Source organism: Beta vulgaris, chromosome 2 (assembly GCF_026745355.1).
Source record: "Beta vulgaris subsp. vulgaris cultivar EL10 chromosome 2, EL10.2, whole genome shotgun sequence".
NCBI classification, from domain to species: domain Eukaryota; kingdom Viridiplantae; phylum Streptophyta; class Magnoliopsida; order Caryophyllales; family Amaranthaceae; genus Beta; species Beta vulgaris.
In genome coordinates, this window is record NC_079203.1 from 23,173,266 (window position 1) to 23,245,354 (window position 72,089).

At 37.5% G+C, this 72,089-nt stretch overlaps 3 protein-coding genes across 5 annotated transcripts; all 3 read right to left on the reverse strand.

Moving 5' to 3' along the window:
• Positions 1–18,272: 18,272 nt before the first annotated feature.
• Positions 18,273–32,768, reverse strand: LOC104887101 (thiosulfate/3-mercaptopyruvate sulfurtransferase 1, mitochondrial). 3 transcript variants are annotated; one of them, XM_010671689.4, is made up of 12 exons: positions 32,466–32,767; positions 31,929–32,120; positions 30,189–30,248; positions 29,864–29,926; positions 25,882–26,006; positions 25,624–25,786; positions 25,373–25,432; positions 24,757–24,815; positions 21,970–22,051; positions 21,739–21,802; positions 18,904–18,971; positions 18,273–18,662 (listed from the first exon to the last, which is right to left on the reverse strand). In XM_010671689.4, exons 1-12 carry the CDS (start codon positions 32,556–32,558, stop codon positions 18,555–18,557), a joined length of 1,137 nt encoding a protein of 378 aa, XP_010669991.2. In that variant the 5' UTR covers positions 32,559–32,767; the 3' UTR covers positions 18,273–18,554. The 3 variants fall into 3 exon arrangements, with proteins under 3 accessions (XP_010669991.2, XP_010669992.2, XP_057248534.1); XM_010671690.4 differs by lacking the exon at positions 32,466–32,767 and adding an exon at positions 32,206–32,317; XM_057392551.1 differs by lacking the exon at positions 18,904–18,971 and having other exon boundaries at positions 32,466–32,768.
• An 801-nt stretch (positions 32,769–33,569) lies between these two features.
• LOC125494760 (uncharacterized) lies at positions 33,570–34,610 on the reverse strand. Its single transcript, XM_048638551.1, has one exon. The coding sequence runs from the start codon at positions 34,608–34,610 to the stop codon at positions 33,570–33,572; it is 1,041 nt and encodes a 346-aa protein (XP_048494508.1).
• A 1,493-nt stretch (positions 34,611–36,103) lies between these two features.
• Positions 36,104–37,105, reverse strand: LOC125494761 (uncharacterized). Its single transcript, XM_048638552.1, has one exon. It carries the CDS (start codon positions 37,103–37,105, stop codon positions 36,104–36,106), a length of 1,002 nt encoding a protein of 333 aa, XP_048494509.1.
• Between the last annotated feature and the right edge of the window lie 34,984 nt (positions 37,106–72,089).

Genomic DNA, 72,089 nt, shown 5'->3' on the forward strand with positions numbered 1-72,089 from the left:
GGAGTAACCACTCTCGACAGAAATCCTACTCGGATGGACAAAATCATAGCATTCATTCGAGATGGTGTCCTCCCTGAAGATGAGCTCGAGGCAGAGCAAGTTCGAAGGCGAGCACGTTGGTTCGCCTATCACGAAGGGCACTTATATAAGAAATCATTCACTCACCCCCTCCTCCGTTGTCTCACCCCCCAAGAGGGGGATTACGTTCTTTGAGAGACTCACCAAGGGTCATGTGGAAGCCACCAAGGGGCACGAACCATTGCTGCCAAGGCACTTCGAGCAGGGTATTACTTGCCCACCATGAGGGAAGAAGCCTCAGCTATGGTTCGGGAATGCAAAGAATGCCAAATGCACGCCAACATACCCCATCAAGCTGCAAGCACCTTGACCACTATCCAGGCCCCCTTACCTTTCGACATGTGGGGTATGGACCTCCTAGTTACCTTCCCTCCAGCATCAGGGCAGCGAAGATTCTTACTGGTCGCTGTCGATTACTTCACCAAGTGGGTCGAGGCGGCACCCCTGGCTTCCATCACTGACAAGAAACTTCAACAATTCATCTGGCGCACTTGATCACCCGGTTTGGGGTCCCTCTATTACTTATATCAGACTACGGCCGGCAGTTCAACAGTGGCCCTACTCACGACTATTGTTCGAGGTTTGGGATTGAAACCAGGTTTTCTGCCGTTAGTCGACCTCAGACCAACGAGCAGGCTGAAGCAGCCAACAAAGTGGTCTTGAAAGGGCTCAAAACGATGCTCGAAGGAGCGAAAGGCTCGTGGATCGATGACCTGCCTGGAATTCTTTGGTCCACCAGGATAACTGTTCGAGAAGCAACAGGCCACTCGCCTTTCAACTTAGTATATGGAAGCGAGGCTGTCCTACCGGTGGAGTTGGGCATTCCATCACCCCGGATCACGTTTTATGATCAAGACATCAACGACGAAGAAAAGAAGATTGACCTCGACCTCCTTCCTGAGACTTGAGGAACAACCCTCCTTAAGGCCATCTCCTATAAGGTCAAGCTCACCCGGTTGTTCAACCGTCGAGTCAAGCAGCGACCTTTTCAAATCAATGACTAGGTGCTCCGGAAGTTCGAGTCCACGGGGCGACAACCTAGCTTGGGAAAACTGCAGCCCAACTGGGAAGGGCCATATCGCGTGACCTCGATAGTCCGTCCAGGCACCTACCGCCTCGAAGACCAAGATAGGCGTCCCCTTCCTCGGCCATGGAACGCGCAACCTTCGTAAATTTTATGTCTAAATGGTTTATCCCTCGAGCTTGGGGGCATACCATATGGACACTCCTGTAATCATTTTGTAAGGCATTGAAAAGCATGTCGATCGTTGTAAACATCGCAAGTCACTTGCCTTTTGTCTTTTTGGACACTATTTATAACATATTGCCTTTTGTAAATTACTTGTTATAAAGTGCTTTGAGCTCACTTAGCTATTATGCAGTAAGTATAAACTAAAAAGGCCTCGAGATTACTCAGGCACAACGATAATTCCGAAGCAAAATATAAGGCATAAAAACTCGAAGGGACAAACAAATAAAATGAGCAACAAATAACCAGAAGTTTTATTCCATTAATCATAGTACAAGCTATCGAAGTCGCTACAATATAAGTTCAAAGAAAAACTTAGATCAAACAAGAAAGCCTAAGGGTACAATGTTTACCCTAGTAGGGGACATAAGGAAATCCTAAAAAGGAGAAGGGCCACGGTCCGCCCCTCGAGCTGATGAAGCCGTGAAGAAAAGGAGAAGGGCCACGGTCCGCCCCTCGAGCTGCTGAAGTCGTGAAGAATAGGAGAAGGGCCACGGTCCACCCCTCAAGCTGCTGAAGCCGTGAAAAAGGGGAGAGGAGCCACGGTTCCCCCCTCGAGATTGGTGGGGGGAAGAACTTGGTCCTCAGCCTGGCCTGCCTTAGCAGACCCTTCCTCCAAGGAAAGTGCCTTAACACCTTCCTCGATTTCGGCCTAGGAAAGACCGGGGGCAAGCCTCTCGAGGACCACCCGCACCTTGCGGAGAGCCTCGGCCTGACCTATCTCAGAGGCTTGCAAAGAGGCGTCCTCGAGGAAGGCTCTCCCCTCATCAGAGTCCTTCCAGTCCTGGACCACGGCCTCCCGGCACTCCCGAGCCTTGGCAATGGCCTCCTCAGCATTCTTTTGAGCCTTCTCGACTCGCTGATCAGCCTTCTTGCAGTCCTTGGTAGCCAACCTATGCCTCCTACTGGCGGAGTCCCTCTGCGCGATGGCATCCGCGAGGGACTGCTCGAGCTCCCCTTTCTTCTCCTCGAATGCCTTTAGGGAGCTAAAATATTCTAAGTAGTATAAACAAAGAAAGTCACCATACCTCGGTCATGGTCGCCTTAACGGCCTCGACCTCCTAGCCATCGGGCGTCAGGCACGCCCTTTCGTCCAGCTCTGCCACCAGATGTTCCGAGGGTTTGTCAAACCTCGCAGCCATTTCAGCCCTCGAGAGGGCAGAAAAGGGTAACCTCATAGCCTCTTCAGGCCAAGGCTTCCTCTTCGAGATGATAACACTCGAAGTAACAGGTGATGAAGGGGCAGGAGGATCTTCGATTTTGACCGAAGCTGGGGCCTCGTCCTTAACCTCCTTTTGCTCAGGCTTAGGAGCCAAGAAAGAAGCAAGCTGCTTCCCCTCCTCGACCGGGGGATCAGCCTCGAGTTTCACCGAAGGGCCCCCCGTGGCCGCCCTCGAGGTCGAGGACGAGCTCAAGCCGGCCTTGGCCAGCCTTCGACGTTTGGTCGCTCGAAGGGCCTCGGCAGTTATCAATGTCTGAGACATCGTTGGTCGAAGTTAGCAAAGAGATGGAGATCAAGTTTAGAGTGAGAAGAAAAGAAGACAAAGTTATGAAATCTGCAGGGCTAATTGTCCATACTTATAGGCAGAACCGATTATAATTTACCAAAAAGGCATTAATTGCTCACCCATAATGGGCACCCACGTAGCAAGGCCCAGAAGAAGGCCTCACGCGCCCCACGCACGCACTGTTTGTTGGTCTCCTAGTTCGACCATAAAGGCTCTCAAATCTCGACAGGCGTACCACATCGAATGGCATAAAAACGAGACACAAGGAGATGAGCAAAAAATGAATCTTCATTTCCATTAAGAGAAAAGTACATCCTAAAAGCGACTCAGGGCTCGGCTAAAAATGAATCTTCATTTCTACTAAAAAGCAACTACCTAAATGCCGTGAAGTACAAATAAAATAAAAAGTAAAAGAGCTGTTAAATACAAGAGGTTAGGTAAAACTGCTCGAGGTGTCACTCACCAAGGTCTCAGACACCGCCTCGACGTCCCCACTCTCAGAAGAGCTCTCACTCGAGTCCACTCGATCATTCGAGCTCTCCACATGTGCTTCCTCTCCTTGAACTATGGGCGCCCTAGAGGCTATGAGATCTTCGACCTGCTGGAGTTCCTCCCCAAGAATATCGCCAATATCGATGGTGTCATCTACCTCGAGTGCAGGGTCGGAATCACCACCTTCGTGAAAGGTTGCGTTAACAGAGGCATTGTATTCCGCCTCGACCGAAGACTAGTCAGCCTGGGGGTATACCCTCCTAAAGGCATCTTGGAGCCTCTCCACGGCCTCTCGAGCAGCCACCTTGGATGCCTCCAGGCCCATGTCCGTTACAAACTCCAGACCGGCCTTCGAGGTCTTCCACTCCTCGATGATCTCATCTCGATTGCGCATGACATTATCCCGTTGGCTCATTAGATCTTGGATCCTCTACTCAAAACGGCCTTATCCTTGGCCCAAAGCGCCCTCTCCTCCTCGAAGCCTTTGTTGAGCCCCTCGATCTCTTTGCCTCGTTCCTCGGCCAGCTCAATTTGTTGCTTCAACCCCGCTCAAAGCTTGTGAAAGCCAGTGGTATGTCGATGGCTCATTACCACCATACGAATCGAGTGCTGAAAGAAAAATAATGTTAGCGATATCACGGCATATATAACCAATAGACCAAGTAGAAGAAGCCAACTTACATCGATCCAAGATGAGTGGAGCTGTTCGACTTCTTCCTCCTCGGTAAGATCCCGGATCACCTTCAGGTTCGGCTTCGAGATGAATCTCTTGACCACCGAGTTGAAAAGGTCGGCCTTCTCGAGGGTAGTCTTTTGCGTAAAGTCCCGAGTGTACGTTTCGGACTCCGACGCCTTCCTCTTCTTTGAGATAGGGAACTCTTCCACTCAAGTTAAGGAGACGTCCCTACCTCCGTTACTACGACCGACTTCCCCTTAGATTTCGGGGTATCCTTTGTCGATCGAGGAGTGTCCTCCGTGCCCACATCCCTCCTATCGACCTCCCCTTGAGGGGTGACGATAGAAGACTTGGTGGGGGGCGGACCTTTAGTCTCTTCGAGGGATCCTGAAAATGGGGAGGAGTTAGAAAGGAATAAGCATGCAAAACACGGTCGCTCATAGGCAAAAGTTACTTTTGGTGCTCGAGGGTCTTTGGTGTCACCTTTCGACAGCTTCATCTTGAGCTGCTCCTAAACCCTCTGGTTGGCGGTCAGTCGTTTCTGCATCTCCTCGTTTAGTTCTTGGCGAGCTATAACTGCAAAATAACACAAAATAGTAAGAACAGCCTTAAAAAAGAGAGGATGGTGGTCGAGTGCCTTAAGCATACAAAAGTCCCTACCCTGGGGATAGGCTGGGCTCAACCCCATCGTCGACAGGAAATGCTCGTTGCTCATATCGTTCGCGACGGGATTCCAGAACTTAGGAACTTGCTTCTTGTCACCCCTCTCGATGACGGTAATACATTGATAGTAAATGGCTACCCTGGCCTCGTCCTCTGTCATCCAAGGCACGTATCTGTTCAACCACAAGTTAGGACCCTCGAGTAGGGGGACCACAGGAAAGTCCCACTGTTCGGCTCGATACACGTACATGAATTCGGTACGGAAGAATTGCTGGTTCGTGGGCATAGCCCGATGACCTTGTAGGGGTAGCGTACCTGGAAGCTCCACCACCCTTATCCATTCAAGGTTGCGGACATGATGACAAGCTTCATCATGTTCCTCCAAAGAACTAGGAACGTCGAACGTCCATCATCTTGCAGATAGCCAGAAACCCCACCATCGAGCCCACGCTGTTGGGCATAAGCTGACATAGGGCCAGACAGTAAGAGGACAACACCTCGACTATAAAAGGGTCCAAGGGAAATCTCAACCCTAGCTCGAGGTGCGCCTTATATAACGCAATGCAACCCGTCGGTGGGGTGCAGACAGTCTCGGTGGGCTCTGATATATAGAGAGCATAAGGGTGCCTGATGAAGACAGAGCTCTCGAGGAACCGGAGATTTTTCGATATAAGGTCCAAAAACGGCCCTCGTAGGTGGAAGTGGGCTATCCCCCGAGGCAGATCTACTGCATCCTCACTTCTACCGCTCGTACTCGCGGTGAGAGAGTTAGCCTCACTACTCCCCCCATCACTCAAACAACCTGGTTATCGAGAAGATCATCTAAGTAACTCCTAACGGCCCGGGGTCGGGCAATGGTAACAGAGTGGGGGGTTGTTTAACTCTCCCTCCCAATCAGAAAGCACGGATGCACCGTCGCTCGAGTACGGTACGGCGTCGAGAACCTGAGTAGGATCCAGGCACTCGAAAGCCGCGGACACCATAGGAACCCCTCCAATTAGGATCACGTCGAACAACGATTCTAGTAAGGGAGGTGCGGTCCCCGAGCTAGAGGAGGTACCCCCCTAGGTCCACCGATAGGGGGCTCCATCCAGAGCGGTCCATAAGGAAGGAAAAGAAAGAAGTAAGGGAAGAGAGATTGTACCTTGTTTAGAAAAGAACTCTCGAGGTTCGTCCGCAACTTGAAGAGAAGCAACCGACCTTCAGGGCTCTCGAGATCGTATGAAAAGAAAGGCGAGATCTCAAAAGGTTCAGAGCATACAATGAGACAAAATAAAGTACTCACCCTCGTTTATATAGATTGCCTGAAAAGGACGGTTGGTATCCCGACAGGCTCAGAGACACCTCAGGACGCCACATCATTGGGCCTATTAAAAAGCCCAATAAACGCCAGCCTCCTGGTCCAGTCTCCCCTCCCTCCCATAAGGCTTGACTGGAACCTAGCTGAATCCAGTGTTGGAGTGCAGCTGTACCACCATGAAAACCTCTCCTCACCGGAGCTCTAACTCCCTTGGCAATCCACGCCCAGATGGAGGCCGAAGACCTACTTCTAGGCAGCTCACCTAGATCCAGTGGGGTATATCTCGGCCACCGTCGCCGCTGAGATCGACGCCCGTCAAGCGCTACGGTGTCATACCCCTCGAGTGAACCAGGGACCCCTGGATAACCTCGAGCGAGGTCGCTTCCCCGAGTTACCTGGGACTTATCAGCTCCTAAGTAACCACGGGCGAGGTCTCAGAACTTCCTCGAGATATCCAAGGCCCATCAGCCCCTGGGTAACCTCGAGCGAGGCCTCTGAACTTCCTCGAGTTACCCGGGGCTCATTAGCTCCTGGGTAACCTCAAGCGAGGTAACTTCCTCGAGTTACCTGCGGCTCATTAGCCCCTGGACAATCTCGAGCGAGGTCTCTTAACTTCCTGGAGTTACTCAGGGCTCATTGGCCCCTGGGTAATCTCGAGCGATGACTCTTAACTTCCTCGAGTTACCTGGGGCTCATTAGCTCCTGGATAACCCCGACGACCAAGAGAAGACAACTTTCACATGTCCATTCGGCACTTTCGCTGATCGAAAGATCCCATTTCGATTGTGCAATGCTCCTTCTACTTTCTAGAGGTGTATGACCGCCATTTTGTGGACATGCTTGAATCAACCATAGAACTTTTCAAGGATGACTTCTCCGTGGTAGGTTCCTCTTTTGACATTTGTCTCTCCAACCTTCAAAAGGTTTTTGGAGAGAAGTCAAAAGATGAACCTTGTTCTTAATTGGGAAAATTGTCATTTTATGGTTGAAGATGGCATAATCCTTGGTCATGAATCTCCCAAAAAGGGATTGAGGTGGATAGGACTAAAATTGAGGTTATTGAGAAATTGCCTCCCCAACTTTGGTGAAGGGAGTGAGATATTTTCTTGGGCATGCGGGATTTTATCGTCACTTTATCAAAAATTTCTCGAAAATCTTAAAGCCCCTATCCAATTTGCTTCAAAAAGACATTGAATTTAAATTTGACAAAGATAGCATGCATGATTTTGAAACTCTAAAAAATGCCCTAATTTTCGCTCCTATAGTGCAACCTGGAGCGTGCCATTTGAACTAACGTGTGATGCTAGTGAAGAGCAATAGGAGTCGTTTTAGGACAGAAAAGAAGGGAAGCTACGGGTGATCTACTATGCCAACAAGACGCTTCATTCGGCTCAAAGGAACTATGCCACCATGGAGAATGAACTACTAGTAATTTGCTTTTGACAAGTTCCGGTCATACCTTGTGTGCTCCAAGGTGGTAGTGTATACGAACCATGCGACTATCAGGTATCTCATGGCCAAGAAGGTTGTCAAGCCTTGGTCAATTAGGTGGATCCTTGTCCATCAAGAGTTGGATATTTAGATCAAAGACAAGAAGGGCACCGAAAATTCGATTGTCGACCACCTTTCTCATGGATGATTCACAAGTTTTGGAACCTTCCATCAATGATTCTCTTTAAGATGAATTCTTATATGCTGTGAAGGCCATTTATGCTTCTTCATTCGTGGATTTTCCTAACTGTCTTGCTAGTGGAGCTATACCGCATGACCTTAGCTACCAACAAAAGCGAAGGTTAATACATGAGGCCAAGCACTATATATGGGAGGACCCATACTTGTTCAAGAGGGGGGTGGATGGTATGTATCAGAGGTGTCTCCCGGATGATGAGATTGAAAATGTAATAGGGATGTGCCATTCATCCCCATGTGGTGGTCATATGTGCGCCGATAAGACCGTGGCAAAGATTTTGCATTGTGGATTATTTTGGCCAAGCATGTTCAAGGATGTTTGGGGATTTGTCAGGGCATGTAATCGGTGCCAAAGAGTTAGCGGTATCTCAGAGAGGTATGAATTATCCCTCACAAGCATCTTGGAGTTGGAAATTTTTTATTTTTCGGGGATTGATTTCATTGGTCCTTTTCCCTCCTCCGATGGTAACCGTTACATCTTGGTAGTGGTTGATTAATTATGTTTCTAAATGGGTTGAAGTGATTGCCTTCCCTACAAATGATTCTAAGGTAGTTGTCAAGCTGTTCAAGAAAGTGATATTTCCTCGTTTCGTAGTTCCAAGAACTATTGTTTGTGATTAGAGATCACACTTCGTCAAGAAATCGTTCAAACCCCTTCTTGCTAAGTATGGGTTGTATCACAAAATGGGTCTCTCTTACAACCTATCTTATGGTCAATCGGAGATATCAAATAGAAGGATCAAGCTTATTTTGGAAAATATGGTGAACCGATCTCGAAAAGACTGGTCTTCCAAGTCGGATTGGCCTACCGCACTACCTATAAAATTCCTATTGGCATGACACCATACAAGCTTATATATGGGAAATCGTATCATTTACCCGTGGAATTAGAGCACAAACGATTATTGGGCCATCAAAGCTTTGAATTTTGACCTTCAAACTTCAGATGAAAGAATAATGCTTGAAATTCATGAGCTTGAGGAGCTTGGGAGGGATGCTTATAATTCAAGAATAATTCAAACACTTTAATAATTCAAGAATAACTCTTTAAGAATAAACTATTTTCAAACACTTTAATAATAATTCAAGAATAACCTTTTAAGAACAAACTCTTTCCAAACACTTGAATAATAATTTCAGAATAACCTTTTAAGAACAAACTCTTTCCAAACACTTGAATAATAAGTCAAGAATAACATGTTAAGAACAAACTCTTTCCAAACACTTGAATAATAATTCAAGAATAATCTTTTAAGAACAAACTCTTTCCAAACAACTTGGATTAAAAAATAATCTTGAAAACAATTCATCTTCTTATCTCCCCTTCTATTTTTGCTAAGTGTGCACACCCCTCCCCCCTAGTCATCCCATCACGGAGCTATATCAAGGGGTAACTATAATAGCCAACAAGTTCACTTTGAAGCTCTTGATGTTAATCAAACGAAAATAATTCATAATAATAATATGACTTGTAAGTCATGAATAAACCTCCTTTCCTCATAAACAAATGTTTGAACATTCAAAGTTCGTAAAAACTAATCAACCTTTCCTTGTAAAGATAATTTAATTTTTCAAAAAGGATAACAAAACTTCTATATGTAAAAATGCTTGATAAAATCATTCCATCTTTTCACTTCCAAGAGTGAATAATAAAATATTGTAACCATTTAAAACCAGATTTCTAAACAAATCCAACCGGTAAATCAATAAACAACTTTATCACATAAAATTACATTTAAAAAAATCTAGCTACATAATGTACCTTGATCTTGCACAAATAGTATACTAGTATCTTCACTTATTCTTATGCTTAAGCTTTCTCATAGCCAAACCAATAAGTAACTTATCACATGAACTTAATCATGAGTTTAAACATAAATGACCTATCATGGGCATAATATTTTTGAGTAAGAAAATATGAAAATATTTTTCTTAAACCAAAGAAAAATGGAACTTGAATAAGAAATATAAAACTAGAATATATAAGAAGAGAAAGAAGAACCTTGAAGTAAGAGAGTATGGATTCTTCAATATTTTTGTGTGGAAAAGATGGCTTAAGGTATGGGGTATTTATAGGAGTAGAATACTTAGTACTTAACTTCTAAAATTAAATAGTTTGTAACCTTCACCATTAATTAGGAGATTAAACCAAGATTTGTAACCTCCATCACATATTTGGAAATTATAGGAAAACAAAACTCCCTCCAATCACTATAAAATCCAAAAGAAAACTATGGCTCAAAAAAAATATATTTGGTTTTCTGAAAATTTTTAACTAGGATTTTAATACCAAAGTTTAACAAATTTTATTTTGGCGTCATATTCTCGCCAAAATAATTTAAAACCGGTGAAAATACTAAAATTCCCTTTGCTTAAAATATTTATTTTCGAAAATAAATATAAAATAAATATTTAATTAATTAAATAAATTCTAAAACAATATGGGGTATTGCAATCTACTCCCCTTAAAAGAAGTTTCGACCTCGAAACTTAAGACAAAAAGTCATAACAATTTCCAAAAACGAATTAAAATCTCAAAATTGCAGTTTCTGACTCAAATGCTCATGTCTAAACTGCATATATTGACTCAAATATACGCTAAAATGCAATAACTATGGTAAAAGAGTGAAACTCTATCTCATTCTACCCCCCTAAAAGGAGTTATGACCTGTTAACTCGACAACTAACCTCGAAAAACAACGTCGGATATTTCTTGCACATTTTATGCTTTAACTTCCCATGTTGCTTCCTCATTCTGATCGTTTGACCATAATACTTTGACTAATCTTACATCCTTAGTCCGAGTACTTCTAACTTTACTATCAAAGATTCTTATTATGTCTTTCCTCGTAAGTTAAACTATCATCTAATTCAATGGTCTCAGGTTGCAACACATGAGACACATCCGAAATATAATTCCTTAACCGAGATATGTGGAAAACATCATGGACTCGAGTTAAATCATTTGGCAAATCCAACTTATATGCCACTTTCCCGGTTGTTTAACACCTCATATGTCCCGATATACTTTGTGATTAACTTTCTCTTCTTCCCAAATCACATCACCCATTTCATTGGAGATATTTTCAACAATACTTTCTCTCCAACTTGAAACTTTTTATCTCTTCGCTTTAAATCAGCATAACTCTTCTACCGATCTTGAACTGCCTTGATCTTTTCTTGAATCACTTTCACTTACTTCACCGTCTCTTTGAGGAACTCGGGTCCAAGCAGCACTGTTTCACTAATATCATTCCAGCATACTGGACTCCTACACTTCCGACCATATAAAGCTTCAAACGGAGATATACGAATACTTGCATGATGACTGTTGAAAGGGCTATCCAGTACTTCCGTAAGTTTTTGGGGAATACTATTTTTTCAATGAAGGACAACTTAAAAGTAAGCCAGTCAGAACTAATCATCATAGGTTCGTACCTATGGACACTTAGAAAGTTGAACATACCTTTGATGTTTTTCCATCATCTCCAAAGGGTAGGCACCCCAAACACAGATGTGGATTGATTATTGTGGGCGGTTTAATTACCATCATTACTGAGCACTTAGAGGTTCGCCCTTGGACCCCCGACGTGCAAGTGTCGAACCTCATAAACCAACCACACCTACAAGATGCGTGTTGGTTTAGTGTGGATGGAATTCCTTTTACTTGGAATATTGGTAAAACGCCTTCCATCAAAATTCCAAATAACAACCTTACCGGAATCAAAACATAGCAAGAAAACTATCTCATCTTGGAAGCAGATGAGGGAGGCTCAGAGATCCGTACCTACCAAAGGCAGGACCCCCCCTCCCCCCACCACCACCCCCACCCACCCCCTCCTCCTCCGCAACCCCATCCCACATATGTTCTCGACTATGCCCCTATTTATGCCCATATATATAGGCGGTTTGATAGTTTTGAACAAAGATTAACCATCTTTCAACAAGAGATGCGGGATAGCTTTTCCCCCATCTTGCAATTTTTCATGATAACAACATGGTTCTTCCCGGCATCCTCAACCTCTTTTATATGCAACCCGAGCCTCCCTCCAGGGGGGGCGGGAAGACCTAGACCCTTGAGTTGGTCCTTCTCCCCACCCCACCCTCCCCGATTGTTCTTATGTAATCGGCTAATGCTTGTTAATACGTGTTATGCCATGATTTCATTTTTCTTGTTCATGCTTGGACAATTTGAGCTTCAAATTTGCGGCCCCTTGTGTCCCTACATATGCTCGTCATGTTCCCAAACAAAGCTCTACAAGAAACTTAGTTTTTACTTCTTTTTGTTTGTAATAAGTGGCACAAAAAGCCACAAAACAATCAAATAAATGCGTGAAAAATGAAGAAAAATGCAAAGCAAAGAATAGAAGAATTTCAATAAAAGAGGTTAGTTCGTGGATGTCTCCCACAATTAGTTCTATTTTTCTTAAGTATTAAGTAAAGTGTAGTCTACGACCTATTTGTGTGTCTGGGGATGGTGGACTAGTAGTTTAAGCTTCTATAACACTTGACGAGCCCTAAGTCATTTGGATAGCTAGGTGTTCTCAAATGAGCTAGTAAAAAGTCTAATTAGGTATCCTATTGTAATCTTGATTAGTTTCTTTCTATACCCATAACCTACGAGTCCACATGGAAATTAGTTGTCTTGAAAGTTGCTCTCTAGCCTTACTTGTAAATCATTTCATTCATAGTTAACTTGCGCATAAATCTTGAGTTTGTAGAATAAAGGGTTGATGAATAACTAGAGTTGTGGGTTTGAAAACTATTTGGAAACCTTCGTGAGATCCAACTCGCCCTCTAGAGCGATCTAGGAGTTTAAAGAGCTTGTTGCATGTGCTAAATGCAATCGTTGTAATTCCTACGATAATGAGTTAGTGTAAATTCTTTATCCTTCCTCCCTTTTCTTTTTCTTTTTCTTCCTTCTTTCTTCTTCATTTTGTTTTCAGATAAATTTTCATTCCCCTACTTGTTTTTAAATTTATTTTGCTTGAAGACAAGCAAAGATCTATCTTGGGGGAGTTTGATGATTGATTTATATACTTGGCTTTTGATTAGTTTTTAATATCTTTTATGATAGTTGTTAGACTAATTTAGTCTAGATTGCTTTGTTTTCCTTCTTTTTGTGCAATGTTCCTCCTTTGTGCTTTTTTTGGGTGCTTGGTTTTATTTCAGATTTTGGAGCATCTTTGGAGAACGTTTGCACAAACTTAAGGCAAGGAATTGAAGAAACGAGGCATCAATGAGCTCAAAAGAAGAGAAAAAGAAGATAAGAGAGCTGACCCGAGGGCCCGGGTCAGCCCAGACAACAACATCACTCCTTCTTGGTCACACGACATGTCCGTGTTGATAAGTGACCCGCCCGGGTCTGCTGACCCGAAGGGTCGAGTTCACTTGACCCGACTGGGTCAGGTTTTGAGAGGCCAAACTTCATTCCTGATCACACGACCTGCCAGGGTCAGGTCCACCCGAGCACTTTAGTCGGGTCACCCGCCCGGATCGCGGTGCTTTCCAGAAGTTATTTCCTTGCTTTGATACTTTGTACGGGGGACTTTGTTGTAGTTTGCCATGTTTTATTTTAGGATTATATAACAGGAAATCCCCTTATTTTAGGTTAAAAAATTTTTTAAAGATAAGAGAGATTAAATCTTGTTTAACATTCAAACTTTAAAACTCTAGGAGAAAGAACGCTGAGGTTTGAAGCTTTTTAACTCCATTTTCACATTTATGCAAGCTTAAAAGTTGGTAATTTCTTACTTATTTCATTTTCTTTGCCTCTATTCTTGTTTATTTTATGCTTTGTTTACTTAGATCTTATTTTATTTGTTGATTATTTTTCCTTTTTCTCTTTCCTCCATGGTTATGGTGATGAAGTTATATCAAGTTTTTTTTTACTTTATTTTCATGATGTGTGAGTAGTTTTCTTACTAAGGGAAAGGATATAACCTTCATTTACGCTTTGGATCCTAAATCTAAGTTAGGGAATTAACTTTTACGGTTGAACTTGTTGATCAAACTTGCTTGATTTGGTTTGTTGGGTGCTTGATCACCACTTGACTTGCATATTCGGAAAACCTGATGAAGGATTAAGAGATGAAGCTAGGAATAAACTATGTTTGGTTGCTATACTAGGATCTCCATGAAAATAGGTATATCCTAGTTTAGGGAAGCTTGATTAATCATTTTATGCTTGATTTGGCTATATTGGTTGCTCATGTCATGAGGAATAGGTCATGAGTGGCTAATCAATCTCCTCTAATTAGCTCGAGAGAGTAATTAAAGTTCCCATATGCGTGATTTTCCCCTTCGTGATCTCCCATTTGTTTCCCCTTGGTTTTGATGATTGGATTCTTGGATTGAATGTTGGTGAATCCCCTAATCCCATGGTTCTTTTAACTTCATTTTATCTCCTTTACTTGCCTGTTGATTTAATTTACCAATAGCCTAGTTTTCTTAGACTTTAGAATCATAGCTAAACTTTCAAAAAAACCTCAAAAATAGATTTACCTTATTGTAATTAGCGAATTAACCCTTGATTAACCCTACTTCTTTGTGTCCGACCTTATACTTACATTATCTTGGGTAATTTAGGTGATATTTGGTGAGTTTACAACAACCCGTCAATTGAAATTTAGAATTTTTCAAGAGGCCTTGGAAAAACAGATTTCATTCCTAATTGAAGGCTTTTCGATGGATGGGAATTAAATGATCAATTTGAGATGGAGTTTGGAGATTGTGTTTGGCTTAACATAATTTGGCCATTTAAAGTGAGATAGGTAAAATGGCCTAAAATCAATTAGGAGATCATAATTACCTATCTAATTATGTTAAATTATACAACTGATCCATTTGAAGATCATAAAGATCAATTTTTAAATGTAAGATGGATCATCATACAATTTAACTTAGTCAGATTTGTAATTTTTCCTCTTAATTGAGATTGCGTCATTTAATTCATATATTATGATATTTTGGGTCCAACATGCAATATTAACAATAATTGTGGAATTATTTATGAAAATCATGCATAAACATCTCCATATTTTCATTAATTTAGAGATTTAATAACCGTTACAAAGAAATTGTTATTACAACAATGTGTAAAAATTCTGGGATCTATAAAAAAAATTCAATATTGATCTTCACCATGATGCTCCTTGATTTTCATATCCTTGAATGGATTTATAAATTTAAGTTTAATTACAGACTTATGAAAATTAGAGATTAATTAACCTCCTTAATTTAATTATTTATTATGATGATTTTTTATTGATTTTTTTCAAATGTAATAAAAATGATTAATTTTAAGAGGAAATTAAAATTTAATTACTTTTTATTATCATTTTCGTATGACGGGAAGCTATTTTCTATGAAAATTGAGTTAATCACTTTATTTCTGCTTTCATATTACACTTTTGTTCTTTTACTGAATTTAAAAATTCATAAATTTCTATAAGAACCGTGAAATTGAGCATGGGATGTACCTGCGGATAGATTTATGAGTTCTTTATGTTGTCTTAAAATTTGACATGATTTTAGTAAAAGATCCAATTACGGTGATTTTTATTCTAAAACCGGTAAAAACAAGATCTTTACCCAACATGTTTTTTGAACCCAACTTAACGAGCTTAGTTTGATCTGAATTTTGGTATGAGAATTCTTGACACATTGAATAACTATAATTTTTACATGAATTATACATCCATAAGACCTTTTTTATATATTTCCTTAACTGAAGAAAAAACAATGTTTTATGGAATTTGGTGATTTTTATGAACGTTTTTGTAAAAATTAGATAAAATTGTAAAAAATTCATATGAACACAATTTTTATGTTATTGGAAAGATATTGATGTCTACTTTAATTTTTCTGTTTTTTAGTTTTGGCTAAATGAGTTTAGTTTGAATTTTATTGAAAGAACAAGGTCATATGGTACTGGACAAGATCAATTTTTCACAATAATTTTGTATGATTTTTAGTTAATTGTAGAAAATTCCTTTTTTAGAAATTCCAAAACCCAATTTTTGTAAACATCTTGAACTTCATATTAAAAAACATTACATAGTATAAATTATGATGTGATTTATTTTGGCATTTCCAAATTCGTTTGTGTTTTAGGTTACTATGAACGAAGGACAATGAAACTAGAAGGATAGTACTCTCATATCTCAGTTTAAGAGGTTCTATTGTGAGTCTCGACTCCAAGATAACAAAAAGTTTCGGTTTGTGTAGGTGAATACTCAACTCAATGCAACCACAACAAGCTTAACTCTTTAATTCATAAACTCAAACTGATTTTATTCAATGAACAATAAGCCTTAAATAGGCATGTAACATAAAGCAAATAACAGAAACCCTAGTCCTTTTAAGCCTAGGAAACCACAAACTTGATAAGAAATAAATCACTCCTAAACCAAGTAGAACAAGCTCAACTTGGTGACTATTAACTAGGCTCCTAATACTATTATAACTCTACTCCAATTAGAATACTAATCCAACTAGGATTTGGATTTCTAACTCAATTAGAATTAAAACTTAACTAAAATATTTAAACTATTTGACTCCTAACAGAACGGGGAGTTCTAATCCTACTAGGATTAAGCATTTAAGAATCCTATTCCTACTAGAACTAGGAAAATAAACAAATTCTAACAAAATTAGGATTTGTAGGAAACAAGTCATCTCTCACATGGATCAAACTATTTATATAATACAGACAAAAAATAAAATTAAGAACGAAATTGAAACTAACTATAATTACAACATCACATTTTCATTTTCATAAAGATCTTTAAGCACAATTTTACTTCAAAAAATTTATAAAATAATATTTTTGGTGATTAATAATAATTTGATTAATAAAAATCACATAGGAATTACATATTTCTTTATAATTTCCCCAGTATAGTTGACTATTATGGTTGGGATGATTTAAGATTGGAACCCATAGGAATTTGGGACTTCCCCATACCTAAATCACTCCAAAGAGTAAAAAAATGATAAGAGAAAGAATGTGATTAAGAAAATAATTGAAAATATTTACAAGAATTTAAATTTATCTTGCTAATTCAATGATGTACTTCTTTTGTGAGGCTTCTTTTTTTTTCTATTCTTCTTAATTTCTAAGTGAGTTTCTAAATTCACTCAATTACAAACTAATGTTTTTCTTTGATGAACTACTTATTCATTACTCTTCTAATTTTTACTTATGCTTTTCTTTTCTCTTGAATTAATTGGTTAGGCAAGGGAAGGACAAGCAGCAATACGTAGTAACCTAAATAAAAACTAAATAGTCAAATTGTCGGTTACTTGCAATCAGTTCAATAAGGTACCCTATAATTAGAAATTGGGATTATAGAAGAATAGTTCATAGTTCTTCTACATTTCTTTTATTATTCTTTTTATTCATGGATTAAAGTAAGGTGTAAAAAGAATTAGAATTGCCTTAGTGCCTTCTATCAAGATACAATGCATGGTTGAGTTTTCATTATCGATGTTTGGTCTTAGCTGTCTTCTTTTGAGATTTGTTCATTTCAAATTGCAACTTTGAGGTATGTTTGAGTTAAAGATACTTTTTACAAGTTATGGAAGATGTCGAAGGGAAAATAAATATTTAAGTTATACTATCTTCTGTCTTTATTAATTTACCCATATTTTTTTGAGATGTTCCTTGTTTACTCATTTCTTTTATTTCTATTCATCTTTACCATAAGATAATATTTTCTCTTTCTTTCTATGTGTCACAACATTGTTTCTCCTACCTTTGTAATAAAAAATGAATAAATTAATAAAAACTGACAAGAATATTTAAATAATAGTTTATTTCATAGAAAATCCAAGAGAGTTTACTTGAATAAGATTAAATTTGAAACGTTGACCAAAATTTTCAACCATACTAGAATTTTAGGATCTTGGGAACATAGTGACAATATTCGACATAAGTTGTGGCTGGGATAATAAAGCAACTTATGTCTGGGATAATAAAGCTGCTGAAGGAATGCTAATATCTAATAAGTATAGCCTGAAATTCAAGCTAATATTTTGAAGGCTACGCAAAAAATTAAATCTCATTCTTTTAATAATATAATGCAAATACAGGCAATTTTAAAAATAAGCAGAGAATTTGAACTTCCACTTTTGGCATAATCCTAATCCACTTTATATATCATAGAAGATAATATAATGTCGAATATTTGATTTCTCCTATTTGTTATTTTTATTTTTTACGCTACCATTTCGTGACAATATTTGAGTACTCCTATTTGTTACACGTCAAAATATAATGTCAAATAGTGGAAATAAAAATGAAAACCTATGGTTATCACCTATTCTAGTAGATCACCTGTGCCATTTACACCAAGTCAGCATCCACCATCATACACAATCTTCCATTCTTTTTCTATGGATCACTTTGGAGGAGAGGGATAAAACCTGGTCAATTGTGCCAAATTTCGTAACCATTGTCCATGGACCGAGATTGAAGGAAAGAGTGTCCAGTTTTCACCATATAATACTATCATCAACTCTTAAATTCTTGATCTAGTCATGGTAGAATTCTAACATTAATTGGTCAATTTGGATGAAAAATAAGTAAAAGCAACAACAAAAAGACACAAACAATGAGCAGCGAAAGGAGGAGCACATAAGATATTGGGGAACAATTCTCCTTGCCCCCTGCCAAAAATAGAGTTACTTACCCATTTTGGCTCACATAACTATCTGGCTCTCACCAGCCAACTTTATTATGTAAGTCCATTACCCATTTTGTGCAAAAAAAAAAAAAAATGAGTTACAAAAAGTATATTCTATATCATGAAAACATCTAAAAGGGTGTGGATAAAGTTCAACAATTAGATGATCAGCAAGTTTTTAGATACAAACTTTTGAGAATCTTCCAGACACTCAAGAAGCCGAAGCTGAAGCCTCAACAGGGGTGTCAGGTTTCCCACCCCATTCTGTCCATGAGCCATCATAAACAGCAACATCGTTCTTCCCAAGTCGATGCAAACCCTGAAAGGAAAGCGTCGTGGTTATTACCATATTCTCCATGCCCAAGTAGCAGTGCACGAGTCACAGATTCTTTTTAAATTCCTTGCTACATGTAATATCTGTTTCTCATAGATTAATGAAGCACTCAATTGGTCTATTACTTCTATTAGGTTAAACATAAGCACTCTTTGGAAAAGGCAGCGTCCACAACAATTCTCTAACATCACTATGATATAAGCGTCAAAGGGAAAGGAAAAATTACCAATGCGAGGACACAAGCAGTTACGCCAGTACCACAAGATGTCACAATGGGTTGATCCAATGAGATGCCTATCAAAATGAGAAACAAAAAAACAATTAAAAAAAAACCTGATAAGTTTACATGATCCTAGATTCCTAGGTAAGGCTGCATGTATAGATTGGCATTCCACATTTGTATCTGGAACCTAAGATCTCAACATTTAAAAAGGCACAAGTCCATAATATCAATTCTGGGGAATTTGACACTTAGAAACCCTATAGTTGGGTATGTTAGCCTGGCAAGTAACAAGTCACTTACAGAACTCAGTTTTGAGGTCGACTGAACAGTAAATCTTTTTCAAATGAATCATACATAGGCCCTATACTTTTGGGCTGAAGTGAACTGAAGTAAACTTGGAGGATAGTAGCTAAACTGAACTGAACTCATCTGAGCTGAAACTATACCCAAAAGAATAGCGCCATAGTCAAGACCATTTATTAACCCTTAACAGAACTGTGAACATACAAAAGAGGGAAGCACCACACCCATCATCCACACATGACAAAAGAATTGAAGTGATGGGTTCCAGCGAATTTCTTATTGAATATTCCTTGTGATTTTCACAAAACAATATTATACCCATTGAATATAACTATCCATAACCCAAGCAAACTGTAAATTCCAACTACACATGCATTATGATTTAAGATCAAAACCATGAATTTATATAAATGTATGGATTCCTAATCATGATAAGAGAAGGGGCAAGAAAGAAGTGAAAAAAGAACGAACACTAGAGCAAGAACGGGGCTCAAATTTCAAAGAAAAAGGAACCCAATAGGTCAAGAACAAAAATTGCAATAACAAAGATATGCAGGACAGCAAATTGGATACTACAGATCAAGGTGATCATATTATCAATTACTGAAAAACAAAAGCAAAATACAGAATCACCTATTAAGCTGCCTGCAACACCAATCAGTATCTCAATCTCTCATTATGGAAACCGGAAGATCCATCTCATTCCACAAAATTGCAAGCTCAAAGATCATGCAATTGAAAAGGTGTTTTCAACGGGAAGGCCCCAACAATTTAAGGCCATATTCACATTTTCACTTTTGACGTTTCACCTTATTTCTTGGATGCTATAGAGAAGACTACCAAAATCATATAGTCAATCCTATATTAATAATAACGCCTCCTTTAGCTGAGTCTACTAACAGAAAGGTAATTCCAAGGAAAGGAGCCACAAGAATTTTTTTTATCATTTATAAGTTTGTTTCCACTCCAGAGAACCAAGGTGGCAACCATAATATAAGCCTTGAATTAAGAGATGGTTCTCTACACAGAATTAGGAGCAAACTAAGTTAATGTTGTTCAATACTATTTCCAACCTATACCAGAAGCTGTTTCTTATTCAAGTAACCTTAAACTGCAGCACCAAGGACAGAGCTATGTTGGGGCCCGGCGTCCAAGGGGAACAAGGCTCTGTAATTAATTTCGTAAAATTTATTTGTACCACCTAATATCCCAACTCATCTAAGAATACAATATATGCCCACTTATTAGAAAAAATGATACAAAAGTTATGAAGGCAACCAAGCCTCTACATTGACCTTAGCTCCAATAAAGAGGAAGGAATCACGGACATTTTTTATTATTTTTTTCTATTCACCAATTAGGTACTTCCATATCCATAAAATTGATTACATTTCAGATGATTTTTACTAAAGAGTAATGCTAAAAATTGTTGAAAGAACTTGGGAACATTAGAAACATAGAATGCTATGTTTGATCTCCACTTTTCGACCATTTTTTATATAATGAAAAAAAAGGATTTTATAAAACCTATTTTTTTGATCCCCTTTAAGGCGAAGTTATGGTTTTGTCAGAGTCTATCACCCATAAGTCTAAACCCTGAACATGAAGTTCTCCCATAAGCAAAATTTGTTGGTCAAGCCTTGAGAAAATGCATAAGATAAGAGAACTATCACAAGTTCACCACCCAGCATGTATGATGTATAGTATCCATCACCACAGGATTTACAATTACATCAAACATGTCCGATGGAAATTAACCTACAAGCACAGCACAACTATCATATGAATTTTCTTTTGCACTTATCCCAAAGTTTGATGGTCATAAATCTTTTCTATATAATTATTCCTCTAACCTTCTATTTTTATATAGCACTCCGAGAACACCATGACATCCATTGTATTGAGAACAAACTTCGCATCACCTACCCCCAACCCCTCCTGTTCTTCTGATAGACATACAACACTCTTGCATATGTCCATAACAAATTTTTCGGGTAAGAGATAATTTTCAGTCATCTAGGGAATTTAACTAATAGAGATTAGCTACTCCAATGAACATTGGAGTTTACATTACTCTAAGACCAAATGGTTAGTTCCTAAGTACTTAATGAGCATTTGCAAAATACTCCCTCCGTCCTAGAATAGTCTGAACACTTTACTTTTATGTTTGTTCTTAATTAGTATAAACACTTTCATTTTTGACATGGTTCCACTATTACTATATTATTTCTTTTACACTCTTTTGGCGCACACTCTATGCCTTTATCAATAGAAAGTCACCCAATTTTCTCCCTCCTCCAATAAAAAGTTTCCTACTAACTTCTATCACATCTACTTTTATAATAAAATAACATTTGATAACCACACTATAATTTATAATCTTAAACTACATGTTCCAACAAGTGTTCAGAATTTTTTGGGATGGAGGGAGTATACTTTAAAGCAATAATTAGGTGCCTTTAAACTTTAGTAACATCAAACGAAGCTTATGTGACGAGTTTCACAAAAATACAAAGAGAAAAGGAAAATAACAACCTTCCTGCTCAAATTTTTCCTTCAGCTCGTCTCCTGATAACAGGGTTCCTGATGAAGCCAACACCTGTAAAAGATCAAGAAAAGGCTCAAGTCTGCTTTGAAGTATAAAGACAGTCCTAACAGACCTAAAGGTCTTGTTAGCCAAATGAACAATCCTCTTTATTTAACTGTAGCCATGGTATATGCAACCAAGAGTTCCATATTTGCAAGTTTATACCAGAGATATTGTACCTTGGGGAATGGAACACACTTGCTTCCTGGCACATGACCACTCCTTATCCCCTTTCGTGGTTCAGGTGCAGTTCCATCAAACCTGCAGTGGCAACAAAACGGCTGTCAACCCTATACGTACAGCGATGAATATCTTGTTCGAACCAAGGACAATGTTCACCACCATAAACAGATATCTTGATCAAATTAAGGACAATGTTCACCACCATAAAATGGAGGCTTAAACTAAAGAATGAACTTTGAAGTTGAAATTTTTCACTAACTGTACTAATAGCCAGAACAGCAGTGAATATACAGGTCTAGCCATTCCCTCCGTTTTCCTAAGTTCTACACAAATTCTAGTCTGTGAACTTACATTGAAGAGCGCACATGCTTTCTGGACATGACTGTCACTCACTCACTCACAGTCACACTCACACTCTCACTCACACTCACACTCTCTCTCTCTCTCTCTCTCTCTCTCTCTCACTCTCATTGGGAAAAGAGTGCTGGTTACAATGTGGCTTGGGCAGAGGATGCAAAAAGGAAAAGAGATTGAACCCATCGGGATCTTGGCCATCAAATAAGGGCATGTCCAATTTTCTATATCTCCAATTTCCCCCAAAAATTTCTTTGCCACCCTGAGCTTCCGCCGCCGTAAAACCCTCCTGGCCCCGGACCTGAACCATCCCCCCTCTTGGATCACCCGTAAAATCATCGCCTCTTCCACGCCCGTCGGTGTAGATGAAGCCTTCATCTCCCCTTTGTTCTCCTTGGCCTTCATTCATAAATCCCCCATTAACGGACCCCTCTCCCTGCAATTCTCTCTCCTCAACTTGCTAGCCCTGATTTGGCGGTAAGTTTTTGAAATAGTTGAGTGAGGTTCGGAACCTCTATCTGAAACTCGTTCTGATCTGAGTGAAGTTTCTCTATCATCCCTTCCTGGGTCTCACGCGACCGTTTGATTCGAGACTTGAGCCTCTGGGTGGTTTGGTCCATGCTTGCTGCGATCTGATTAGTGATCGTTGCTTGCATTTCCATGGCTGCCTTCCCTACCGCAGATATCATTTCCTCTGCCATGGATGTTTTTAGTGCAGCGCCTTCCTCTTCGAGTTTATCCAAGCACTGGAACGAATCACTTTCAAGATGCCTTGGTGGTGAAATGGTAGACACGCGAGACTCAAAATCTCGTGCTAAACAGCGTGGAGGTTCGAGGCTTGCTAGACAGTGGTGTTGGGTGCCATAGATCTTCTGCTCTGATACCAATTTGTAATGAATTGGACAACCAGAGAGCTCACACACACACACACACACACACACACACACAACAATGGTGAAATAGAAGCTTAGATTAATATTGATCAACTGGAAATAAGGAAACAAGATAGTTCAAGGCTTTCGAGAGGCCAAGTTTTCTCCCAAAGGTAAATAGACTAAGATACTTTTCTGGATGCCTATTACATTTCTCTACTTCATTATTTATAGCTAAAATATACACTCCTAATTGTCCTTGATCACGTGATATGTGACACCTCATACCCCCTGGCAATATATTCTATAACTGTTATTCTTTGTTTATGATCTGACACTCAAGGTGATTTCATTCCTTTCCCTTGTGCTCGTAGTGCCACGTCTAGCATAAGTCAGCCAAATTGGAGGCCTAGGATGATTTGTTGCACAAACCGACAGCATTGGGAAAAGAGTGGTGGTTATGATGTGGCTTGGGCAGAGGATGCAAAAAGGAAGAGAGAATTTCGTGAAGGTGATTAGTGGTTTAATGTTTATAGCGCTTTCTCTGTTTTCTTTTAGTTGCACAAGTTTCCACTTTGGGGGGTTTTCTTTTAGTTGCACCATTTCTATCTTTGGCAAAGTTTTTGAAGCCATTTTACCTTTTTACCCTCATTTCACCTACACTTCAACCCAATCAATTGCCAAATAGGTGGGTAAATGGGTCTAATCTTCTTCTCTCTCCTCTTTTCTTAAAATTTGTAGCCTAAACCAAATGGTGCGAACTAAAAGCAATGGAAGTATAAAATAGATGAATTGTGATTTTATGCAAGTGTACGTCATTATTGTTACGAAATATACTTTCATATACCAAACTAAGGGAAGGCCAAATGTTCTCCTCGATCCTCATGCAAATTCTTCAATAATACTTGCCTTTTATTATGCTCCCTCCAATTTCTTAAGTTCTAATCACGTTTTCTTTACATCTCCATCTTTTTAAGTTCTACTCACTTTCCTCTTTTATCCTCCCATACCCACTTGAATTTTCTATGTAAAAGTAACTAGAAGACCAAGCGTTAGTCCCTTTTTCCTACTTTCCTTGGTTTTTGGAGCTATAGTAAGTGTGTAGGACTTAGGAAAAGAGAGGGAGTATCTCCTCAAGTTGAACCCTTAATTAACACATACCCTTATAAGTTTTAACGTAAAGATTCTAACCATTTCTAAAACTTCATTTATTATGGTATCTTTATCATGCACATTAGGATAATAGTAAATTTATTAGTCATGAAGAAAGTTATTCTTCCTTTAGAGAACAAAGGGGTTGTGGTAGTGCCATGGTGGTGGTGGTTATTGCCATCATCTTGGCAACTTTTTACAGTTTAATACAAACTTTTGTTACTCAATGACCAATTAATCATCAATTGAACTATACACTCTTGAAATAAATGTTTCAAGTTGACAAAAAAATTCAAGGTGCACATGAAAGCCAAAACTGCACAAAATGATGGGTGATTATGATCATACTTCCTAATATTAAGCCACTAGTGAAAACAAAGACAACAATAGAACAGTATAGGATACCTCGCCTTTGATCGTGCATCGACAAGCTGATGTGTCTTCTGCTCAATATTATTCCTCACCTGAGAACCAGTCAACATTTTAGCAATTAAATAAAAGAAAATAAAAACAAACAAGAAAAAACTTCGTATAACTTCGTATTTCAATAACTCAAGGTCAAGGTACATTCAACAGCATAATCAGCATACTAAACAAGGAAAATGAGATGTCTGTTCTCCCCCAGCTGACTTCAGATAGATCAGATTAGAATTTCCATAGTTGAATAGTCTGTCAAAAATGATGTAGTCATTTTCTTTTCAGGGGCATGTTTTTTTTAAATGCTTAACTCAGTAAGACATGGTTTATGGAAACTACATAGGCTGCATTACAATTTCCTCTTTCCTTACATATAAGGATTAGATGAACTGCCTTCTTCAAGAAACTAACCAACTCCATCTCCATGAATATTTCTCAAGCGAGAAATCAAGTATAGTTATTTCGGAAATCTGACAAACATTATCCTTGAGATAACAGTCACCTTCAAAGAATTCGAGCAACACAATTATTGGTACTGTCATCTAGAGCAACATACATGCAACTTATCTAAACAACAATAACACCTGTACGTATGCAGCATCACCTGATCAAGCGTCCACACAAGATGAGGCTGGAATGCCGTCTGAAATGTGATTGGCCCAGCCTGGGGAAACACATGAAATGAGATGAAAGGTTCACTGAAGTTCTTAAAAGAAAAGCATTTCTTTGTGAAAGTTGAAATTCGAGACAGAAATTTGTTACCAAAAAAAAAGGAACTAGCAATACAACATGTGGTGACTACTCCACCATCTTTTGAAAATAGAATACATTTGGAAACAAAACAGAAGCAAGTACCTGTTGTCCTTGATAAACTTTTTCAATGGCCTCACTGGCAGCACTGGCTTTTAGAATAGCATCACTAGAAGCACTTGATTCAACATCATATCCTGATGCACGCCACCTAGGCAGACCTCCATCCAACACCCAAATTCTGTCATGCCCAAATACTCGAAACATCCTTCGAATTTCAATAAGCATAGATCAATACTTGCCATACAGCATTTAGCAATAAATAAATAAATAAACTTCCCGCATACAAAATCCATCGCTCACCACCAAACACGAGCTGCACTAAATATACCCTTTCCATCATAGACAATAACTCCATCTTTATTTTCTATGCCAAGTGCTGAAACAGCAGCAGAAAAAGCTTCTTCAGAAGGCAACATGTGTGGCAGCTGAGGCAATTAAAAATTTTATCAATACTCAAAAGGGTATCCAATCATATACAACAACAATGACAAAGCTTCAAAAGCAACTTTAATGGTTAAGTTCACCCACAGACAAGTAAACGCACAAGAAAAGCAGTTTCAGGTCAGCAATAAGATAAGATAATTTCAGCTACCGTTATGTTCCAGGCTCTTACAAGGCAAAGCTTTATGAAAGAAGGTGCAGCATATTTTAAGGCACCAATTCAATAGCAGCATTTCTCATTCCTCGTATTATTAGGTAAATCAACAAAATTGGTATAAAGCTTAACACCTCTTTGCCACATTGGTACAGAAGTTGTCAAACGTGACAAATGAGTAAAAAACATAACTTCATGTGACATAACATGCGATATTTGACCCTATTTCATGTTGCAATAGTTGAGTGTTGCACACATGTATTTATCTATTTTTGTCCATTAATTATGATTAAGATCCCGTACCTCTCCATATGTCTAGGTAGTTAAGTTTGTAAATTTAAAATTATTTATCCTTTAATTAATTGGGGGTTTCTTACTCTGTCGTTCTATTTGCCTTCTATCTCTCTTGTCAACCATGATTCCTCTTCTTTTTGCTTCTCTAATCTTAATATTGATGTGCTATGAAGATCTTGCCACAGTTTCTGACACAAATCGTATTTTTGCTTCTTTTGGGTCTCTCCCCATTTGAAACGCTAGCCCAATTCCCTCGATGGCCGCAAATACAAATTTGTAATTTTGCTTCTCTCGGGTCTCTCTGTTATAAAAAACTCTAGCCCATTTCCCTCGTTCGCCTCATATACAAATTACAGAATTTGACTAATCCTTGATGTAATTGTTAATCTTCTCATGAACTAATCCTTGACGATAGTTCACTTCATATAATCATTCTTCAAGTGTGATAACGAGCCTAGTAAGGTACCAGTTTCGACCATCTACCAACCAAGTGGACCAGAAGGAAGCAAGAGAAATTAATGTACTCTTGGAGGCAAAATTAATATTCTAGGACTGTACATAAAGGAACTTTTCCAATGGCGGGTCTGGTTGATAGAAAACTCATATATGAACAAGAGATGATAATAATAAGAAGAAGAAAAATGTAATTTAGCATGATTTTGTCACCATTTAGCTCACATCAGCACTGCAATACCGGTCTCTTGACAAAGATGAATCATATTGGTGCCCTCTATGCTTTGAATTAAGAGCTGATACACAACATACCAATCTTTATGTACATGTTTTTTAGCTAAAAAATATATGTCCCCCAAGCCACACAAGAAAGCTAGGAACAGTATCCAATATAAAGCTGATAAAGGGTCAAATGGACCGTTAAATTACCTGTGCATTCAATACAACTGACACAATATTCAAATCAGCTCAACCACAAACTTTTACCCAGCGCCATGGAAAAGTATCTTTAAGCCATGCATAACAAGATACGTACTTTAATTCAAAACCTTGGCATATCCGAATATTTAACGCAATTTCTCCTACTTAAATGATTGTAGAGTACCACTTGAAGTCGTTTTAAGTATCTAGTTCTGTGATCACACCCCCTTAATTCATCTATATAATACCCCTCATGATTGCTTTAAAGGGAGTTAACATACTACTCGTTCTAACAAGATGAGAGCTCATTTCCTTGGTTACTCCACGTTAAGCGTGCTTGGCTGGAAATCAAGGTGCACATGAGTGAGGACAAAATACGCCCGAAGAACTTGTGTTGGTAATTGAGGATAATTGTTGTCTCTGGATGCGCATTGGTAATTGAGTCAGGGTGTTACAATCTATACTTCTTAGAACATGTCTAAACTTAAAAAAAAAAAAAAAAAAAAATTACTGAGACTGAGAAGAGATCTTAGGTAGCCCTTACTAAAACTATTTGGAATTAAATTTTCTAAAAATTACTCTTCGTCCAAAAATACTTAACATAATGTGACTTGTTCATCAAATTTCAATAGCTTTAACAATATATATCTATTAATCTAGCAAAAAATTCTTCTTTTGAAACCCTAAATAAGATTTAATCTATAAACTTAATCGAACAACAGTAAAATGTTAATTACTACATAATTGAATTTATTAATGCTCAATGTGTGTCTTGAAGACCGTATAAGTAACTTGTGTAATTCATTTTGAGTCAGAGGGAGTGTATTTGACATAGCCTTCATCTCCTTCCAAATCTACTCTATGAATGGAAAAGTTAGACAGCCCTCGAGTGCCAAAGCTAAAAAAAAAAAAACATTGTTTTCATCGAAGCTTGGTGGTCTTTATGACACGTGTACCTCGCACAAATTAATCTTCCACGTTTGTAAACCTCAGACATATTTGTAATCCAACTAGATTTAAAAAATTCAAAAACTTGACATAAAAGAAAACTCTCTTCAATCAAATACATACTTTCATGATGCCACACAACTTTTATATACACTAAATATAATACTATGGTATATATATTCCTAACAAATCTTCCTATCGGCATAAAAAATTTCACGCCAATCAATATGCTCAAAATTATCTTCAAATCTCATATCCTCGATCCAAATCAGTCGCATTTCTAAGTCTTGACTCTTGATCATCCACTTCTACCGTCTACTACAATCTTCAAATTTTCATTCCCACAAAAAACCTCACAATCCATCACCTTCAAAATTTTCCTACTAAGTACTACCTCCGTTTCCTAAAGATCTTCCTTGTTACTGTTACTACAGATACCAATGAGAACCAAGTTGTGTGGGGTGTGGGGTGGGTAAAGTAGGAGAGAGAAAGGGGTTAAGATAAATAAACAAATAAAAAGGGGTTAAAGTAGCAGAGAGAAAGGGAGTAAAATTGAATTGATAATGTAATGGTGGACCATATGATATGGACATGAGGGTAAAAAGGGGGAGAAATTTTCCAAATAAGGAATAAAGTAAAAGAAAGAAGATCTTTTGGAAACGCACTTGAACGGAAAGAGGGAAGATCTTTAGGAAACGGAGGGAGTACTTCTTTAATTTATCATAGAAAGCAAAAATATCCCATGAATTCTCAATGCACATGAATTAAATTCCTTCATTAAATTCATAGAAATTGGAAAGTGTAGTTTGGTTGTCTATAAGCAAAGTATAATTTCCCATGAATGTCTACTTACCTAGGGGGAGTAGGTAAGCTACTTCGCTGTTTTGTAGACATTAGAAATTCATGGAACTGCTACTTCCCCCATCTTGCAAATTTTTGTCAACCAAGCAACAAGCCCATTTACACTTCCTAGGAAATGGATATTCCCAAGATTTTTCCTTTGCCAAAAAAGTCAACCCACAACAAAATACTACCCTAAATTCCCAAAACTTTTATCAGTAATAGTTATATTATATAATAGATACTAATAAATTTCTTCACATATCTGATCATGTCATTACTAGCTTAAAAGTGTATATGTCCTCTGTTCCAAAACTTTTGCACCACAAAATAGTTGCTACATTACTCTTCCTGGTGCAGAGCTTCTCTTTATCTCTCCAGTGGCTTTTTCCGACATTTCAAAGGATAATGCACATTAAATTGTATCTTGGGAACATTGCATGAATTCTCCATTATAGCAATGAACAGGCCACAATCCTAGACTACAAAGAGAAATTTGTTCATCGAATTTTAGATAATTAGTATTCCTTCCTTCCTCTCCTTCTGGTTGAGCCAACAAAAAGCCTTCTCTAACTAGAAAATTAAATTGCTAATTTAACGGGGATGAGCACATTTGCAGAATAAACAAGGATTAACAATGTACAAAAAATTCTCAGCAACAAATTGACATGGTAAGAGATTCAGCCAGCTAATGGATACGGAGCAACTTTTAACCTATACACGAAATCTTACATTCGTAGTCCGATCTGCAATGCCATCGACATCAAAGAAAAGAGCACCAGGAATATGTGCGACCTGTATAGTTGAGAAATTCATCCCCATGAGAGAAAAACAATACTGTATGTCATAAAGAGTGTTAAGGTACTAACTAAAAAGTTTCAATTCTCAAATGTATCAACCAATCTTCATGTTACTATTGCCAAAACACCAGCTCACATTGATCTATTCGACTAGGAAATTTCTCAAGTGATACAAAGAAGTTGAATCAATAGGAGGCAAAATACTAAGGAGACATCAAAAAAATTGCCAATGATTTTACGACAAATAGATGATCAACCTGATACTCCTGGATTGGATTCCTTTGCTCATCAGGCATGTACCAAGATGCATCCACCACCTGAAAATGAAATCATGATAACATTATATTTTAGAGGTTGCAGGTTTAAGCAAGTGATTTTAACAACTTTATGTCTTCATGAAGCCGTAATGAAGATGCATATAGCAGCAGGACCATCTATTAACAGAAATTTAGCAGACAATACTTATTTTTTTTCCAAAGGATAAAAGGGGTTTGAATTTACAAGAGTTGAATAAGTCCCCGTTTGAGATGGGAAGAAAATACCTAAATCACCCTGATAAAAAATCCAACCTTCCCCTGCAGCAATTGATTCTAATTCCATGTTCTGAGTACAGCATATGGAGCAATATATTATTTAAGATGATGCGATCCAAGATTCAGTGATCAGCCATAGGCTATAGCCCATATTGGGGTAGCTAGAGCCTAGAGGAAGGGTGCACAACTATTGAACTCCTTCAACTTATTTACCGGGAGACCTAGAAGGGTGTTGCCTTTTGTTTTCTATAGAAGTGCTAGCTACAACGACATAGCAGTACAGAATCGTAATATTATGTGAATTGTTTATAGTTCCAACCAAAGTCAACAAACTGTTTCTTGGACTACTAAGATACAAATGGCCAACAATACATACAGCACCCTAAAGCTTAATTTCTAGCATAAACGATCAGTTTTAGCAGTAAGGCACGACAGTAATACTGCCCAAATATAGAGATGATCAACTCCGGCATGGCCTATTCAAGCCAATTCAGATCAATTTTTGGGCCTATTAAACTTATTGAAAGTAATTTGACTTTATTATAGTTATAAATTGAACTTGAGTTTCCCATATTTTGAGATTGACACTTTGTTTGGACGCCAATATAGGAGGGAAAAGAAGGGGAGGGATAGAGGAGGAAAGGAGGGGAAAGATGGAGCTCCATTTTCCCTCCAAATCTCTCCAATTTGGGAGGGATGATGTTTATTTAAGAGGGAAGGAAAATGAATCCTTCCTTCTCCCTCCTCCAATCCCTTTTTGAAACAAGGGAACTTGTTCCCCTTCCTTTCCCTTCCTTTCCCTTCCTTCCCTTTCTTCCCCAATTCCTCCGACCCAAACAAAGTGGAGCTTATCTCCTGAACTTATTTGTTCTAAAACTAATTCTTTAAAGGCTAAAAGAACAAAGCTTACTAGGGCTAAAGATCACAACTACAAACGGAAGATACCACTATGCAGAAAGGAGGAAAGAAACTATCTTGTTGTGTTAATTAAAATGTTATCAGTTACCACTATGCATAAAGGAGGAAAGAAATTATCTTGTTATGTTGATTAAAATGTTAGGTGACCTTTCTCTCCCCCTTTTATGAAACAAGCCAACACATGTAAGGTACTAATTCATGTCAACCATCTAGCAAATCAATACCAAATCACAATTGCACTTTGAATGACAATCAAAAATAAGTCCAAAAACAAATGATAAATGCTTCCAAGTCCTTGCAAATCCTGACTTAGAAGAAGCTTTCACAGTGCAAAATGTCCCTATATTAGTGCATATTGGAGAGATTAAATGCTAAAAAGGCTATACAAAGCTCATATGTCTATAAATGTTCACAATTGGTGAACATGTAATATAGATTAAAAACTTACATACACTATGAAAATATCATCTCCCTAGTCCATACCACAATTGGAGAAGATATAGTAATATCTAATATGTAAATATTCAGACAAGGAGAAGCAGGTACCTTTATTCCTGGTTGCCTGAGATTAGCATGAAGCCACTCAATAGAAACCACGGGTTCACTGGTAGACATGGCCTGTGTACAATAAGATTTCGCGGAAGAGTTTGTCCACGGTCCTACGCAACGAACCCAACAAGTTCTCTGAACCAAATTGCAGCAATCTAACTCCTTAGACCTCAAACCAAAAGCCCTTGACTGCAAGAATAACAGCAACTATGTTCAAGCTACTCAAAGAACAGAATCCCAGAAATTGAATTGAAAATTATCCAGCATAACTCACCAAATTTCACATGATTGCACTACCCAAAAATACTGATCCTTAATTTCGAAAAGAAAAAATACTAAAAAAAGAGGACACCACATGTTTTTATGAGATTAGAATTGGTACTTTAACTGACAAAAAAAAACAGAATTGAAAGTGACAAATCAACAATTTACAGAAAAAATGAAATAACCAAAGCAATCAATTAATTACACTAAAGATAAAAGAAAAATAAAAAAAGGGTACATTAGATTTTAAAAGAAAAGAAGAAAGCTTACATGGAAGAATTGAGGATTAAGGAAAAGAGAGCGGGAAGAAGAATGGAGGAAGCGATTACTGAAGAAGGTTCTGGAGAAAAGGGCAGAAGCCATTTATTTGATGAAATTGTAAACCAAGCATATGCGCGAAACTGAAGATTGTTAAGGGTGGAGAATCACACTTTTTGCAAGAGCAGTGGTAGTAGGCTAGTAGCAAACTAGCAATGAGGCCCGACTCAGGCGACTGGATGTAGGTCCAGATTGCAGTTACCGCTTCAGTTGACACTTTTTTTTTTCTTTGAGACGTGACATAAGCGTACTAAAGGAGAGAAGGTCAAATTAGTTTCAAGATTGGATAAGTTTAAGGAAAAATCTATCACAAATCAGTCCAATTTGAAATAATGAATCCAGCGTTGAAACATGATTTATATATGTGGCCCACACGAAAGTGGATTGAATTTCGCTTGTATGATCGCGCTTCTCATCAGCCCCTCCTTTCTCTAATCATCTTTTACATGGTACTATACCCACCAAACCTTCAATATTCACAAGATACATTTTCTCTTTCCTCCTTCCATCACTTCCTTCAATATTCTCAATTAACCCTGAGTTCAACCGGGTGCGAGTGGCATGCAAGCTGCATATATCCAACTCGGCGCATAAACTCACCATTTTTTTTTTTTGACAGGAAAAGCACATGTTATATTACTCATTAAATTTATCAGCAATTACAAGACTTGCAAGTTCAGAGGGACAATCCTCCAGCCACACAAGCAGACCCTCTGAAAGCTTACTGAGTTTTGTTAAACAATGTGCTACTTGATTACCTAGTCTCTTGACATGAGAAAAAGAGATATGAGAGCATTTGTTTGCATACTGCCTTATATCACTAACAATTCTACCGAACTGAGATGGCTCAGCCTTGCCATCTTTGAGACATTTGAAGAGGCGCCAATTATCCACTTCCATTATCAGATTCAAAAACCCAGCCTCCAAAGCAACTTTAATACCATGTCGAGCACTTAACGCTTCAGCTATCGCTACATCATCCATTCCATCCATCTTGTAACACATAGCCACCACCACATCTCCTTCAAAGTCGCGAACCACACTTCCCAGCCCAATCTAACCTCCATCAAACATTGCAGCATCTGAGTTGATCTTATACACGCCTTCCGACGGAGCGATCCATCTCACCATTGTATTATTAATACTCGCCCTCAGCTCTGCTTCATCATTTATTTTCGCAACCTCCACCACTCCTTGCACAGCCTTCTCCACTATCACCCTGGGATCTCGCAACACTCCCTCAAACACCCATGCGTTTCTTCCCACCCATATGTTCCAGCATAACATCCAAAACAATGCCCAGCACTCATCCTCTTTCTTATTACTTTCTAGGAAGGCCACCCAATCACGGACCCTCCCCCCTCTTACCGTCGAGACATCCAGTCTGAGTGGTGATAGATACCACACCCGACGGCTGCCTTCACAAAACATCAGCATATGCTCCAGAGATTCATCGGCCTCCCCACATCGAGGACAAATTTGGTCAAGCTTCATGCCCTTTTTAACAAGATTTAATCGCACTAGGACTCCATTATGAGCAACTTTCCACCCGAACATTTTAACTCTTGGCTGGATTTTTGAGGACCATAATCGCTGCCACACTTGACGGTTCGCACATGATGACAAAGTTGGTTTTTTCTTTCGCTCTTCAATCAACTCCATGTAATACGCACTCTTAACAGTAAAGAGACCAGAGGTTGTATGTTTCCACATCCACGAATCTACCATATCATGCATAGGTAGAGGAATTTTCTTTATAGCTTGAACTTCCCAAGGATTAAAATGGCTTCTTAAAATGTCTTCTTTCCAACTACCTGCTGTAAATAGGTCACTTACAAAATAAGGTTCATGACCAGTCATTACGCCCTCACGATGTGGGATTCTAGAATTTTCTATGCTAGGCACCCAAGGATCTGTCCAGATACATGTATCATTTCCATTGCCTATTACCTTACACACTCCTTTTAATAGAACATCTTTGGCTGAGCATATAGATCTCCACGTAAAACTGGCATTGGAATTGATATTGGCTTCAAGTAAATTTCTCGAGGGGAAATATTTACCTTTTAGAACCCGAGCCATCAGAGACTCCGACATTGATAGGATCCGCCATGCCTGCTTGGCGAGGAGGGCTCGATTAAAAACATCAAAATTCCTAATGCCAAGACCTCCCTCTTTTTTTGGTAAAAACATCTTTTCCCAAGCTACTCAGGCCATCTTCTTCTCTTCACTTTGTTGACCCTAAAAGAAACTTTGACACATTTTCTTAATACCATCAAGGATGCATTTCGGAATACGGAAACATTGCATTGCATATGTTGGGATTGCCTGAGCCACGACTTTTATTAAAATCTCTCTACCAGCTTACGATAAGCATTTACCTTTTCATCCTTTCAACTTCTTCCAGACACGATCCTGAATAGCTTGGCAAACTCTTTTCTTTGAACTTCTTATGAAAGTAGGAAGGCCCAAATACTTTTCATGTCCCTCTACTGCCTTAAAAGCTAACTTCATCTGAAGCGTATTAATCTTTTCCGGCTCTAAATTTCGGCTATAGGACATCTTCGATTTTTCCATATTCAATTTCTGCCCAGACGCAGCTTCATAGATAGAAAGGACACCAAGTACATTGTCCACCTCTTCTTCAGTAGCTCGAATAAATAGTAAGCTATCATCTGCAAAAAATAAATGAGAAATAGGGCTTACTCTTCTTCCAATTTTTACACCATGAATGAGCTTCTTTTTTTTCCGCATCTCTAATTAGGGTAGACAGTCCTTCTGCACACAGGAAAAAAAGAAACAGTGATAACGGATCCCCTTGTCTGAGACCCCTAGAAGGTGTAAAACTACTCGATGGTTGCCCATTAACCAACACAGAAAAGGTAGCAGAAGAAACACACTTCATCACCAGATGGACATAGCCAGTAGGGAATCCTAATTTGATCATCATCTTTTCTAAGAAACTCCATTCGATCCGATCATAGGCTTTGCTCATATCCAATTTCAACCCCAGATAGCCTTTCTTACCAGTCTTTTTCTTCCTCAAAAAATGAAAACACTCATGCGCCACTAAAACGTTGTCTATAATTAGCCTTCCCGGCACAAATCCACTTTGACTCTCATGAATCACACCAGGCAACACATTTTTCATTCTGTTAGCAAGGACTTTCGACACCAACTTATACAACACATTACACAGACTAATCGGACGAAAATCAACGGGAGACTATATGAGTCTGATTTACACCACCAACATCATCAATATTATTCAGAAACAACATAACTTTATCAATCACATCCTCCCCAATAATATTCCAAAAAGACTAATAAAATAAAGCATTCATACCATCCGGCCCGGGGGCCTTGTTTAGGTGCATTTGGGAGCAAAAGTAACTTCCTCTCGCCTAAATGGGGCTGCCAGCATAACAACCATATCTGCGCTCACCATCGGTTCGACCAAATTCACCACCGGATCCATCTCCACACCTAAGTTAGAGCTAAAAAGATTTTCGAAATAAGCAGCAAAACATTCCGAAGTCTCATCCTCATCTTCGAAAATGGTCCGCGCTTCGTTCTTAACACGCTGCACTCTATTCCTTTGTTCTCGTTGGTTTGCCTTCTGATGAAAGAAAGAAAGTATTCTTATCCCCACTTGCTAACCAGTCCTGCCGGCTACGTTGGTGCCAATACACCTCTTCTCTACGCTCTAATTCCTCTATTCGGGCATCAATAGCCCTCATTCTCTCAACCACATCAACAGTAGGCTCATGTTCCATCAACTCCTTCATTTGTTGTTGGCAATTTCGAATCTCTTTCGTTGTGTTTCCAAATGTTTTTCTACTCCACACTGACAATTGATTTGTGGTCCGCGTCAAGTTTTGCTTTGCATCTTCACCCTTATTCCACGCCTTCATCACCACATTCTCACTTTCATCCTCCCTGAGCCACATAGCCTCGAATCTGAATTGTTTCGTCTTTTTTCTTTGTTCAGTTCGGCCTACACAGCCTTTAACGTACAGTATCAGCGGGACATGGTCCGATTTTCTTTTCGGTAAATGAGATACATAAGAGCCCAAAAATTTCTCCTTCCATGCCTCGTTAGCAAAAAAATGATCCAGGCACTCTTGAACATTAGCTTCTTCGCCACGGTTGTTTTTCCAAGTAAATTTGTACCCAACAAATCCCATATCAAAGAAGTGGCAAGCATCAACAGCGCGCCGAAGAATCTCTGCTTCATGAATCTTGAAGTGATCCCCCCCTTTTTTCTCATGAGTCATCAACATGAGGTTGAAATCCCCCCCCCCCCCCCCACAAACCCATGGGACATAATTCCCCCTTGCAAGGGCTTCCATCAATGCACCCGTTTTCACCTTATTCTCCTCTTCCGGGAAACCATATATACCTGTGAAATGCCACTCAGTTCCGTCCGTTTCTATCACTCTAACATCAATATGATTTTGGGAGAAAGTTGTAACACGAATATCTATTTCCTGTTTCCAGCATAAAACAAGACCCCCCCTTCTCTTCCTCCCTTCCCCTTCACAATCAACAATCATTCTGTCAATTTTAAGCTTTTTCCTAACAATCTCCATTTCACATTGTTTCAGTTTTGTTTCCGACAAGAAAATAATATTGGTATTTTCAGAGGAGAGTAATCTCCTCAACGCACTCACCGCAGAGCATCCCTCTGCAGTTCCAGGATAAGATGTACGTCATTGAAAACCGAGAGCCCTATCAGTGGGGCCCGCCACTTGTTCAGCATATAACAATATCCCTCCCTCCAAATTACTCGAAACATCAATACCCACTTTTTAAAAGTACGTATTTCCTCCATTTCCATCTCATCAAGGCCAATTACATTTACTTCTCGAAGGTTTCTTTTGTGCCCTACCTGGTTCAACAACTCTCCTTTCTGCTTACTCACTTTTATCTCCTTTCGTTTCCACGTCTTCCCTTTTTTTTTTTTTATAGATGCCTATATGACCTCACTATTACTCGTGGTCATATCACCTTCATCATCAGCAACCTCCCCTAGCTCGCTTCCCTTTACCCCTTTAGGCTCCACATCAGAACCCCCTGACTTTCGCCTCCCTCCTAAACTATATCATCAGGACGATTCTCTTTTCTTCTTCCTACCGCTTCTTCACGCAAACCCCAATTATACATCCTTTCCACCACCTCATTCACTTTTTCTCTTATCTTACCCTCTTGCTTGTGCTTCGGTTTGGTAATGAATAGGGCCTTGGCATAGGAACTTTCCCCCTCCTTCTCCTTTTGTTTCTCTCTTGTATCCCCGATCTTCTAAGGTGAGGCCTTGAGCCAGCCTCCATACTTAACTTCCTGATCAGAATCATCGTCATCCCCATCACAGTCCTTAGTGCCATGACCAACCTTTCCACAGAAAAAACAGAATAGGGGAAGTCTCTCATATTTCACATCAAAGTCCTCCTCAATACCATTCTTCATCATAACACGAACATGGGGGACTAAAGGTTTCCGCACATCATGTAAGACTCTAATCCGAACTGACTTGTCAATCCCCGTCGCTCCTGTGTGATCCATCGTAACAAAAGTGCCAATTTTATCTCCGATAGCTTTCATATTCATACTATTTAGCCTTCCCTTAAACGGGAGATTATAAACCCTAGCCTAGATTGGGAATTCAAACAAAGGTATATCAGAAGGTTTACACTGTCCTTTAATGTCATTCATAAGGATAACATACCTATCAAAATGCCACGGTTGCCCGTCTAGAACTCGCTGTTTGTCACGCCAATGGTGGAATTGAAAGACATATAAGTTCTTACCCGTACTCCTGATATCAACATCATGTTTAGGTTGCCATATATTTTTCATGGTGGAGATAAAGGTTGTCTGGTTAATATGCCTCTTAGTCCATATGCGACCAACCAAACCTAATTCCACTCTAGCATCCTCCTCATCTGAAGCATCATCAACCCACACAATCGGATCACAGGCTTCAACTTTTTCGCTTTCGACTGTGATAGCCCTATCTCCCTCGTCTCTCTTTTTTGCCTTCGTCACTATTTTATTTGTCTCTTCTGGATAAGAAGATTCGATATCTGTAATGTTTTCCGTAGCCATAATTGAGAGCTAATCCGTCTCGAGCAACCTCGAGAAAACGCCCATCAATGGGAAACCATAGAGAAAAGTCTCTAACACACCCTCCCAAGGAAACCTAGAGGGAACAAATTTTTCATAAACTCACCATTATAGGAGAAGATGATGAAAAAGAAAAGGAGGAGACCACCGAGCATCACCACTAAAGCATCACAAGTATCTGAACCATTATGGTCGCAATGGACACAACATGGATCAATTTGTCTTCGGTCTCCACGCCTAATGGATATTTGATGTTTGTTGACTTTAGTTTTGTATAGATTTCATCCACATTTTTTAATTAAAATACATTAATGGAGGTTGAGTGGTTGACGATGTAGTGGAGAGAGAAAATGAATTTTTTTTGTGTTTGGTGAGATGTAATGCTACACTACTCACTGCAAGTTTGCTATTGTTGGACTTTGTTGTGGGAATTAATTGGGAATTGTTAGTTTATTTTTTTTAGAGTTACCCTGCTTAATCATACAAGTAATATTTTATGTAACATCGTTTAAACTTATGAGTAACCGCATTTAATAATAAAAGAAACTTCGTTTATTCATATCAGTAACCCCCACTTAATCATACTAGTAACCACAACTATTTCTACGAGTAACCTCATTTAATCATACGAGTAACCCCAAAGGTTGATAAAAGTAACCGCATTCATTCAAACAAGTAACTTCATTTATTCATAAAAGTAAAGTGATTAGTAACCTCATTTATTCACAAAAGTAACTTCGTTTTTTATACGAGTAACCTCATCAGTTCACAATATTAACCTTATTATATCATATGATGACCCTATTTGATCAAGTGACCCAATTATTCATATAAGTAACCTCATTTTATCATATGAGTAACCTCATTTTTGTCATATGAGTAACCCAATTAATTCATACTAGTAATGTCATTTAATCTATGAGTAACCTCATTAAATCTTATGAGTAACCCAATTAATTCATACTAGTAACCTCATTTATTTATACAAGTAACTTCAATAAATCATATGAGTAACCTCATTTAATCATACGAGTAACATTAAAGGTTCACAAAAGTAACCGCATTTGCTTATAAGAGTAACCACATTTCTTTGTTGGAGTGACACCCTTTTATTGTTAAAGTAACCACGCACATACTCATACAAGCAAATCCATTTAGTCATAAGACTATAAGAGTAACTCCATTTGTTCTTAAGAGTAATTCCAATTGTTTATAAGTGTTTGTGCATAAGGGTCAACTTCAAAAATCATTTCTCACACCGAGCACACTTAATATTTTGGGAAGATTCAAGTTAGAGATAAAAATTTGACTCGATATCTTTCCAACGCCTGGTCAAAAGCTCGATTCCGATGAGAAACGAGTGAGATATGAACAGTTGAAAGTGAGCTGATGGGCTGACAGCTTGTCGCCGCGCGGCCACACCTATAATTTCGCGTGTGGCCGGCCACACGCAAGACGCGCTGAAAATCTGTATATACTAATAAACCTTGATTTATAATTTTTAAGTGTCACCTTCTAAATTTCTTTCACAAAAATTCCCTCAATTTCGATATTCTCACCCTAGACGCTTCCTGCATGGCATTTTTTTCGATTATAACATTTTCTACCTAAGATTAATCGCCACTGTAATTCAATCGTCTATTATAATGGCTGAAAATTTAAATCCCCCCTAATCAATTGAAATTTCAATCAATTACAATCTTCAATCATGTGCAAGTCGATCACCTAAATCAAAATCATTCCTAAATTGGATGACGTGATTTTAGGGATTTATTCAATTAAGCTTTAATATGGAAATTATCAATTAATAATATTTGTTTACAATTCGATTTTTCAAACCTTGGTAAAAACCAAATTATTATTTTTGCACTATAAGTACAGTAATCATCTTTCACTTGCCTACACCCTCCACAACTCATAAACCTAAATACACGCACCTTGATTTTATTTTTTTTTGTAATGGAAAATGATTATAACATTTAAAGATTTGGCGTCCTAAAGTCGAGCATTCTATTTTTTTTTATCATGAAGGTATGGTACTAACAATGTTTCGTTCGTCTTATATTAAATTCTACAAAGTTTGCAAGGATGTTGCAAATCCAAAAGATTTGAATTCGGATAATTGGTATATGTCGGAGTATGTTTTCTCTACAATCAAAGATTCTAGAAATTTTATTGATCTAGAATATATGACACTACACTTTCTTCATTGCAAGTCTCACGAGCTCATTTTGTTTGTCGAATTCCATTTGAAGAAATCAACATGAACGATGGAGTTGTTATACCAAATACAAAAAGTGTTTCGTTGCATTTTTTTATCTAATAGAAGTGATTAGTTTTTTTTTTCATGACATTATATGCTCTTTAATTACGCAATATTGGTGATTTAAATGTCAATCAAATAATAATACTTATTTTTTATTCTTAATTTGTACTTTCAATTATGCCTTAATATTTTTCTTCTTTTTCTTATTAAGTTAGATGGCCGAAGTTCTCCCTTAAAAAATTCAAAAAACTTATAATAAAGTATTCTACCAATTAATATGTCTTCTAACCAATTCAATGCATTGAAAAAGTGTTGAAAAAATTGGTCATTGCAACCTATGATCTACTATGTCTCTTTCAAATTTGACTACAATTGGTCAATGCTTATAAATGCAATAGCAACTTCCACCTAATCCAATAAATTTGTCCAAAAACAAATCGGCCATTTCATCTATAAAAGAGGCAGATTCCTCTTTGTTGTTTCAATATATCAACTCATTTCATCTCTAACTCATTTCATCTATAACTCTTAATACTCTCAAATTTAAGCAATTATTGATGTGGAACTTGATGTTCCAGATGGATATGGAGGTTTCTTGGTTAAAAGAAACGTTTAAGGAATGTGTTTGAAGGTGTAGATGGATAGAATCTTGAAGGCAACGACTTCAAGTTTGGAACAAAGGCACGACTTTGATCCACTAGTCAAGCTAGTCTCTAAACTTTCTCTCAAGTATTCTTAGCAATACTCTCAAGGATTATTATTTGATTGATCAACAACATACAATATAATACTCCTCCTAATCTCCAATATAATACATGCGCTTATATAGGACAAGCCATGTACTACAACCGACTTTAACAACCGCCTAAACTACTTAAGCACTTAATAAAACATAAAAGAACCTTCTAGAGTAATTACATAACATACTACTACTCTATACCCACCCAAGTAATACAAGCATTACTTGGCCCATGTCCAAGTGACAACCCAAATGCCAATACACTGCAATCTCCCATATCGCATTCTTCTTTAGCTGTCTGAACAGTAGATAGCACTGTGTTTGGCACTGTCTTGTTACTAAACGCCTTACCACTTCTAGTAACACTTGGCGCCTCATGATCCATATCATTCTCCCCTTCTTTTAAAGAATTTGTCCCCAAATTCTCATCAAGTACATAAGGAGATAAATCACCTACATTAAAGGTAGAACTTACACCTCCATAAGAATCAGGAAGTTCTAACTTGTAAGCATTATCACCAATACGTCCTAACACCCGAAATGGACCATCTGCCCTTGGCATGAATTTGTTTTTGCGTCTTCCAGGAAACTTTTCCTTGCGTAGGTTTAGCCATACTAAATCACCTACTTGAAACTCTTGCAATTTTCGGTTTTTATTAGCTTGTTGCTTGTAATGTTCATTCATTCTCTCAATTTGTAACTTAACCTCCTTACATGTCTTCATGAAAGATTGTTGTCGAGCTTGAGCATCAAAATTAACAAGATCTCCTCGAGGCAACTCAACAAGATCAATAGGAACATGTGGATTAATCCCATACACAATAAGAAATGGAGATGAACCTGTTGTAGAGGAAGGTGCTCTATTGTATGCAAACTCCGCATGAGCCAAATGCACATCCCAATCTTTTATAGACTTACTCACCAACCCTCGTAGCAAAGTACCCAATGTCCTATTTATGACTTCGGTTTGTCCGTCTGTTTGTGGGTGATGTGAAGTACTAAATAGCAATTTAGTTCCCACAAGCTTCCAAAGAGTCTTCCAAAAGTAGCTAAGGAACTTAGTATCCCTATCTGAGACTATACTCTTGAGAATTCCATGAAGTCGTACCACTTCTTTATAGTACAAATATGCCACATTACTCGCATCATCAGTTTTATGGCACGGTATAAAATGTGCCATCTTGCTAAAACGATCAACCACTACCATGATTGAATCCTTTCCCATTGTTGTCCTTGGTAAGCCAACAATGAAATCCATACTCACACTATCCCAAGGCACACTAGGAACAGGTAATGGATTATACAAACCTTTGTGGAAAGTACTCTTGGCCTTTTGGCATGTGGCGCATCTCTCAATCACATGATGGACATCCTTAAGCATCTTAGGCCAATACAAATGCTCACATAGCAAGTCATATGTCTTATGTACCCCAAAATGTCCCGCAATACCTCCAGCATGCATTTCTCTTACCAATAACTCACGCACACTACACTTGGGTACACATAGACGATTCTCCTTGAATAAGAACCCATCTTGAACAACATAGGATCCTTTAGGAGTAGCAATTATCTCTTTGAAATCATCATCATTACTATAGTGTTGCTTGAAAATTTCAAACCCCAATAACTTAGCTTCCATGATTGCCAACAAATATCCTTGTCTTGACAATGCATCTGCCACAACAATCTCTTTGCCTTCTTTTTACTTAGAAGCAAACGTGAATGATTGTGAAAATTCTATACACTTAGCATGTCTCACATTAAGTTTTTGTTGCCCATGTATGTGTTTTAGACTCTCATAATACGAATGTAACACAAATGGCTTAGGTCGAAGATAATGAGACTAATGCTCAAGTGCACGAATTATAGCATAGAACTCCTTATCATAAGTAGAATAATTTAGCTTAGCTCCATTCAATTTCTCACTAAAAAAGGCTATTGGACGTTTTTCTTGAAGAAGCACAGCTCCTATTCCCAATCCACTAGCATTTGTTTCAACCTCAAATAGTTTAGAAAAATCTGGTAATGCAAGAACCGGTGCATTACATAAGCTAGTCTTCAATTCTTCAAAAGCCCTCTTTTCATTGTTATTCCAAACAAACTCACCCTTCTTTGTAAGCTCCGTAAGAGGTGCTGCCATAGTACTAAAGTTTCGGATAAAACGTCTATAGAAGCTTGCCAATCCATGAAAACTCCTCACATCATGTGCATTCTTTGGTTCTGGCCAAGAAGAAATGGCTTCTACTTTAGAAGGATCAACACGTACTCCTTCACTTGAGACAATATACCTCAAGAAAACAAGACTAGTAACCAAGAATGTACACTTTTCCATCTTGCCATATAATTGTTGTGTACGTAAAGCCTCAAAAACTTGTTTCAAATGCCCAAAGTGCAACTCTATTGTAGGACTATAAATCAAGATGTCGTCTAAATAAACAACAACAAATGAGTTAATAAAGGGACGTAATACCTTGTTCATTAACCTCATGAAAGAACTTGGTGCATTGCATATCCCAAAAGGCATAACCATCCATTCATATAACCCTTGCTTGGTTTTAAAAGCAGTTTTCCACTCATTCCCTTCTTGAACCCTCATTTGATGGTATCCACTCCGTAAATCAATCTTGGAGAAGATTTTAGCACCATGTAACTCTTCCAACATATCATCCAATCTAGGCATATGGAATCTATACTTAATGGTGATGTTATTTACAACTCTACTATCCACACACATATGCCAAGTACCTTCTTTCTTTGGCACTAACAAAGCTAGGACAGCACAAGGACTTTTTACTTTCTCGCACATACCCTCGATCAATGAGCTCTTGAACTTGCCTTTGTAGCTCCTTAGATTCTTCAAGATTGCACCTATATGCAGCCTTATTTGGTAGGGTAGCTCCTGGAACCAAATCAATGGCATGCTCAATGCCTCTAATAGGTGGAAGTCCCGGTGGAAGATCATCCGGAAATACATCTTCATACTCCTTGAGAAGGATAGTTAAGGTAGGGTCTTGTGGAGGATCTTTAGGTGTTGAAGCCTCCCTTATGTACAACACATATCCAACGCCACAGTCCTCAACCTCCCTCTCAAACTCAGCTCTTGTCAAGAAAAGACTTGACTTGTTTAAGTCCGTAGTTGGCGCCACCTTAGGGGAAAGTGGTTTCAATCTATAACGCCTCTTGCCAACCATAACTGAGTATATGTTACTTTTTCCAGCATGATTAACATTCCTAGCCCATTGCCATGGTCTTCCCAACAAAATAGAACAAGCATCCATAGGTATAACATCGCACCACAATTCATCTTTGTAATCGCCAATAGAAAACGCTACAAGTGCTTATTTCTTTACCTTAATTGGTGCATATCATTAAGCCAATTCAAGGCATAAGGCTTAGCATGATCCTTTGTAGGTAATTTAAGGATATTCACCATCTTAGATGAAGCAACATTTGCACAAGACCCACTGTCAATGATGAGATTACATGCCCTCCCATTCACAAATGCTCTCGTATAGAACAAATTCTCCCTTTGTTCTTCTTCTTCCTTCAAGGGTTGAGACTCTACCCTTAGTAACCACCTCAATATTAAGGTATCCTTGTTTGGAGCAGCCTCTTGAAGTTCTTGGTCATCCCATTGCTCCTCATCCTCAAAGTCAGACTCCCCTTCTTTACTTTTCTCCTCGTCCCCGTAGCACAGAGTAGGGCACTGAGTAGGGCACAGCGCATGGCACTGTTCCTCATCTTCCTTTTGTTGCGCAAGAAAGGTAACTAAGGTCCTATGATCTTTAGGGGAAATAGTAACCTTTTGTGGACAATCACGTGAGATGTGACCAAAACCTTGACATTTGTAGCACTATTTCTTAGCCAAAGCAGCTTGTTCCGGACTAATATAAACTTTTGGTTTCGGTTTAGGGTCAAATTTGGATAAGGTAGTTGATGATTGTGTAGGTTGGTTATAGGTAGGTTTATTCTTGTAGGAAGTAGAATAGGAACTACTAGCATAAGTTTTCTCCTTACCCTTATTCACCTCCCTTTCTTGCTTTTCAAACCTTTCGGCCAATCTAAGTACATCATCAAGAACATGTAGCTAGAATTTTCTACCTTATTGGCTATGGAAGGTCTTAAACCAGTGATAAACCGACCAATCTTCATTTCTTCCTTTTCATCCAACTCACACAAAATAAACAACATCTTAAACTCCTTGGTGTATTCCGCCACACCTTTTGTGTTTTGTCGAATTTGATTGAGTTTCAAGAATTGCTCTTGAAGATACTCACGTGGAATGAATCTTTTCTTGATTTGTCTTTTCAATTCCGACCAAGTATCAATCCTAGGATCACCATCCCTAATCCTTTTGTTCCTCAAACTTTCGAACCAAATACTAGCATACCTAGTAATCTTCAAGTGTGCTACCTTGAAAGCTTTATGCTCAACAAACCCCTTATAATCCATAAGCTTTTCGAATTGGTGAATCCATTCTTGAAGATCTTCAACATCTCCTTCACCAGTAAACTCCTTCAACTCCATGAGTTTGAAGTCCCTATCATTCTCCATAGGATTTCTTAATGGTGTTTCTCTATTTGGACACCCTCGACCACCTTGTTCCTCCCAATTTCCAGTTAAAGACTCCACCCTCCTATTGGTGTTTTGTATGTATTCATTCATGGAGGTAAAGCTTGCATTGAAATCCCTCATCATATTCGCCATTAACTCATGTAACTCCTCTCGTGATATAGGAGTCCCCATATTCAAGAAAGTCTTAAGAAACTTACCCAAATCAAGAAACTTCGTAACTTCTTCAAAACTCTACCAAACCTTCTAAAATTTGGACACAACCTATACCTATATGTTTTAAGATTCCAGTAAAAATTTGGTAGTCAAATTCATTGCCAAACGTTGGCAGTCTTCGTTTCAATATCGCTTTTCTTGATTTCGTCGATTTTTGCACACCTTCAAAGAACGATCTCGAAACTATATCAAAACTCCTCTAAATTTTATTAAATTTTAACACAATAAACTAGACAAGATGTAGTCCAGTTTAGGATCAAAAATCATCAAAATATTCAAAGTATGATAGGATTTCGAGGCTCGCAAAGTTACTGCAAATTTGGGATGAATTCGGACAGTAATAACTAGCATCACCCTGGGATCTTGCGCAAAGCTCTGATACCACTTGTTGTGGAACTTGATGTTCCAGATGGATATGGAGGTTTCTTGGTTAAAAGAAACGTTTAAGGAATGTGTTTGAAGGTGTAGATGGATAGAATCTTGAAGGCAACGACTTCAAGTTTGGAAGAAAGACAACGACTTTGATCCACTAGTCAAGCTAGTATCTAAACTTTCTCTCAAGTATTATTAGCAATACTCTCAAGGATTATTATTTGATTGATCAACAACATACAATACAATACTCCTAATCTCCAATATAATACATGTGCTTAAATAGGACAAGCCATGTACTACAACCGACTTTATTACTACAACCGACTTTAACAACCGCCTAAACTACTTAAGCACTTAATAAAACATAAAAGAACCTTCTAGAGTAATTACATAACATACTACTACTCTATACCCACCCAAGTAATACAAGCATTACTTGGCCCATGTCCAAGTGACAACCCAAATGCCAATACACTGCAATCTCCCATATCGCATTCTTCTTTAGTTGTCTGAACAGTAGATAGCACTGTGTTTGGCACTGTCTTGTTACTAAACGCCTTACCACTTCTAGTAACACTTGGCGCCTCATGATCCGTATCAATTATCTCAATGGATCCCAAAATTGCCAAGCATGTCCAAGGAGTTAACGAGGCAACTTTCGAATTTTTAGAGTTTTGTCGACAATTGATCAGAAGATTTCGAATGCATGTTACAAATTACGCAAATTAGAAGAAGATGAAGGAAAGGTAATCATGGGTTACATGGGTCAAATTATCTATTTTCGCAACCAAATTGAACTTGCTTCTCAAGAAGCAAATAATATCGTTGAATATTTTCGTGATGAAGTGGAGAAAGGTGATGATTGAAGATGGTGTGTCAAAATCTATGACTAATGTAGCCTTTTAAATAATAAGTTAGTAGTTTTAACGAATTTTAGTTGATCTTAGTTTTAGTTGTGTGTTATGCTGGATTATGTTCATTGCTTTTAGTTTTAGTAGATTTGTTCTTAGACTACCTTATTGTATCTTTTTTGTCATCTATCTAATATATTTTTTGAATTTTTATTAGTATATTATTTAGTGTTTTATATATTTTAGTCTTTTTAATGTATTTTTCTAAACAATAGCTACATTTTTACGATTTTTTAAATATATTTAATCTACTCCCTCCGTTTCCTAAAGATCTTCCCACTTACTGTTCCTACAGATACCGAGGAAAATCACGTTGTGTGGGGGCATGGTGTGAGTAAAGTAGGAGAGAGAAAGGGGTTAAATAAATAAACAAATAAAAAGGGGTTAAAGTAGGAGAGAGAAAGGGAGTAAAATTGAATTAATAATGTAATGGTGGACCATATGATAGTAACATGAGAGGGTAAATAGAGAAATTTGTTTTGCCAAATAAGGAATAAAGCAAAAGAGGGAAGATCTTTTGGAAACACCCTTAAACGAAAAGAGGGAAGATCTTTAGGAAACGGAGGGAGTGTATAATAAATATTAGTTATACGGTTTAATAGTTTTGTAAGAAAGAATATTCTCTATTTAATGAACAATGACGGTTTTATAAGATTTTTGGCCATTTAAAGTTATCAAATTGAAAAATAAGACATACTAAGCTCAGTTTTAAAAGATTTTCGGGGGATTTGATTACCACGCACGTTTTTAGGAATAAATAATGATTGTGATACGATTTGCATAATTTATGTGATTGCGTAGATTTTTGTGCTAAATAAGGTGATATATGTCAATACGGAAAAGAAGACATTATTCTACAATTATTATTTTATATAAGATATACTATCATTTTATTGACACTATTTTAGGACTAAATATGGATATCTTAACATATTTGTATCATTAATATGATTGCCACTTTTTTTCACAAAATTAGACTATGAAATCCTACAATTATAACCTAGGAAATCCGAATTAAATTTTTTAGGAAAGGTACGAAATTTATTACCTATATTTTGATCAAAATATATAGATATATTATTAACAAATCCGGCCTTTTGGAATTAAACATTTAACTTAGGGCTCGTTCGTTATCATTTTTTGTTTTCAGTTTTCAGTTTTTTTTTTTAAAAAAACTAAAAACCAAAAACAGGAAACTAGAAAAAGTGGTTTTGACTTTAGTTGTCAGTTTTCAAAATAATCATGTTCCAATAATTTGACTAATTTTTTTATTCATTATATATAGGATATATATCATATGACTTTGAAAATCCAAAAACCACAGTAATATCGAACGGACCCTTAATTTTAGCACATGATTCTAGAAGTCAATTACCTATTTGATTGGCATTAATTTAGGACTAAATATGTATATCTTAACCTATTTCTCTCATTAATCTGATTGCCACGTTTATTTCACAAAATTAGACTATGAAATCCTACAATTATAACCTAGGAAATCCGAATTAAATTTTTTAAGGAAAGGTACGAAATTGACTACCTATATTTCGAACAAAATATATATGTATATTATTAACAAATCCGGCCTTTTGGAATTAAACATATGACCTAATTTTAGCACATGACTCTAGGAGTTAATTGTATATTAAAAAGGGTTTGAAATTTATATAAGTGGACCGTTTAGAAAACAGATGATATCGAGTAACATATACTAAATCCTATGCTTAAAAAACAATGAAGCTACCATCAACAAGAAGGCCACAAATGTTTATAATTCTTCCAATTGAAATAATTTTCCAGATTATCACGTTTGATGGTTGATAGCCCTCAAGATCTATTTCGGTTAAAATCGAGGTTAGGACATCCAAATGCAAGATTTATTTTCCATAAATCTCAAATGAATTATATATAACCCTCCTGATGGCAAAGCACCTTCATTGCTGCTTACTAAGGATTACAAGCTTATTCATTTGGTTGGAGAAAGCATTCATGGAGTTCTACACACTAGTGGAAAAAAATGCTTTTGCTACTTAGCAAGTGCTTCGGTTAATTTAAAAATGGAGCACTTGGTTCAGTTTTTTTTTTTAAAAAGTATTACATTACAAGTACTCCGGTGGATTATAATTAACCGAAGCCCTTAAAAGTTTGGAATTCATAAATTCCCAAAATTACCTTTTAATTTCTACCCGCGTACACTGTTCTCCCCTCCCGTCTCTCTCTCTCTAGCTCTTTATTCCTTCCTCTCCCTTCTCTCACGAATGATATCAAAAAATTGAAACCCTAACCCTAGCTCTTGTTCATGACTCACCCCACCGCCATGGATTGGTGTTTTTCTTTCCTTCTGCATAAACTGTTTCACCTTCTCTCTCTTCCCCTCTTCACTCTCGATCCACTAATGCATGCCCAGGTAATGTCGCTCGAATTTTATTGCTGTATTTTAGGTTATTTTTTTGATTTTCTAGATTTGGGGATTTTTTTGATTCAAAAACTCTCCCTCACCTCGATTCCCATTCCAGCCACCACGCGAGCCACTATTGTTACAGAGCATGCGGAAACACGAAAGTGATGGGCTCTCCTCCTTCGCATTTTCCCAGCTCTGTTTTCCCTTTTCTTCATATCTAATTTTGCTCTTCTGCATTTTATGTCATATGACTTTTCTTATGTTATTCTTGGTAATATATCTCATTTACTTCCTCTCTCCACTTTTTCAGTTTTTCTCTTGTACTCTTGTAATTCCTCTTTGTTCTCCACTAAAATGAAGTGAAGTGAGGGAGTACTCCTTGTTATTTGTTAAGTATCGGGGATTCTTGATTTACTCTGCAAAAAGTATCTCAAATATTCTAGATTCAACAACTTTGACTTCATATTGAGATTTAGCGACTGTATATATATTTAGAAATTCATAAAAGAATATATTAACAACCATGTATTTAGATTATACGACTATATTTATCTTTAACTTTATTACAAATATGACATTTGATTTGGAATTAGTGTAAGCAAATCAAGGAGATGAACCCGTAATATCTCTTTGTCTGCCAAAATAAATTTAACCAGATCTTCTTGAAAGGTTCGATAATTATTGTTTTGTATTAATGCTCAAGGGTATATTATGAATTTGAGTTAACTGATATCATTTCCCTTTTTCAGCCGTCGCAGGGGTTTTTTTGATACTTGTAGCACTTAATGTTGGTTTATGGTGTTACATGAAGCCCAAGTTCCGTTCTCATATGCTACTGTCACGTAGACTTAGCTCTGATCCTATGCACTCAGTTCTTGAATTTGGCAGCTCCTTGTGTGGTATACCAATCTTATCGTACAGTGAGCTCCAAGAAGCAACCAACAATTTCGACGAGTCCCAAGAACTAGGAGACGGTGGCTTTGGAATTGTCTACTATGGTGAGATCTTAAAAATAACACACAACTTTACTGTTGGTGTGTAGCAAAATCTGTCACATTTGAGTTAATTGATCACTGATATATACTACTCATTTAATTGTTTTTACTATATCCGTTATTGGTTTTCTTTTTTCTAGACCACCAATATCTTTTATGATTCATGTTATGTTTCAAATATCAAATTTACTTGTTTGGAGTACTTGCTCACTATATATCGATTTGTCAATTTGATTAGTGGTTTCCATCTTTTTTATGGTATGATTGTGTGGTATGAGTGTGTGCAGAGAGATGAACAATGGTTAATTTGATATCATATCATTGTACTTAACCTCTGTAGGAAGTCTTTATCACCTTTTCTTAGATTAGAACTACTTCAGTCTATCTTAATGTATATCTATTCTATGTTTAAATTGGTCAAAATTACTATAATTGCTGATTTTGTCACTTTTTCAGATTAGCAAACGGGTTTTTGACATGGGCAAAAGTCAAAATTCAAGTGATGCAGTAGCCGGAATGAGTGCATATGGAGCTGGTATATCTGGTATAAGATCTAAGTTTTGAACCATTATCTAATTGTAGTCGCCTGGTCAAAACTCTGTTTATCAATAATATAGTTATTGAGAAAGATGGTGGAACTAAAAGCTTGTTGTTTGAGCTATACAAAAGGCGCACAATAGTGTTCATTGGGAGAGATAAGTTATTGGATGTTGTATGTGATGCGCTATCCGAGTATATAATTAATTATGGTGTATTTAATTATTTTAGACGATTTTTCATTTTAGCATAACTCTAAGAAGCTGAAAAACTATTATTATATGTTCTGAGGTTCAGCAAGAGCAATGGAATAATGGAGGATGACTTAATGCATGTATTCCTTAGCCACACTTTTAGAGAGGCTCTTTCTACAACTTGAATTAGTATCCTTCAAATTGAGATGAGGCAACTTATTTCCTTTTACTAGGCTTAGACCCTAAACTTTGTTGGTTGGTCTTAGATATTGAATCCGAAAGTTCAATTTTGTGCTTCGCCATATCTATTGAATCTCTCGAAGTCCTTGAACCAAAACTTTGAAAATTGGCGAGGTCACTATTTGCAGCTGCATTTTATTACTTTATAGGAGGTTGTTGAAGTTAGTGGAGTGATTAGCAAACCATGTACCAATATTCTATTTGCTGCTGGTCCGTTATGGTGGATGGTCTGCTGTTTGCTGTTGGTCTAATCATTATATGGTTTGTTGTTTGTTGTTGGTCTAATCATTATATGGTTTGTTGTTTGTTGTTGGTCTAATCAGTATTTGTTGTTTGTTGTTGGTCTAATCAGTATACAATTTGCTTCCTATTCATTGTTTTGGTTGTTCAGTACTTCTTTTTTCGCCACATTCATATAAGATATTATATTGATAGACCGAATTATCTATCAATCTCTCTCCATAGCGGTGCACTAATTACCCTTTTCGGCTCTAGCAGTTGTTAATCTTATGCTGATTGATCTTCCCGGGCTTAGCAAAGTCGCTATTGGTGAGCTATCTTCATTGAAGTGTTGCTATCTTTTGAAAAAGTGTTGTTGCTAGACGTATGATATTGATTATTCAATTGTTTTTGTATTTCTGCAGAGGGTGCACTTGAAAGCATTTGTCATAACAAGAATCTAAGGTGGACCCAAAAAGGATTGTGGAGTCAATGAGTTCTCGCTTTCAGGTGACTTTCTTGTCCCTATCCTTTTACATTTATTTGCTATTAATGCATTTAACTACCTTTTTTGCCTCCTACACTTTCATTGAGGATAATGTCAGATTTTAGTGTGGGAAAGTGGAATTTATTTGTTTATTTGATTTATATATGAGGAATTGGTGAATTTTTATAAAATTTGCTATAATTTGAGCTGTACATGACACTTTTGGAGGATTTATTGATTGAAGAGTAGTGATGATGGTATGTTTATGCCATAATCATATGTGTTGTATGTCGAATTACTCTTTTGCTGCAGTTCATGGAATTGTGGCATTACTTGAGTTTGTACAATTTGAATCATGTTTACAACCTTGTGATGTCTTATGATGCTGATGTAATAGGATTTGTAGGTCGATAGCCTATTATATTGTATATGTGAGAGCTAATTATAAGATCTGATGCATTGAACCTTGCTGCCACCATATTATTTTAGTCTGCCAAACCATATGTTTGCTAGTAACATTTTAGAGCAATCTAAAAGGTTGACATTTGTCTCCATAATTTTAGTAATCTTACAATACTAGGATTAGGTGTCATTTGTTTAGAGCACTACATATGATCAGAGTTTGCATCATAATGCTTTTAATGAATTTGGTATCACGGGTTTAGTTTAGGATCCAATGTAGGTGCATATTTTAGATTTAGTGCATTGCATAATTATCTTTGTTCATTAGTACTGTAGTAGTGTTTGAATTATTAGGTGGATTAGCATTTTTTAGATACATCATATGATTTCTTTGAAGCACTTTCTGTAGCATAAGAAAAAACAAGTTGCCAAATTCAATCAAGGTTCAAAAAATGTAGTAGTTGCAGTTTCAAAAAAAAAAGTTACACTTTGGGCAGATTTTGGTTTGTTCTATTTAAATCTCTTTTAATTTGTTCCACTAGTAGTTGCAGGTTTTATGAGGTATTTATTTGGAACATATGTGTGGCTTAGCCTAATTAATGTTCGGTTCGAGCCAAGCTAGCAAATCAAGTCATGTTAGGTTGGCTTGAATTGATACTTGGTTAGAATTCTCTTAATTAAGATCTAATATTTCTATCACTAATCACTATACTAATTATTATACCAAACTAATGTTTAAGTTGTAATTTCTATTACATATGATCAAAGTAACAAGAGAATATCAATCATATTTTGATAGTTACAATATGGGATATTGTAAACACAAAACTAGAACTGTTTGACGGAAATATATGAAGAACAATACATACGTAGAGGTGGAGAAGCATCATCATGGACTTTATTGGAACTCAATCTCATTGAACTGAGAGGCTAACATATTGCACTTCATTTTCTGTGTGGCTATTACAGTTGGCAATTGGGTTTTTATTAAGAGAATGCCGTCTTCTTATCGTTGCTATTGTTGTGGTAAGTTTGTCCAAAAGTTTGTAGTATAAGTAGATCAATTTTCCATTTTATTAACCTTCCTTCGAGTCGCAACTTTGTTTTTCTTACCTGTTTTCATTTAATGAATCAGGTTGTCTGGACTATATTTCCTTATGCTATTGCTGCTTCAACAACATTGCTTTTCTATTTGCATCAGGGATATTCTTCTTCATAAGCCTTCACATAATTGCTCAAGTACCGGAGACATGACTGAATAATGTCGATATTCATACAACTCGTCCTGGCATATTCTGAATCCAAATAGAAGAATGACTTGCCTCAAACACAAATAAGGTAGAAGAGAATACCAAAATTGAATCATAGAAGACTTTGTGTAAGGCCTGCCTGCCCCTTCTAAATGTCATAAAACTAAGTTGAACTTTGTTTATATTGTAAATATTGTACTGGTTTCTTTTAGTCCTTGCCTGAAGTAAAGTATATATTTAGAACTTGGTATAATATTTTCGCTTGGCATTGCTATTTTCAGAAATGACAGAAATTATCCCAACTATGACTCAGTTAGCTACTGTTGCTGTATGCTTGCTATTTTACAACAATAGCAACAAATTTTTTTTTAAAAAAAAATAACTCAAGTGCTCCGGTTGTTAGGTAAAAACCGGAGCACTTGATTCACAAGTGCTCCGGTTTTTAAGACAACCGGAGCACTTGTAAATCTAAATGCTCCGGTTTTCAACCGAAGCACTTGGTAAATACTCAAGTGCTCGTATGGCGTCTGCTACGGGTCAAATACGGAGCACTTATGCGGTTTTTAACCGGAGCACTTGATGTTTTTTCCACTAGTGACACAATCTGGTTATTTCAACTTCAATAGAGTCCATTATTAGTGTGGTCTCTTAGTCGAATGTTAATCGAGTGTTATTTCCTTTATTTTCTTCTTTCTTGTTCTTAGGATGATGAATAAGTTAGTTGTTCTTGTTTTATAAGTTTGAATTAATTAGTTGATTCATAAAACTAATTCCTTAGCATAGGATGTAATGGTGTTTCATTAAACTAATTAAGTAACTACATCATGGAAGTAATGGAGCCAAGTCGTGGTTGTTGGGTGTTCAAAGGAAGAGAACGTGCAAGTAGGGCTTGTTCCTATTAGCATGGAACGTGTGAAATGGTAGCCAAGCATCTCCAACAACTCCCTTGAATGTAGGAGCCTTGGATGTGCAACATGGAGCATCTATCACCCTTCAAGTTGGCGTGCAATAAAGCCAAAGTTAGGCTCCTAGTCGTTAGGAGTTAGTTGCTTATTTTCAGCCATGCTTAGTTAGTAGTTTTTAGCCATTTTTAAGTGTGATTAGTGACCTTAATTACGTAATTTTTTTTTGCTTTATTTTAATTATCAAAAACTCAGTTGTAATATCTAGCTTGTACTACAAAAGGACATGTAATGAATAAGAAAAGGACATAGGTTTTTGTGATTGGAAACGTGAGTTTATCTGTCTTCATTTCGTTTCTTGGATTCGAAACACTTGAATTCGCCTTTGCTAGCTTAACTTAGCAAGTTAAGTGGTGATCTTAGGACCTTTATTAATTCAAAGTGGTGTGCCTTATCTTTGTCTTAGCTAGAGTTGCTCGAGTTTTGGTTTCATTCTCTTGAATCCGAAACTTTTTCTATCAATCATTTACTTTAAAACTTGTATGCTTCGTTTGATAATCAAGCCTACAACATCTTGGTATCAGAGTCGCTTATTCCTAACCTAAATTCACCTTAAACACATGCCCAAACACAATCCTACACCCACCACAAACTATGACAGACCCTAGAGTTCCCCCGGAGAATTGGAGTGAAGTTATCAAAACTTTAGAGGATAAAAGGAGAGAGTCTAATGCTCGAATGGAGTTATTGCAAGATCGATTTAGATAACTCTCATTGAGATTAAGAATCAACCAAGGAGATCACCATGATTCAGAAGATGAAAGCGAGCAAACTTTGTTCAACTTCGAACAAAGAGGTGCATTTCCAAGAGGGTTCCAAAATCGTGGACACTCTAATGATATCAAGGTTGATATCTCATACTATGATGGTAAGCTTGATACTGGTGGCTTTGTTGAATGTCTTAGAACTGTGGAACGAGTTCTGGATTATAAACAAGTTCCCGAAGAAAAGAGAGTTAAACTTGTTGCATTGAAGTTACGCAAATACGCCTCTACTTGGTGGGCTAATGTATGCACCAAGAGAGAAAGAATGGGCAAAGAGAAAGTGAGGACGTGGGAGAAAATGAGGAAACTCCTCAAACAAAAATTTCTTCCTACATACTATATCCAAGAGAACTTTACTAATTCTATCATTTGCAACAAGGAACTAGTAGTGTGGAGGACTATGCTCGTGAATTTGAAGCCTACTTGATGAAATGTGATGTGATGGAAGATGAACCTTAAACATTGGTTCGTTTACTTGGAGGGTTAGATCCTCAAATAGCCAATGTTGTTGAGCTTCATGCCTATTCCACCTTGGAGGAGCTAGTTCTGTTAGCCCACAAGGTAGAGCGCCAACAAAAGGCTAAAGGCAAAGGTAAATGGGATGCTTCACACACCTTTACCAAAAAACACCCCCTACACTAAGCCAACCTCTACAATTACAAAGCCTAACCAACCTACCACATATACTCCTAAACCAAACACAAAACCTGACACTACCCCTTCCTTAAACAAAGCACCAAGGAGATGTTATAGGTGCCAAGGATTAGGACACATTCCAACTGAGTGTCCTAGCAAAAAGGTGATAAATCTTGCTAAATATGAAGCCTTGGAGGATATAATTGCTAAACAAGAAGAGGAGAAGGATTTTAGAGAGGAGGAGTATGAAGAAGGACGATTTATTGGACCAGATGAGGAAGAGTGCTAGGTGGTGAGACACAATCTTAGTATTTTGCCTCTCCAAGAGGACCAACTACAAAGAGAAGCCATTTTTCATACACAGTGCAAAATTGGAGGGAAGGTATGCTCACTAATTATAGATGGGGGAAGTTGCATCAATGTGGCCTCTCAAACTCTTGTAACCAAATTGAATTTGAAAACCAACCCTCACCCCTCACCTTATGTAATTCAATGGATTAATCAAGGGAAAGAACTACATTTAACCTCTTGCGTACTGCTTTCCTTTAGCATTGGTCGAACCTATGAGGAGGAGTTATGGTGTGATGTAATTCCCATGGACGCTTGTCATGTACTCCTTGGAAGACCATGTATGTTTGATAGAAGAGTGAGCCATGATGGTTACAAAACCACTAAGTCTTTCACCAAGAATCACAAAATAATTACTCTTACCCCTCTCATTCTCAAGATACCTAAAAAACTACAACACCAAAACAAGAAAACCTTATCCCTCACCACCTCAATGAAATATGATAATCAAGAGTACACTTCTTTCAAGGAATTGATCTTGAGTGGCCTCGATGAACTACGAACACCCTAAGAGCCAAATCACCCCTTGCTCACCCCTTTGTTGAACAATATGCTCACGTTTTTCCACCATAAATACCCCCTGGCCTACCCTCAAAACGTGACATTCAACACAAGATAGACCTTATCCCCGGTGCTAGCCTACCCAACAAACCAGCCTATAGGAACAACCCTAAGGAGACCGAGGAGATTAGTTGGCAAGTGGAGGAGTTGTTGTCCAAAGGGATGATTCGATAATCATTGAGCCCATGTGTTGTACCTACATTACTTGTACCAAAGAAGAATGGAGAATTGCATATGTGTGTTGATAGTAGGCCATCAACAAAATCACAATTAAGTATCGTTTTCCTATCCCTAGGTTAAATTAAATGATCTCTTGGATGTTTTACATGGTGCTAAGGTCTTTTCTAAAATAGACCTAAGGAGTGGATATTATCATATCCGAATCTATGAAGGAGATGAGTGTAAGACAACTTCAAAACCAAGGAGGGATTGTATGAGCAGCTAGTAATGCCCTTTAGCTTGTCGAATGCACCAAGCGCTTTTATGAGGCTTATGAACTAAACTCTAAAAACCTTTCTAGGTAGATTTGTAGTAGTCTACTTTGATGATATTTTGGTGTATAGTCAAACTGAAATGGAACATGTTGAGCATTTGCAACAAGTGTTCGAAGTGCTTAAAGGAGAGAAACTCTATGGAAACTTTGAGAAATGCCACTTTTTTCATACCAAGTAACTTTTCTTGCCTTTTTGGTTTCTCATGCAGGTATTGAAGTTGATGAGAAGAAGGTCCAAGCTATCTAACATTGGGCAGTTCCTAACTCCATTCATCAAGTTAGGAGCTTCCATGGCTTAGCCTCCTTGTATAGGAGGTTTGTTCGAGACTTTAGTTCACTCATGGCCCCAATAACTAAACTAACCAAGTTGAAGCATTTCCAATGGAATGATCAAGCTCAAGCAGCCTCTGAGGAGGTTAAAAAGAGACTCACTACGGCTCACATCCTTGCCTTAATTACCTAACTTCGAAGAAGTATTTGAAGTAGAGTGTGATGCATCCGGAGTAGGAATTGGTGCAGTACTCTCTCCAAATGGGCGTCCTATAGCCTATTTTAGTGAGAAGTTCAATGAGGCTAAGCGCAAATACTCCACTTATGGCAAGGAGTTCTATGCCCTTGTGAGATCCCTAGAACATTGGAGGTACTACTTGATAGCTAAGGAGTTCATTCTCCATTGAGATCATGAAGCTCTCAAGTATCTTCAAAGCCAACAAAAGCTTGAACCTAGGCATGCTAAGTGGGTCGAGACTATTCAAGCTTTCCATTTTGTAATCAAACACAAATTTGGAAAGATGAATAAGGGAGCAGACGCTTTATCAAGGAAGTATGCATTGTTAGGTTCACTAAAAGGTCGAGTTATTGGCCTCTAAGTGTTGAAGAAGATTACAAGGATGATCTTGACTTTGGTGACTTATGGGAGAAATGTCAAATTCATGCTCAAGGAGATTTTCACATCTTTGATGGCTTTATTTTCAAGAGAAATAGGTTGTGTGTGCCAAGGCATAGTGTACGAGAAACTCTCATTAAGGAGTTCCATGAAGGAAGATTAGCAGTTCATTTTGGAATTGAAAAGACTATAACAATGGTGAGTGTTTACTTTTATCGGCCCAAACGTATCCATGATGTTGATTACATCATTCGAAGGTGTTTAGTGTGTCAAAGAGCTAAGGGTCACTCTACCCCAAGGCCTTTACATGCAATTGCCAACCCCTCAAGCACCTTGGGAAGGTATTAGCCTTCATTTCTTGGTGGCTCGCCGACGAAGAACCCTAGGAGAAGGGTCGTTGGGTATTCTGAGTTCATTCTGATGCTTCCCAAAATATAATGAGTGAGGGTCTCCAAAATATTTACTTATATAACGTTTATAGAGTCGTTTATAAGTAAAATTTGACATAAGAGCCTATCACATCGACGCCTCTTAGTTAATAGTGACACGATAGGAACGCTGCTCAACATAATCTTTTTGGGTCAATTGGAACCTAAGGCATCGCCTATATTATTGAGAATGAGACGCATAAACCTAATGTATCACATATTATATAATAGGCGACACATAAAGTATGTTGAATATTTTTTGTATTTTCTTTAGTTGTCTAAATTGAACCTTATGTGTCGCTTGTGTTGTAATAGGTGACTCCAAAACCTTACGTGTTGCTTGTTATTATTAGGCAACTCTAAAAGGACGGTTCTGTAGGGTGGTTTTGCAGTAGTGCCTATTATATTCAATCAATTTCAAAAAACATATATTTTTCAAAAAAAAAATCCTACATCCTCTTTTATTCTACCTTTTTCAAAAGCATTGACTAATCATCATCATATCATACATTCAAAAAAAAATGTTTTCAAAATTGACCCATCATCTTTTCCCAAGAAAAGATAAAAACTAGGGATTCCTTCCAAAAACAATTTTCGAAAATTCTAAGCCTATTCCAAACACCTTGATTCAATACAATACAATCCAATCCAATCCAATCCAATTCATTCGTATTCATTTTCAGGGCTATATGCATTAGAGTCCATTTTACATCATCCTAGGCCAGTCCAAATTTGAAACCATACATTCACTAGCATTAGAGTCGATCTTAGATCCATTTAGGCTCAGTTTATTCCCAAAGGTTAGTATATATTTCTATGTAAACCCTAGTAAAGTCTTCAGACTATAAAAGTTAAGTCTTCGGACTATAAAAGTTCATTCCTTATATCTAGTTTGCATCTATGTAAACCCTAGTTAAGTCTTTGGACAATAAAAGCTCATTCCCTAGGTCTAGTTTGCATCTCTATGTAAACCCTAGTCAAGTCATCGGACTATAAAAGTTCATTCACTAGGTCTAGTTTGCATCTCTAAGTAAACCCCTCATCAAGTCTTCGTACTATAAAAGTTAAGTCTTCGAACTATAAAAGTTCATTCCCTAGGTTTAATTTGTATCTTTATATAAAACCTAGTCAAGTCTTCGGACTATAAAAGTTCATTCCCTAGGTCTAATTTGCATCTCTACGTAAAACTCTAGTCAAGTCTCCAAACTATAGAAGCTCAACCCTAAGTCTAGCATGTGAACCCTAATTAAGTCTTGGAACTATAAAAGCCCAAGTCATACCTTAGATCTAGCCTGATTATTAAAATTTAAGTTCAAAGTATAGCCTGCTTTATTGTCTAGCATGCTTTGAGTCTAGTCTGCTTATTGTCCATTACTCAGCAAAGTCCAGTCATTAAGTCCAGTCGGCTTTCATAGTCTAGTCCAGTACAATCCATGTCTGCATTTGCATATAGTTAGGTCCATGCCTCCATCAAGGTCAAGTCCATACTAGTCAAAAACCATGCCCATTTTTTATCATTTCCCATTTTCATATCCCATTCCCATCTCTCATTTCCATTTCTCATTTCCAAAACATTACTTCTTAATATTTATGAGGTCCATTCGATTTTTGTTCAGGACAGTGAGATTATATCTTGGGAACGTCAAACAAAGTAGCAATAAGGTCAACTTGCTCCAAGACTCGTCGAATGCATCCTCACCTTTTCACACGAATCCTCCGAGACTCGCCAAATGGGGACACTAATAAATAACTCAGTGCCATCATGGCTCAGCTTCAACTAATAACTCTCATCTTAAGGAACAAGACAAAGAGATCAAGGCATTGAGAGAGAAACTGACAATTGTGAAAAGTGAACAGGAAGACACTCCACGATCGCCACCTCTAATCAAGTCTAAGACAGATTTGAGGTTCGAAAAACTCGAGCAATTGATCTAGCAAATTTCTGCACTTGAGGGTCAGACTCATGGTCATGACACCATTCATCCTAGACTTAAGGAAAAACTCCTTAAAAAGGTAGCATTGGATGACTCCCAAAATTCTAGGGGGTCGAAGACCTGAATAATCATTTGAGAGCCTTTTCCATCTCTACGTCTCTCAAGGGCATGAGCATGCACCTGTTTGCTTATGTCTTTTCCTTGACATTGGATGCACATCCATCTAAGTGATTCAAATCATTAAACAAAACCAAGCTGAGTGATTGAGACTACATCAAAGAAGATTTTCGCAAATAATACAAATCTAACACTCAACTTCTCATTGGTCTCTGTGAGTTGGAGTTAACTAAACAAAACTACAATGAAGACTTCGTTACCTTCCATAGCAGATGGAGGGAAAAGATCGCAAATGACTAATAGGCCAACTGAAGCGGACCAAGTCCGACTGGTGATCCGTAACTTGCAGCCCAAGTATGGGGATCACATCAAATCTTGACCCATGGAGTCTTTCACGAAACACTGTAAAGTAGGCCTACTGATTGAAGAAGAGGTATATATAAGCCTCAAAGAGTAAAGGTTACAATAATAACAACTCTTTCAAGAAGACTAGCAACAACTCTTCCAGCTCCAAAGGCAATGATGTTACGCCCTAGCTACTGAAAAAGGGAGGTTATCAAGATCCTGAAAGAACATTTACTCCCCTAGGCGTGACTAAAAAAAAGCTTTCAGTAGGCTTCATAAAAAAGGAGCAATACATCCTATCAGTCCTTCTCCAGACCTTGCGCTAAAAAACAGGCCCAAGAAGTGGAACCCTAATGCTCACTACAAGTACCACTAATCAATTGGACACCCAACATCTGTTTGTTGGGCTTTAAAGAATGCTCCAGAGGATATGGTTGATAATGGCAGACTTCAAATTCATTTTGCAGTATAAGCCAATAACAAAAGCAACCCCTTGGGCATCGTCTCAATAGCGCAGGGTGGTTAGTAAGTTAGAGCGAGTTTTCTAGGTTGAGTCGGAGAGTTCATCCCATAGCTCCTTTATTTTCTTTCCTGTCGAATATATGTCATTTAGGACTTTATTTTTAATACACCTTTTTCTACTTATTTCTCATTAATAAAAATCTCATGTTCATTGGCCTTCGTCATTTTATTTATGCTTCTAATTCAATGATGAAACTTAAATCATCTAATGATCTTAACTAACAAAAAAGAAAATCTGAAAATAAATAATAAAGAAAAATAAAAAAGGACATACTTTGAATCATGAGTTATTCTCCTATTCCCTCCAGGCCTCCATCATCATTAAGCTATTACTCTCAATGATCCTTAGCCATCTAATCATTTCAAATTAAAGCTTCACAAATATCCTTCAAACCTTCCACTACCCTAAAACAATAACTTTTGTACAAGCCTCACTACATAAAGAATAAATGTCAGGCAAAAATAAAAACAAAAAGTGAAAAAAATATATCAAAGTGCGAAAAAAGCAAAAGAAAACACAGGATAAAACGAAAAAAAATGCAAAAAGAAAAAGCCAAAGGAAAAAATAAAAATTCAAGTTAGGGTGCTTGCACACAAGTTCTACCCCTCATTCTAATCCTTAGATTCATCAAACCTTTAAAACCCATATAATCTAAATCCATGATCCTTACATTAGCAAAACCAATAAAACCTTCATCAACCTTCAAGCTTTAAAAATTTTAACCTTTCATCAACCCTAACTCTAATTTCAAGGTATGTCCAAGCCCGCAAGGTTGAAAACACGAACGGCCGGGTTAGGCAAAAGTCAGGTCACAAAAGAAATCAGAACTGGAACTATGAATGGTCTGATTCCGTAAGGATATGTATGAATCCTCATCTCGAGGTCCGATCACTTAAATAAAAATAAATTAATCATGGTCTAATGATTTGACTTTCTAGAATATCCCGACATGGACTCGAGTCTGAACTTAGCCACGTCAAAGCCTTTTCCCGCCTACATTTATTTGAGTCGTAAATTTAAATTTTTATTTTTCAATCCAAGCTCTCCTTGTCACTAAATGACTCTCCGACAATTCCATGGTTTTTCACGATAACTGACTTCCTAAATCAACTTCCCAAAGAAGAATCCTCAATGGAATCCCTAGTGAAAACTCTAAACGCTCAAGAAAACATCAAGTACATTTCAATCAAGGCTCATGCATGTGGTGATTCCTCCCAGATTAAATCAAACTCCCGAAAAGTTGTAATCTGCGGACCTCGTTTACGGACCCCGATTATTTACTAAAAACGATTTTTGAAAAGCTTTCTAATCCATCAATGTATTTCTAATCATTCCATCTCTATCTACCAAGATCTTTTATTCTTGCATAACTTTGTCCTTGCATTGCATTTCATATATCCTAGTCTTGCATAACCCTAACCTTGCATGACATGTCATCTTCCTTAGCTTTACATAACCTTAATCCTTGCATAGCGTCTCATGCATCCTTAGAGAGTCTATGTTTGCATCTTGGCATCATTATGTGCTTTTTTCCGAGTTGTTTGCACCTATCGGCTAACATCTTCTTCTACAGGTAATCAGATTGCTTGTAGTTATTGTCATCCCTATTCACTTTGTTATGCAGAGATAAAAGTATACAAATAAGTTATGAACGACAGAGCTTTTAGAATCTTTTTCCATCCCGACACCATATACTTTGACTTTCAGTTTCCTAAACCTCAGTCAAAGTGGGGGCATATGTAGACGCGTAATCGTGCCTCCCCACTTAAAATTTGGATAAAACATACCACGATGTTAATTGGTCCAACCCAAGGTGAGAGCAGTCGGAAAAGCCAACCCAAAACTACTTGTAAAATGTTGAAGTCTTATTTCAAACCTAATTAATTATTCTTGATAATTGATTGCATTTTGAGCACATAAATAATGTTTGGAGCCCAATCCTTTGATAAAACCCAATAAATAATTATTTATGATAATTAATTATTTTATCTTAATTAATAAATATTATCAAATATATTTTCATAACTAAAATCGAATTTCTGGAGTTAAATTAGGGTTTTTCTACGCAGTGCCTGTGTTTTGGGAAATTCTACGTTGTACCCGACCTTTTTGAAATCTACACATTGTACCCCTAAACTCTCTAAACGTCACAAAAAATACCCTTACTAATAAAAATTTCTACTCTAAATCTCATTTAGTCTTTAATGTATCATATCATATTCCAAACCTCAGTATTCTAACAAGGCTACAAAATCCTACTCTATGCCCACAAGGTAAGAAAGTCCCAAAATCTACTATTTTATATCGTGTATAAGGGTATTTTGTATAACGTTAATAAATTTTAGGGGTACAATGTGAAAATTTCAAAAACATCGAGTATGACATAGAATTTTGTAAAACACAGGGGTACTATGTAGAAAAACCCAAAGATAAAATAAAATCGTTAAATCGCGTTTTATAAGGAGAGCTGTCAAAACGTGTCAAAAGCATGGCGGTGCGCGTGGCGCACCAACGTGTGTCCGGTGCATAGGTGCAACTGTGTCAGGCGCACCAACCGACACATGACACGTGGCATTGTGCGTCACACAGAGTCGTGCTCTGGCGCACTCCTTCGCGTGATGCACAATTTTCTTTCTATCTTTTTCTAAAGTGAGTACCACATGTACGTAGATGGTTGGACATGTTGCATCTGGCGCACCAATGTGCACCTGACACGTGTAGTGGTGCGTCAGACAAAGACGTGCGCCTAGCACACTCTCTATGTGAATCGCAGATTTTGTTTTCCTATAAATAGGTCATGATTTACCAAATCAGAAGCCTAGTTTTTCCGCACGGCTTTCCACGTACTGAACACTTCGACTTTTTACATTACGACTATACACTTCGATAAAACTACCAAACCTCTCTACGAAACACACATTTTCAGACAAAACACAAACAAACAAACACATTCAATCATTAATACACGCGTTCATATTTTCATGATTCACGATTGCTCATACCCAAGCCAAGGTATAATCCCGAGGGTCCATTAATAGATTCATTATCTATATTTAAGTTACTAACTATTTCTTTCCTGATATCGATCTTTAATATAAAAATCGTTCCTTTGTACATTATTACTCTTTTATTTTTTTCCTATTTATTTTACGTACATATATATATGCATGCCACATGATCGTCCTAATTATGCTTTCATCACCTCACATATTATTTTTTCTAGTCAATTACCTAAAGAACTATTCTAATATTAATCAGATAATATGAACAACCTACTAGGTTCGCTGTAATTTTATTGCTTAATGACATATCACTAAAAATAGTCTTTTATGTGTTTCTTGAACCAATATAGACTAATTATTTTTAGGGTACATGAACATATTCCCTAGTAATTCTTCTGCATAAAACTTTACATGAATCGATATTAAGTAGAGGTACCTGACCGTGTCATCAATGGGCAAATGTGATTCCTGACCGTGTTTGTACCCTCACCCCCGAACTCAATCTATGATTCATTGACCATCTATGGAGTCAGGGCGGGGAAATATACATTGGATTTCCCTACGATTTCCCAATATCCGATTAGGTTTATGATATTTTCTTTAAAGACTTGTTGGCAACTTCAAAAACATTTTCAATAAAACCTTAACAATGCGGTAGTCAATTACGCGCTCATCCCGCGTAGGCAAAATAAAAAACAAGCCAACAATTTGATGACTTCACTAGGGAGGATTTAAAAAATTAACTTTTTAAATGAGTGGGTGAACTCGAAAAATATGATTCATTCTCTTTTTATGCATTAGAATGACATTACAGTTTGCATATGTATGGCTATTGTTTAAGCAACCATAAGGACAATCTACCTTGCCTCACTAACGCATCTCTAGGTCTAGTTTGCATCTCTATGTAAACCCTAGTCAAGTATTCGAATTATAAAAATTAAGTCTTAAGATTATTAAAGTTCATTACGTATGTCTAGTTTGCATCTAGCTCTATGTAAAACCTAGTGAAGTCTTCGAACTAGAAAATTTCATTCCCTATGTCTAGTTTGCATCTCTATGTAAACCCTAGTTAAGTCTTCGGACTATAAAAGTTCAACCTTAAGTCTAGCATGTAAACCCTAATCAAGTCTTGGGACTATAAAATCCCAAGTCATACCCTTAGGTCTAGCTTGCTTATTCCAAATATAAGTTCAAAGTGTAGCCTTCTTTATTTTCTAGCCTGCTTCGAGTCTAGTTCCCTTATTCTCCAGTAATCAACAAAGTCCAATCATGCAGTCTAGTCTGCTTACATAGTCTAGTTCAGTCCAATCCATGTCTGCATTTTCATATATTTAGGCCCATTCACTACTACAAATATGGGCAAAGTGACCACCCATAAAAGACCAGTTTGATGACATAAGTGATTATTTAACAAAAAACACCTAATTTTTCAGAAGAGAGGTCTCTTATATTATAATAAAAAAGACCTCCTTTTTAGAAATGTGGTCTTTTTGCACATTCTCAAAATCTCCAATATTAAAGAAACCACTTATTTTTGTTAAGTGGTTATTTTGATTTTGTATCATTTTAGAAAATATATAGAATCCTAATATATACATTAGCGGGAAGATTTGTAAATTTCAAAACAAAAAAATAAATTAAAGGCGCCTAACTAACAGCCTTATTCCAATTTTAAAAATTAAAGCCCTAACTAAAAGGAATACTTCATTCCTTCTTCCCTTATCAAAATTATACGTGATTCATTCTTCTTCCCAGGCCACAGCACCGATACTGCAACATTATTAGAACCGCCTGATTTTGCGCGCGAAACCACCCAAAACTCCTTCGTCGGCTACCGTTTCCGGTACTCTGAATTCACCGGCGGCCAATATTCCTCGCAGTCTAGTCGTCTTTGCCAGCCTTTTCTCCCGACGATCGAATTATCACAGTTTGCTACTCGACTTCGCAGTATACTTTGTTCCATTGCAGTCTACCACCACCGCGGTATCGCCGACGATCGAATTATCCGGTAAGTGTCGAATTCATCCCGCATTTGTAGTTGTTTGTTTATTATTAGTAGTTTGGATATGTATATTAATTTGAAATTTTGGAATTGGACACTAGGGTATAATTGAATTCTCATATTTCTTTAATTATGGATTTGGTCCAAATACGAAACGAATTGATACCAGCTTGGTTTTTTGCCTGCTGTTTGGTAATTAGCCTATAGAGACTGTATTAGCATACTTTCTATCAAATAGCAAATTTTATAGAACTATTCTGTATATTAACATGTTGAGCTCAGTTTAGAAGGTGTAAATTAACATTTAAGTATCTGGATGTAAGTAATGTGGCATAAGGACATCAGTACATTTGCTATAATTTGCGGTGAAGGTGAATATTTTTAAGGGGTAATTTTGTGCTGAACTTTAGAAAATCTTCTCTGCATATGCAACCTGTTTATGTGTTGGAGAAAGAATAGATTGAAACTACTCTATTCTCACAAATGCTGCCTTCCCCTGCTGTTGCTGACGGCTTTTGATGTGAGCCTTCTCTTGTTTCTTAAAGGTCCTTAAGAATAACAGTTATCCACCTCTCTTAATTTTAGATGATGTGGCCTGCATCGTGTGTTTCACTTTGACACGACCAAGTAACAACTTGCTGTAACAAGTGATGTTTAGTTTTGTTACTGAGCTCTTGTTGGCTTTGGTAAACTTTTTAATCATATCATGAGGAAATATCTAATATATACAGGACTTGCCATTGCACTCAACTAGATATGTTCTTAGTAAGCTTTTTAATCATATCATGGAAAGCAGGCTGAGGAGGCAAAGTAACTGGGTTAATTTTAGTTCTCCAGAATACATTTTCACAAAGCTCTGTCCACTGTATTCTTTCGGCTGCTCTTGGAAATTAGGTAGGAATGCAAGAAATTCAAACTCTCTATATATATAAACAATTAGGATAGAAAATGGTTGTATAAGCTTTCACATATATGCGCAACATTCAACAATAGACAAAAAATAATAATAATAAAGAAAACATTTGGAGCCCTTTTTATGTTGGAATACTATGAAATGCACTCCATGTGCAAAAAATTGATATTATGAGCCAACCTGATGTTGGGTGAGTTTGGAACTTCACTTATGTTGTCATTTTCATTAATTTACCTTTCCCATTTTCTTCTGCTTTTTTTTTAAGCTCAAAATGTTGTATGAAATATCTTTAGGAGGCTATCTTGGACCTTGTTCCAGGCGAAATTGAAATATTTCTTGCTTTCATTTAATGGATAGTGATAAAAGAACTATACTGCTTATATAGTCTGGTGATATGGTGCTTGATTACTGTGATATCCGTTGGTGGTGGGAAATTGATGTAATAGACTGCGTCTTTGTGTCTTGCCATTGAAATGACAAGGTGTTTGTCTGAAATTTGGTTGTAAGCAGTTAATTCTACAAAATCTGTTGTAATTATGATCAAGCTCAACTGAAGGGGACATCAGAGATAATTACATATGTGTACACTTAAGATGGTTGTTTAAAGGCAGTGGTGACACTGTTATGTGCTCCTAGCATCACATATATAGAGAGCATAATCATTTGGAGCCCTTTTTATTACTTGGGCCCTTCTTTCCGACATAAAACAACTAAATTGAATTAATTGCTTGATACTTTTTTTTATTTGTTTGAATGTTGATTATGAGCCATCTCATTATAAAGGTCGATGCACAAGCAACAAAATCATTTGCTGCCCCATCCCCACAAACGCCATCATCACAAGCATCAAACAATCGAAAATATGTGATCACTAATAAGGATCTTGCCAACTTGACAACTACTTCATTACGAACTTTCAAGAATCAAGCCATGAGAATGAAATCAAGTGGTGCATGCATATCAATTAGAATACCAGTGTAACAGCCCGTTTTCCCGAGCTGCTAGGTAAATACACTTAAGATCCACTAATCACAATTATTGCTTAATAAGCCTCGAATTAAACATTTACTCGCAGCGGAAACATAACCTAGAAAACGATCCTGGACTTGTGGGTTATTGGCCCACAAAACAAAATCCTTTATATAAGACTTCAATTACACTGATATCTCGACTAATATTCCCAAATATTGTTACAACGAAAATATATCAGAAACTATTCCTTAATTGACTATCTAAAATACAAACTCAATCCATAAGCTACGACGACATCTTTATCTTGCTTCACTTCAGAATCCTGAGCTCACAACACCAAACCTGCAACAATGTTTGACTCTGCCACCCACCAAGTGACAGGCCACAGAAATGACAACACCATCAGCAAAGCTAGTACACACTGTGTAATAGAAAATACAAGTTTAGGTGTATTTTGAAAACTAACACATAGTTATAGTAACAGATAATCACACTCAACTTAGTTGATATATTTTCACAAAATCAATCGTTTGGCATGAACGCGAGTGGAGAGGGGTACCACGCAGTACCAGCTGTCTCCAAACTATTGAGGGTCGTCACCCAGCCTTTTATTGTTATGCTTGCAAGACTTACCCGGACATGTCCTATAACGCCAGGAATTCGCCCCTCCTGGAAGGCAACAGCTAGGGACTCTACCCGCCCTAACTCGGGGTGCCTATTCATGCCTCACTTTCATATTTATAAAATAAGATATTTAATGATTCATACTTGAATCCTCAATACTCATAACATAACACCATATTCGACCTTATCTGGTCTTAACTCATATCTGAATCATTTCCTCATTATCATACCAAATCATATTTTGAGAAATATAGTATTTTCGAACGATTTCGATAATTGAACAAAATGATACTTTTATAACAATCCAATAGCAATTCACAACTAACTCACAGAGATGTATCTATAATCATGGCCATTACCACAAACGATATATGATATCCAAAATTCAATATAACGCCCACGGGAGCATTTAAATATATTTTGCTGAACCCAAAGGTTACCTCAACTCTATAACAATTATACGAAACCTCCAAGCATCATAACTTGATTTCCCATATCATCTTGAATTATATACGTCTACATAGCCATTCTCCAACAACCATCTCACGATAACATCAATAATCAATAACCAAACTTAAACTAATTCCCAATTCACAAATTATCAACCTTTAACATTCTAATTTCCTTAATCCTTAATTAATATCTATAACTTCGATGATATTAGCTACATCGACTTGCATCCCAATTCATAATCATAATTCCAAATTATATAACTAAACAAACTAAACATAACTCACAACTGTACCTAAATCAAGCACCTAATTGTGCTACCAACAATTATATTGAGAATATAAAGCTAGCTCGACTCGTAAATAAACTCAATAAACTGATTTCTATGTTGCACTCAAATCCTTAACCAATATATCAATTCCAACATTATAATCTCCTTCATAATTCCGAATGATACTCCATTCCAAAATCATCCTCCAATAATCCCTCATAACAATAACAATAATCAACAACCAATCTTAACTATTCTAATTATCTTCTTCTAACGCAACCATTATGCTAATAAAACTGAATCCCGCAAATAGAAATTAATGAAGTCATTCCCATAACTCATAACTCGACTTCATACATATCAACTCCAACTACAATAATTATAACAGTTTCCCAATTCTAAGATTAGGACTTCCCTCGCATCATCAACAACGACTATCCAATAAGAACGATACAACAACAATAGGCAACAGCTTCACAGCAACTCCACCACAACCACAATGACAACAACAATAACCCAACAACACTACTACAACAAGCAACAACAACAATATAACTCCACAACAACTTCACCACAACCACCACAACAACTCCACAACAACAATAACATAACAACTCCACCTTAATCATCATAATTACTCCACAAGTCCATGTACTAAACACATTCCATTAAGAAGCATAATCGTAATACTTAGTGTATAAGTGTTGTTTAGGTCAAATAAAACATCTCTAATGAACCTTAGCATTTATACTCATGTAATATACTCAATATACACATAATAAAATACACATCATAAGTAAATTCATTTCATAACATGCTTTACACTAGAAAGAAACAATCACTAACTATAGATGGAAATCTCTAGGTAAAACCAAACTAAGTGTGTACCTTAACTAAGGATGCTTAAAGCCACGAAATTCCTTAATCCACTTGGTTAACTACTCCTACAGCTTCCCCTGAATGTATAAAATGCTAAAGTTAGTTTCAACAAGCTTATAGATATGAAAAACTAAGCTTAAATACAAGAGGTGTAAACTGTTGAACTTACAGCAACTTATGTGATCTTTCAGCAAGGTTTTCTATATGAGTTTAAGGTCTAAAGATTGGAACCAAAGATTGAACTACTTTGTATGGATGTTTAGAAGAGTTCTATGTAAAGAAAAGTGGGTGTCCAAGAGGAAGAAATAAGAGAAAAGAGACGAAAATCCAGAACAGTCTTTTATAGGTGTTCTGGCGGTACCCCAGAGGAGGGAAACCTCTTCTGGGCAAGGTCGGTTTCTTGGAGTTTTTGGGTGATTCTTGCTTGAGGTGTTAGCCTAAGGTGTTGGCTTGCATGCATAAAAAGGTCTTTGAGAGATCGACACTTAAGTAGCTGCTAAGCAGCTTTCTTTGAGGATAGGTCTGAGCTGTAATTTCAG

Coding starts and splice junctions, on each gene's coding strand:
- LOC104887101 (XM_010671689.4), bottom strand. CDS start 32,558: ATGGCTTCTGCCCTTTTCTCCAGAACCTTCTTCAGTAATCGCTTCCTC. Junction 30,249..31,928: donor TCAGGCAACCAGGAATAAAG/GTACCTGCTTCT, acceptor TTTCATTTTCAG/GTGGTGGATGCATCTTGGTA. Junction 24,816..25,372: donor TTGTGTGGACGCTTGATCAG/GTGATGCTGCAT, acceptor ACTGGTTCTCAG/GTGAGGAATAATATTGAGCA.
- LOC125494761 (XM_048638552.1), bottom strand. CDS start 37,105: ATGGAGATTGTTAGGAAAAAGCTTAAAATTGACAGAATGATTGTTGAT.
- LOC125494760 (XM_048638551.1), bottom strand. CDS start 34,610: ATGTCGGAGTCTCTGATGGCTCGGGTTCTAAAAGGTAAATATTTCCCC.